We start from the raw sequence: 72089 nt of genomic DNA, 5'->3' as shown, positions 1-72089 counted from the left end.
AAGACAAATTTCATTTCCCGTGTTGCCCAAGTTCATTTCATAATTTATGGATATTGCCTACAATATTCTTTTCCTCTAAACTGAACAGATTACCAAAAAAAAAAAAAAAAAAAAAAAAAAACCAACAACAACAAAAAACAAAAGTGAAAGTCATTCTGACAGAAGGAATTTTCATTGCTGTACCATTAGTGGCCCTCCAACCATCACTAATAAATGCAGACAACTGACTTGACACCACTACTTTTCTTTTCAGTTACACATTGTTCCTATTGGCATAACAGAGAAGGCTTTCTGAGAAACAAAAAACAAAAAACAAAACAAACAAACAAACAAACAAACAAACAAAAAAAAAGTTCAGGAAGGTAAGGTAACTCAAGATACCTTAGTATTTGTAACATGTAATATTTAAATGGAACCAGTGTTAAAAGTAAAATAATTAATTAATGACTAAAATAACTGCTGATTAAATGCTGATTAGGATAAAAGAGGTTACCATACTTTCTACTTTCTTTTAATAAACAAAAACTCAAGAAACTGTGGCTATGAAAGAGTTAACATTAAAATACAATATCAAACGTTTCCCTGTGTGCAAGTAAAACATGTAATTGAGAGCCATCTGCATCTAAACATAAAAAAAATATTCTGGTCAAATAATGAGGATTGCTTTTGGTCTCAAGAGAGTAATTCAGCTGGTAGATCTCTTCTGTGATAAATTTGCATAGCATTGAAAACCAACAGATAATCCTTTGTGATGGCACAAAATGTGTTCATGAACTCTATGCAAACACCACTCACACTCAAGTTGAATTGTGCTAGACTTCAAATGAGTTAAAAGACATCTCTGATGTAATGCCTGTCCCTGTCCTTTATGTTTCTTTCTTTGATTAAAATATTTTACAGGTAATATTTTAAATTATTAAAATAGGAGTATTTTTTGTTCTTGTCATAGTAGTATGCCATAAGCTCTTGCTTTTCTTGGAAGTCAAATGTGTGTGCATATCTATAGAGTCCTTTTAAATCTCTAGCTCTAGTTAAAACCAGTGAGGCAGAGGAAAAGCTGGAAAAATGCTGAGCAAAATGTCAGTAATGAAACAAAAAAACAAAATGTATTATAGCTTTAGAAATGGTTAATGTCTGTTTAATTTAAATGTCTAAATCATGAACAATTTTTTGACACCTATGGAAACAATCTCCCCCAAAGTACTCAAGTTCCCTTTCTAGTCAGTGTAAAGAATTCAGAATCTCTGAAAGATGTTAGGCAGTTCCTAACCACCTCAATTTAGATGTGTTCCTTAGATTAATAATTTATTTCATGTGGGTCACAGACCATGCTCCACTTGTCTGATTATCTCCTCTCTGTGTTTAAGTTTCTTACTCAGTTAAACTGTTATCCAGTGTCCATTGCAGGTGCACCTATTGCAAAGTATTGTTTAATTCCTGCAGACATTTTAGAGTTGCATGTCTGTATCACTCTCTTGTAGGTACAGATGCCTGGAAGTTATAACCATGCCTGTTCCACATCCTACAGATAATATCATAACTTGGTTAGCTGCAGATGAGACTCACCACCAGGTAGAGTGTATCTGTACTTTTTCTCTCACTACACTGACACGCATGATATTACTTGCAATCAGAGTGGCACAGCATTGCATTTGGAACAGCAGGTCAGTATTAAGAAAAACTGGGAAAACGGTATGCAGAGTTCTTGTAATGAAGCCAAAACAAAAACAAAACAAACAAACAAACAAAAAAACACCAAAAAAGAAAAAAACAAACAAACAAACAAACAACAACAACAAAAAAAACATAGAGTGCTTGTGCAGGTTACAGGACAATGATTTCCATACAAACGATGGAGAAAGTCCTCAAGAGAATATTATGTCAAGTGTGCCTCAGAGAGGGCTTCAGCATAACCACACTCAATGGACCAATGTTTTAAGCAGCAATCACTATGACTCCCTGCAGAATAGGCATTATTACATGTATAAGCATGTGGGCAAGTTATCAAAGGAAAGAGTTTTGTGGCGAAGTGTAAATCATTGGCTATTTCATAATAAGCGTATACATACAGCAAGAGGAAGCTTAGCAATGCATGAAGTATATGCTACCTCAAGAGTACACCTGCTCCAAGGTAAATCATGGCCAGAGATATTTACTCTGGAAAATATTCCATTCTGCTAATGGAAGTTCAGTTGCTAGCTTATCTCACAGGAGATTAAAAATTTTCAGTCAACTGGACAAAACAGAAAATAAGTATTTCCAATATTTGTGTGACTGTAATTAATGCAGCTCCTTGGCTGGCACATTCAAGTCTTTTTATTACTGCCTGTGATTGTGTGAGTTAGAGGAAAAATGCGTTAGTCAGACAGTAGTCTAGATCTCTATAATTTTGGTGAAGCTACACAGTAAACTGTGCTATAGGAAGCACAGTAAGATTGTCTCTTATCTGGTTCTTCTGCAACACATGATGGAAAGGTGTGCCTTAACAGTGTGTTTTGGGAACATACCATTGAAATAGAAAACTGTTATGAGGAATTTCTCCATCCTGTGTTCAAAACATTTGTTTCAGTGCCTTTTTTTTTTTTTTTTTTTTTTTTTGATTTGTTTCATTCATTTTACTCTGTCCTATTCAACTCTGTTGCTGTACAGTACCTTGAAGATTTCTATTAGTGCGTTCAGGAATGTAACTGACAATTGCTAATGTAAGCTTCTATGCCACCTTCTTTTCTTCCAGGGGAAAAAAAAAAATGTGCCTTTCAATGCTTTGTTGTTGTTGTTGTTTTTAATTAATTAATTAATTAATTAATTAATTAACTTAAATGTAAATATACAAGCATAACTACAAACCCTGATAGAAATTGTGGACCATCTAAATTCATGAATCACAACTAGATTGTAAGACAAGGGAAGTGAGTCCCCTCCCCTCCCATCCTGTCCCATCCCCTCCCCTCCTGTACCCTCCCTTCCACTAACCTCCTCTCTCGAAGGCAAACTTATAAATAAATTGTTGTCTATATGCCTAATGATATCAGAAATGACAAGACCGATGGCATGTGTTTTAAACTCACACCTGGAGTTCGTTCCACAAGCCTCAGCCTGGCTCCCAAGAGCAATCTGTGCTCCTCTACTTTATAGTCTCAGAAAAGAGAAGCCCAAGAGAGCTCCAGAACTATACTCAAGTCAAGTCTTTCATTCTCAAGATTCAAAGTCATTTCTGTGATATTTATGGCCAAAATTATTTTATTGAATTTGATCTAAAGGTGTCATATTTGCTACTTCTTCTATGCAAAAATCCTTTGGCACACTTTTCACGAGCAATGGTGTGCAAATTAACTAAAAATACCCCTTGTGATTATCACATATGAACTACCAGAATATAAAGACAAAATTATCATCAAACATATATTCTGTATCTCCCACAAACATTGAACTGCATGCACTACTCTTCAGACATCTTTTGTATTCACTATATAAAACAAAAAATACAACAAATAATGACCACCACAAAAAATATATCAAATATTACTAACTGAGAAAGAAGACATCTCTGTCCCCAAACTATTACAAAACACCACACACACTTTTGACAGGAAGACCTCAGCATATTTATGTAATTGTTGTCTAGATGATTACTACAAGTGGCTGAGATGTGTGTTGATGGCACATCTAGGAAAGAGAAATTGAATAAAACATATGGAACAGATCAGTACCTCAGATACTGCTGACACCTGAAATAGCAGTGACATTGGCTTTGGACATAATGTAAGAGTAAAGAAGATTGCAAAGAATGGTGCTGAGATAATCTGTTTTACCAACACATAAATACAACCACTGAAAGCTAGAGTGTGACTTTGACATAAACTCTAGGTATACGGTTATATCATCCTTCAAGGCAACAAGCAACAAAATAAAGGCTCAGAACAGTGAAGCAAATTTGCTTATGATCACCTATTACAGGGAGAGATCTCTGTAACTCAGTTATCATAACAGACGAAGTAATCTGTACTAACCCCAGATAAATCAAATAGCTTGTAATAAAATTCAAGCAGAATTTGTAGTACCATTCAATGCAGATGTTGTGCATAACAATTTTTTTTTTCTTTTTTATCCAACAGAAACAAATTTCAATGCAAATGGAAATGCACTCAGAGGTTGTTCTGGGAATACTAGAAGAGAATGGAGACAACATTCACCAACAGGGACATTTGAAGGATTTTGAATTAGAAGACCTGTAGGAGTGATATACCTTCTTTATTTACATGCAAGAGTTAACTTTCTGTTAGCTGGATGATATTCTGACAGATCTAAGAAAGGCTGATATTGGAGTTTGTCTGATACAAATAGTCTCTTACATTGTGCAACTCTTAAAATGAGCTCAAGAAAACACTGCCTTGTAGTTTATCTCTAACTACTACTGATCTTCAGCCCAGTAAAATTACAGCAGCCGAAACAGTATGATTGAATATTGAAGTCCACTTGGGTCAAGACAGAATCAGAATTTCTCTCCTATAATGCTGCAATAGTTTCCAAATAATGTCCAATAAACTACTGCCTTTGGACTGGTTCTTCATACAAATTCCATGCTAACTATTCAATGTCTGATTGCAGATATAAGAAATGATGGAAACAAGAAACATTTCTGGAAACAGCAGCAGAAGCTCACAAGGGTTCTTTAAAGTTCCAAAAATAAGTTTCTGAGGTACTACATTGTACGAGTAGACATTAACTAGAAACAGTCATGTGAGATGACATAAGGTTTTTAAATGCGATGGACTTAATCCTTTGTAGTTAACAAAAGCAGAAAATCTTTGACAAGGTAAAGAAAACAATATTGTTGATGTATCATAACTGTTTGAATAAATATAACTCAGAGAATTAAAAGTTCAGAACTGTCTAACTATTGCTATTTTTTTTCCCCTATTTTTGAAGAAATTGTTCTAATTCCATGAAGCAGTATCCATGAAAATTCATTATGAGGTACATAACTGGGGCAGACTCTTTGAACTGATACCTAAGACAGTGTTTGTTTGACTACAAAAGAAGGGATATAGGGCCTTGATCTTGCAAGGAAGACATATTTCTGTAGACTTTTTCTGTAGGAGGGCAATACAAGTAAATGTATTGACTTAAGTTAATGATGAACTTAATTTTCTGGAGGGCTAGGAAGCAACATGAAAAATCCTTGTTTTCTTTTCTGGTAAAATTTCTTCTTGTTCAAAGCAATTTTGGTTGAAGGCAATATTTAATTTCACTTGATATAACAACTTTTGTATTACTTTAGGGACAAATACAAAAATTTTGTGAAATTTTTTGAAACATTTAGTAACTAAAGTGTTGGACTCAATGATCCTTATGGGTCCCTTCCAACTCAGGATATTCTATGATTCTGTGACTAAATTAGATTCTAAATTTCTAAATTAGATAGTATATCATAGTATTGATATAGTATTGATTCAAATGAATATGATGTGCATATGATGAATATGCTTTTTTTTTTTTTTTTTTTTTTTTTTCCTCCGGCAAGATGTCTCTCTCATTACAGTGGAGAAGACGAGAAGACTGCACTCTTTCTCCTTTCTTTCCAAGGAGGATCTCAAAAGCCCAAGCTAGAAAAACATGAGCAATGAAAATACTTTCATTGACTGTTTTTGCCATAAGAACAGGTTCATAAATTCAGGGGGAAAAAAAACAAACAAACAAACGAAAAAAACTTTACTAAGTAGTATTACCTTTCTTGACACAGTGTCGTGTTTTTGTTTGTTTTTCTTTTTTGTGTTTTGTTTTTCACAGAAGGTAAGGGTCACCTTACCTATGAACATCAATGCTCTTCCCCCGGTAAATGTTAGTCTGATAAGTAGGCAAATCAGCAGGGAGAAGATGAATGGTAGATAGGAGGTACTGAATCAGGTTTCAGTAATGTCTGCTCCTGTAATGACAACTCCTTCTCTGACTTGAGTGCAAAGGGAAAAACAACAATCAGCATACTTATTTTTCTCCTGGATGGTCAGACACCTTCTCTGTGCATAGACAAGGCACTTCAGCCCATCAGTCATGGTCCAGACCCATTTCCACAAAAAGGACAGGAAGAATTACTACTTCAGCTAAAAGTCATTACAGAAGGCATTTAGGAAACAAGTATTGTGAATTTACAAATTCCTTTTTTGGTGAGGATATAGAACTGGTATAATGAAAGAATCAGAACATATGTTTGCTGAGTGAGGTGGAGAAGTACCACACATTAGCTGAACACATCTGGAATCCAGATTTCATATAGTGAATATTACATTGTTCCTTAAAATAAATTTTATGTACACGCATTTTATATAGTTTTGGCTTGCAGTGCTTGAAGCCCAAAACCAGTACAAGTATTTAAAGTAAAATAGAGAACTTCTAGATTAAAGTAACTTTATCCAAAAATAGAATAATTCTTTTAAATCAAAATTGCTTTGCTTACAAGAGACCTCAGTTTTGGTTGATACACACAGTTTACCCACATACACATGGCAAATTCCAGAGACAGACCACATAAAACACAAAAATTATAATATTAGTTACATGGTATCCTAAAGTGCAAATTTTGAAATGAAAAATAATAACAAAATCAGTATCTAGACCTTTATGGGAAATATTTGACCAATGCATCTACAAAGCAACATAAGAATTCCTTAAAACAAGAACATAATTCTAAACCTAACCCAGACCTATTAATCCAACCATGGATTAATTTGCAATACTTACACAATTAAATATAATTATCTGAAATCAAAACTGTACAATCTTTAGTTTGGCGATGAACATTTAAGTATTTAAAAAATCTCACTCATCTTACCTGGTTTGCTCCTGTGAATGAACACAACACTGCATCTTCTGGTATTCATGTGGCACAACCTGATGAGTCACTGAACAATATATTGAACAGAGAGAGATTTCTTTTTCTCTGCACTTTGTATGTGCATAGGGTAATGGAATCTAAATCACTTTTTTTTTTTTTTTTTTTTCTTTTTCTGTCTGATTCATAACACCCTAGCACAAGTAGCTATTATCATGCTTTCAACTCTTTCAACTCCAAGTGTGTACTTCCGCCATATACATATAGCACATAAGGATTTAGAGCTAAAAGTATTACTAAACATTTACGTCCCTTCCTAAACATTAGTTGACTATGTAGATATGGTTGACAAGAAACTTGTTGTGAGCTGGCAATGTGCTCTTGCAGCCCTGAAGGCCAACCATATCCTGCACTCCATCAAAAGACATGTGGCTGGCAGGTCAAGGGAGGTGATTCTTCCCCTCTGCTCTGCTCTTATAAGACCCCACCTGAAGTACTTCATTCAGCTCTGGGGCACACAGCAAAAGAAGGACGTGGAGGTATCAGAATGAGTCCAGAGGAGGGCTCCAAAGATGATCAAGTGGCTGGAGTACCTCTCCTGTGAAGACAAGCTGAGGGAGTTGGGGTTGTTCAGCCTGAAAAAGAGAAGGCTCTGGGGAGGCCTTCCAGTACATAAAGGGAGCCTACAGGAAAGCCAGGGTGGGTATTTTTTGTTAGAGACTTTATTAATAGGTCAAGGGGTAATGGCTTTAAACTAAAAAAGGGGGGATTTAGATTAAATATTAGGAAGAAATTGTTTACTCTTAGGGTGGAGAGGTCCTGGAACAGGCTGCCCAGGAAGCTGTGGATGCCTCATCCCTGGAAGTGTTCAAGGCAAGGTTGGATGGGGTTTTGAGCAACCTGCTACGATGGGAGGTGTCCCTGCCCAAGGCAGGGGAGTTGGAATCAGATGGTCTTTAAGGTCCTTCCCAACCCAGACCATTCTATGATTCTATGATATTAGGTTTACCTTACCATAGCTTCTGAAGTCACAATAGCTCTTTCTCTCTGTTTTAAAAAGATAGTTGCAAGACGATAAAAGGAATAAGCAAAACAACACTGATACCTAGGACTCTGCATGAAGGCTGACCAGCTTGTCTATTACTGCCATCTACAGTACACACAACCTACTTTTAATGAGAAATATTTGTGGTTTTCAAACTGTTTTAACTCACAGTAGGTCTTCTGCTTTATCTGTTTAACTCAGGGCAGGTCTTCTGCTTTATCTGCACTAATATAATTGAATTCATGCACCTCCCTCTCTATCTTGAAGACCTGGTCTTTATTATGGACAGAATATATTTCCCTTATTTTTAGCTTCTTCAAATTTAAGCATTTAATCAAACATATCTGGCTGGGGACCTGAGATACTGAGAGAAGACCTCCAGGGAGCACTTAATTCCAATCTTAAACAGATGTCCAAGACAGGATGAATCCTCCCTTTAGAGATGACTGTCTCTTTCTCAACAAATCCCAAATGGTCAGACTCAGATTAGACACGTACACTGGCAAAACATACTTTTTTCGACCTATTCTTTTCTGGATATCCCTGCTCTGGAAAAAGGAGATACTTTGGCCAAAGAGCAGCTTGTCAGGTATAGCTTAAACTTTGTGTGTCTTTCTGTCACTTAAAGAAGTCACAATCATATTTCAAACCAGATTATTATACCAGCAACAGTAGTTTAGGTCAGAAACAGCCTTGATCAAGAAGGGCGGACAAGCCTGGCCTTCAGTATTTAGGTCAAATGTTGAGTCCACATTTTCAGTCTTTCATTATGAGGTGGAGAGACTGGAGGACACAAAGTACACTTACATATAAGTGTACCCTCTTATAGGTTTCACCGAAGTGAAATGTATCAATTAGTTAAAGTTTGTGAGTGTGATGTGTGTGTACTTATGCATATGGAAGGAACATCGTCAAGAGAATGTTTCTGTATTTTTTCAATTTTATCGGAGCCAAGTATACAGTGCATGCTGTATTCTTAGCATACTGCCTCTATTTATCAGTTACTACTCTATACGTTATCTTGCTGGCATTTGAATTGCCAGTGCTAACTGACTGGTACAGCTTAATCTGCTTATATCAAAAGGAACCAGATGGCACCTACAATGTAAATGATTCTAAAGATAAAAATGATGTTGAGAAGATAAAAATGCTTTGGTGCCTGGTGCAGCACTGGGTTGCACTGTGTTGTATCTCTGCATCTTATCAGAATATTGTCTCCCTGTACTCAGCTCTGGTGAGGCCACACTTTGAGAACTGTGTATTGGGCCCCTCACCACAAGAGGGACATCAAGGCCCTGGAGCGTGTCCAGAGAAGGGCTATAAAGCTGATGAGGGGCCTGGAACACAAGTCCTATGAGGAGCAGCTGAGGGAATGGGGGTTGTTTAGTCTGGAGAAGGGGAGGATCAGGGGAGATATTATTGCTCTCTACAACTGCCTGAAAGGAAAGTGTGGGGAGCTGGGGGTCTGCCTCTTCTCACAGGTAACTAGTGATAGGACTAGTACTAGAGGGAATGTTCTCAAGTTGCACCAAGGGAGGTTTAAATTGGAAACTAGGACACATTTTTTCTCAGAAAGACCAGTCAAACATTGGAATGGGTTGCCCTGGGAGTTGGTGGAGTCACTATCCCTTGAGGTGTTTAAGGAAAGGTTGAACCTGGCGCTTAGGGACATTGTTTAGTGGGTGACTTTGGTGGTGGGGTGATGGTTGGACCAGATGATCTTGGAGGTCTTTTCCAACCTTAATGATTCTATGATTCTATGATTCTAGTCACGTCAACATCTTTTTGTTAATCTCCTTGGAAAAAGCCAGGTGAAAAACAGAGTTTTGAGTGTAAATTGTTTATAAACCCTGTATCCATGCCTCTGGTTCTTCTGACATCTGACAGGCAATCAGTGACAAACTCCAACCATGGGGCTTTGGACAAATCATTTGATAATATGTTTTTGGTCTTTAGTTCAGATCATCTGGAGTGATACAAACCCAGAGAACCAGTGAACACCTGTGTCTAAACTATCATGGCTTTACTCAGACTTCTTATTACCACCCTCCAGTTCTGTAAAATCTTCTAAAAACACAGTGATACTTAGCTAGCTGCTGTAAATCCAAAAGTTATGAACATAAAAAAAAAAAAAAAAAAAAAAAAAAAAAGAAAATAAAGCATTTATAATGCATAAGCAAAACAAAACTTTAACGAAGAAAGAAAGAAGAGATGGAAGCTGAGGGAAAGAATGAAAGAATTAGTATTTCAGTTCACTCAACAATATTTTTATGTTATTACTGTTTTGCACAGATTAATCTGGGTCTAGCAAGCTACCACTTCACATTTATATAAATGAAAAATAATCGTATTTGGGCTTGTTTGGGCTTCTGTTTTTTATTTTTATTTTTATTTTTTTTAACGGTATGGAAAATGAGAAATATGGTGATTATGTAAATATTCTAGATCATGCTAGCTATCTGATAATCTTTTCATCCTTGATTTTGTTCAAGAGGCCACTATGTGGGGAAATCTTTATCTGCATTTTAAGCTATAGGACTGCTTGCCACAGGATGTTGAAAATGTACATGGGTTCAAAAAGAACTTAGTCCATACCATGAAAAAATATCTATTAAAGACCTGCTAGATGCAAAGACAACTCTTCTGTTTCATGTGGTTCTCCATGCAAGACACAGTACATCTGACCTCTTACATTCTTTCCTGCCACCTGCTACTGCCACTATCAGAGCCAAAATGGGCCACTGGTCAGCCTTAGGACTGATCCATTATGACCATATTTATAGAGCAGCTGGAGAAACTGCTGAGGTATGTGTTTACTGAATGACTAATATGTTCATTACCAATATCAAAACCAACTGTATGACCTCTGTGTTCAAGTGAACAGCAATTCATTCTGTTCATCTAACATCTAAACACAAAAACACTCAGATAACCAGAGGGAACTTTGAAAATACTTCTAAAAGTCACCCAGTTCATCTTTACTGTGTTAATGTGGGGAAACTTTATTAAACCTGGAGTTCCAGTGATGGTATGAAGAGGGGATTTATCCACTTACATCATTTCAGTAGCTTCTTGAACCATAGGGTGTTCACAAAATATTTAATTTAAAATATATTGAATGGGAAGGCTTTATCTCTAACCCCTTTTGGACATTTAATAAAAAGAAAAACATGGTGTATATACCATGAACAATTCCAACATCTGGCAAAAATAGAAAGATGAGGATACAAGCAAAATTTGCCCACTTTTAACAGTCTGCAGAGAATTTACAGTAACATGTATTCATTATATTGTGAATGTAGTCAGCTTTGATGCATTGTAAAGCTGTCCTACTTGACTAAAGAGTTTCTGAACTATATATGAGGAATTCAGAGTTATATAAAAACTGTAAATTATTGGCATCTTTACATTTCTCAATTTATTTCTTTATGAAAACTAATAAAGAATAAAATACCAGAATACCTGTCCCATATGTAGCATGTATTTTGGATTCCTTTAGGTAGTAGACTGTGTGTTAAAGGGAAAGGCTCTTCTGAGCCTGGTGAGCAATTGTTAGTCTTGGCAATTTAAAATCAAGAGGTTTCAAGATAACCTGCTTGGGAAATGTATGTTGCTCTTCTCCTGCCATATTGCTAGGACACAGAATTTTACTAAATATGGTGAGGAACTGCTTTCCCAGCAGTGGGAACTGGGACAGTGTTGGACTTTGCGATGCCCTGGAACCTCCTGGTCACAGAGGTGCTAAGGCCACCTCACAGGAGAACGACAGGTTACTTCTCTACCAGATCTAGAACCACAAGTTAATCTTAATGGCACAGAAAGGTCTGAGGTAGAGGCAGTACAGTTCAGAAGATTAAGTTAAAAACACAGTGATTATCAAGCCTGATTAGGTAACACAGTATATCCTGTTATCTCTTTAATGCTTCTTTTCTAGGACACCTCAGCCCTCAACCTGAAGCACTGTTGATGGGGTGGTATTTTCAAATGACTGGGAGCTCTTTCTTTTGTTTCCATTGTTTTTCTACACACTTTTTTTTTTTTTTTTTTTTTCCTTTTCTTAAACTTGAATAGACTTTAAACACTAGATGTCAGTCAGTCACCTCACAACAGCAAATTCTTAAGCCATAGCACATTTATCTTTGGTAGCAAACATTTTTAAAGAGAACATTAACAATAAAGTAGACATTAAATAATAACTGCAGTAATGCCAAAGCCAGTTGCAGCAGTTATCCCACAGGGCTGTTTAGCAGACAGAAAGGTCCTAGAGACAGGGAATGTGGAGAAAAACATTTTGTAGAAAGACTCTTGCATACACAGTGGTGAGAATTCATATTGTCTCTGTGAAATCCTTGTTAAACTGTTGTCTAAAGCTACAGATGACTAATTCTTCTGGTAAACTGTTCATTTTATTCCAGCTTCTGGAGTACTTGCAGAAACTCATGTTTCAAAAGAAAGGACTCTCATCAGCTAAGATGAAAAACTGGAGCTCAAGAAGCACTCTTTTCTGTATTTTCTGCTCGCTAAGTTAGGACAATGGCAAAAGGTCATACAACTTAATTTGGAGAACTTATGGGCCCCTCTTTTTCTGATCTTTGGAGGCTGCTCTGCACAGAGCTGCACTGGCATACAGAGACTTAGGCCTGCAGCCAAGCTACATCAACTATGATTTTGACTACTGAGGGCTGTTTCAGCAAAATGTCTGCATTGACAATAGAGTTTAAAGTTTGCTTCTTTTGCCGGACCTCCAGTGGAGAGGCAGTGCAGTTGACTGGTGGTGAACCACTGCAACAAATGTCCTTGGACTTCTTGAGTCAGGCCCCTCGGGCAGCTCAGCTCTGTGGGTCTTTAGTTTTGTGGATCTGGCTTTTAGTGTTCTGGTACCAAAAGTGATTCAAAGATACTCAAACTGTCTCCATGCATTAATGATATACAAGGGGAGCTGTTTACTTAAGCACTGCCATGTGACTACAGGCAGATGTTCTGCCTCAGGACCCAAACTACTATGTTCTCATTGAGCTCCCAGAATGGATATGTGGGGTGGGATCCTGCTGCCTCTCTGCTATGTGACTTGGGCACCCAGCTTTCTGTTCAGGTTGTGTCATGGATCTGTCTAAGATGTTCACAGCCTTACTGGATGTCAGGGCATATGCATCCTCTGTGGCATCTAGCCAATGTCTTAAATCTGTGTTTATAACTGTGGAGTTTTTTTTTTTTTTTTTTTTTTTTTTTTTTTTTTATCATTTATATTTATAATTTTGAACACTTGATTAGTTTTAAGACAATACCACTGCGTATCTTGAATGGAAACCTACTCCAGAGTGCATGAAGAAATGTATTCTACAATTCTGATCTCTACACATTTATAGATATATTAAAACTATATATTTAAAATTACTGCATCTCAATTGTGAGACTTTGAGGAGAAACATATTTTATCAGAGTCTGACTGCAAAATAGACATTTTTTTCAGCTAGTGTATGAGGTATCAGAGTCCTGGATTTACGATGATTTTGACTATGTAATCCTATGGTAACACAGGTTGGATTAGCACAGTTCTCTCCAAAAGTCAGCGCACAGGATGAAAGAAATCCTAAGATATGTCATCTGAGGCGGCAGGTAACAGCTTTCAGGCTAAATAACAGAGTTGAATTTTTCACTGCTCTGTACTTTGTGAGGCAGAATATAGCCATGTGCAGGACTACCCCATGAGAGCAGTTGTATTTACACCTACTCCACACTCATCTTGCCCGAGCATAGGTCACTGCAAAAGGCAAGAGGACTGGAAACCAATCCCTTTGATCTCCAGAAGATCACTGCATTTGGATCTTTTTTATATTATTTACTTTGTTTGATCTCACATCAGTGCTTTAGTACTTTTTTTTTTTCTTTTTTTTTTCCCCTGGTGAAGAAACAGCTGTGAATTAGTTCCTCATCTTTGTACCTGTCTTCGTGCTGTGATCACTTGGCCATCCTTTCTTGTTTCCTTTTCTTCATGGTAGTTTTGCACTTGCACATCATCATGATGGCTGACAGGCCATCAAACCAATAAAATTTAGACATACTTGTATGGCTAGCCTCTTACCAAGATAAAGGCTGACTTGTGTGGAGCAATATGGAAACGCCTGTGCCCAAATTCATACCATTTAAATGAGGTGCCTTTGTTAGAAAACCAGAAAGACTCTGCAGCCCATGGAGAAAGACAAACACCTTCAAAACCAGGTTCATTTTACCTGAGGATGTCTGTTTGCATTTACTTTTCTCCTTTGACTGTAGAGGGATCACGGTCTTGCCACAAGAGCTCTAGCTCAACACATTAAGTTAGTTGGAATGAAGTAAGGGAAAGACATTAGCAATATCAAAGATGGAAAACATAGTTAAAAGTTGAAAATTTGAAAGACTGTGAAAAGTAGTGTAGTGGTGAATAGGAAAATGTCTCTCAAGGTGTCATGCTTCCTCAGACCTGTCATTGGAATGTGCCCTGTCTTGGACATATAAAGACCTGCTAGTTTGAAACTTCTGTCATTTTCATAATTCTTTTGAGAAGACACAAGACTGATCAATGTTATCAAAATGTCTTCCAGATTGCTTGAAATATACATTTATGATTCCTTCTAAAGCTAACTCAGAAAAGTGGGATGAATTTTGGATTTGTCTGTATGAAATCTAAGGTTGACCTGGTGTCGTGACTACTATCTCAGAATAGGAGCTAAGAACATGATATTAAACTGATTGATTCTGTGAGATATAGCCAGAAGCAAAAAATTATATCCTTCCAAATTATCATGTGGACCTTTTGTTCCAAACTAGCCATGTGAAGTTAAATTTGGTGTTTTAATGCTAGAGAAAAATGAATGAGCACTGTAATAAAAGCGCTCTACATCATTTGCCTATGGGGATTCTTTGATGGCTCTGAAGGTTGAATGAATTGGCTTGACAAAGGCTTTGCCCTCTGCCTTAATGACAACTTCTTCAATGTTTGTGAACACTGAATATTTAACTGTCTTCTACCTTTGGTCAAAATCTGGCTAAAGCTTGCTAACAGAATTAAAAGAAAAAAGAGGTGACTGATAGACACACCTCCATATACATACAGATTGATCAATCAAGCCTTATTTTCCAATAAATCAGGCTCAAATTTCTTGAAGACATTAATATTCTGAAAAATGAAATTATCAAAATGCTAATATATTATGTATAAGATCAGACCTTTAATGAGGTTAAACAAACTTATTGACCTTAATTAAATCAATACTTCCTAAGTCTCAGAAATATTAAAAATCTTCAGCAAATGAGTTTATTGGTGTTGTTCGCACTTAATAATAATTTTAAAAAATAAATTATATTTTTATGATCAATAGGGCAGAAAAGAACTCAAAGACTCAAAAAGCTGAAACTTTTTTTGTCTCTGCAAAAGAAGATCTTCTATTATGTGAAGCTGAGTTAAAGGGCTGTGTGAAAAAAAAACTTTTACAATGCATGTAAAAGCATGACACTATTTGTCAAAGAAACAAAGTGAGATAAACACTGAGCTCCTTGTAAATAGTATGGGTTTATTAATTATCTGATTTCCAAAGCATGCAACCCATTATTGTGGTTACACACATACTAAAGATGTGTTCGGCTCTCTCAGTCACTGAAATACAATTCTTGCACTTGTGGTGAATGCAAGTCAAACTATCACGTAAACTTTATGTGGGCACACCAATCTTTCTCCAACTGAAATTAATAAAAAAATTCTCACTGAGTACATGGATTATTTATTTATTTCACTGAAACTATGAGAAATATGTGAAATTACTGCACAAAGCCTGGCTGCTCAGCACAGCAAGGCAGCGTCTGATTTTGGAGTCCAACATCATCTATACAAAGAAGGAGAGGAAGACACCACCAGAGTATCAACTCAGGATGAAGGTATATCTTCCCTGGCTTGAAGAGGAAGTATAATTGTGCAAGCAGGACGTATTTCATAACAAATTTGATGCTCCTGAGACAAATGTTATTTCAATATTGCAAACATCACATCAGAGAAAAAACTAAAAAATTAAAAAAATAGTTTTTGTTTAGCTAGCTGGGATTGGCTGGCTGGGGTTTTGTTTTTGTTTTGTTCCATATTTTTGTCAAAGTTAGATGATACTTGATATAAAGCTGCAACTTGATCTGTTGAATCATATCACAAACATCCTGTTAAGACAGAATGATGATCTATCTAGTTTTTTCCTGTATAGGGTGTGGGTATACTTTTCACCTACTTTTTGACTGGTTTTAAGAATGTTTGGAATTAATAGGAATGTAAGAAAGAGCAAACCAGAAAATATAATATTATAAAAAATCAGGGTGCATCAGTGGCTCAAAAAAATCACGCAGTTATGGTTGTCTCATCTAAAAAGAATATAACAAATGTAGGAAGAGAGAGAGAACAGTGGTGGAAGGTGCGAAATAGCTTGCATCTGAGAATGAACGAGGTAGACTAGGATCCTTCTGCCTGGAACAGAGATAGCTAAGGGTAAGTAGGATGTAAATTTAACAAGTCAGATACACCTCTTCCAACAACATACGTTGCTAAGTTGTAAAAATCTTTGCCAAGGAGTACTGTGGATGATGAAGGTCAGTATGGCTGCAAAAAGTGATTTTAAATAAAATAAATAAAAAAATAAAATAACTGTTGATTCAAGAAGAACTATTAAGCACACCTCTGAGCTCAGGGGCTTACTGAGCTACAGACAGCCAGAAAAGGGGAGGTTACTCACTGTGCTGGTTCCCTTCTTACAGCTCTCCGTTGGCCCTTGTGTGACCCACAGCTGGAGGTGTGGTTGTGTCAGTGGTACTTGGTACCCACCCCACCTGCATCAAGGACATCCTTGGCGTGGTGTCCTCCAGGCTGGTTTCCTGAGTACCGAAGGACTGGGGCTTACAACCTTCTGCAGGCCCTTTCTAATGGCCATTCTGGATGGACTGTAATGACCAGGCCACAGGTGCAAGCACAGCATTACTACAGAGGTTCCCATCTCTGCATGAGGACACATGCCAAGCAAAAGTCTCTCACCTAAAGCTGGTGGGCATATTTCATATTTTGGCTCACTTCTCTGCCTTCTTCTTCTTCTCCCTTACTGCAAAGAAAAATACTTGCCCAAATTAGCTGCCTGAACATGGACTTGGGGTAGAGAGAATCATTTTTGTTCAAAAAAAAAAAAAAAAAAAAAAATTAAACTTGCTCAGTTTAACTTGCTCTGCTATCTCTGCATTGTTGCTTGATGAAAGAGATAATGAATTGGAGATAAGAGGAAAAGGAAAAAAAGTCCTATCTTGATCTTTTTTTTTTTTTTTTTTTTTTTTTTTTTTCCCTTCTTGGTACTCTGTGTTAGGTGTCACCAAACTTTGTTTGTATTTTTTAATGTGGCATTGACTTCAGCAGAAATTGCTAGTCCCTTTTATCATTTGTCCAGTTTGTCATCCCCATGGGATGTATTCATCCTAATCAAAGTTTGCATTTCAGTGTGGCATTGGGCCAGAATGTGAGCCTCATTGATCCTTTCCATGGTGAGAGGGATGCCAGGGACTGGCTGCAGCCTGGGCTGGCTCTGCTGGCACAGATGCCAGCCTTTAGTTCTAACAGCATGAGGTGGGCTTATCCCTGAGTGAAGGAGAGAGTAAAATCTGTTATTTCACATTTTCATGACTGGTAACTGATCGATGGGGAAAAAGGCTGAAAACTTTCACTTGCAGGTGTGCACTTGAGGTAGCAAGGGAAAACAAGATAAGATCAGGTCATTCTCTTACAGCATTGTATGCTCAAGCAGAACTGCGAATCAAGGTATGTGTTAAAAGGTGCTGAGCATTCAGGCTGGCCACCTCTTAGCTGAGAGTGATGCTTTCCCAGTTTCCCATCTAAGTGAACCAAGAAGGTTTCTGCTATGAGAGCCCTGCAGTTACAGTGACATAAATGGATTTGTCTGGGAGTGAAGCAGTGCACAGTGGGAGCAGTGGAGTTGGGAAGCTTGTGTTTATTGCTTCTTAATCATTTAAAGGTATTTTTTTCTCCCTTTAGAAGTAAAGTTGAGACTTTTCATCAGAAATGCAAATGTAATTGTCACATACTAATCTTTTGTGAGTATGTGCACTTTTTACTTAGATTCTCCAAGACTAGATTTTGTGACTACTGTATATCACTGAATCACTTTCTAGTGTAAGGTTGTAACTGAGGCTGGGCAAGAATTTGGCTCAAACCTTATTTTGCTGTAATTATCCATTGACTGTTGAAGCTGAAGCTGAATGATTTCAGGGAAAAAAAAAAAAAAAAAAAAAAGTTTGTAATATAAATAGCTTTGATATATTACTGCATCATGAAAAGTACTCTGCTTACGTTCTTATGCACTCAGGCTCTGTCATACCCAAACAACAAATCAAAGGAGAACATTTTCAGGGAAAGCAGATATAATTTTTCTGCATGATTTTCCATAAGAGTAGTTAATACATAAGAGTATTTTAAACTGTAATAAGAAGAAAAGGACATCTTGAAAAGATGTTTGTTTAACAAATGCAGAGTCCTCCTTTCCAGCCCAAAAGCAATATGATTTTTCCATCAGCCTTCCCAGCCTTTATTTGCCCTTTCCAGATTGTTTTCTAAAGAAAACTAAGAAAAAAAAAAAAAGACCCCAAATACACGTTCTTCCATTTTAGATCTAATTTGATAAAAGCTGCCACCCTCCATTCCCCAAATGCCTGCCGGTCATGGCCATCACAAAGTTAATACTGTTACCAGAAATGAGCTTAACTTAACTCAAAACATATGTTTGCCTGTACAATGATATTTTAGAAAACATTGCTTATATTTCTCCATCCTTAACTTTTCTATGGTTTGTTTGTTTGAAAACAACATTAGAAATTCAATTACATTTACTGCAATTCTGAGAAGGGCCCCAACTTCCTGCTTTTTTCTTAAAAAAAAAAATAAAGGAGGGGAAAACAAAATGGGGACTGTCAAGAAAAAGACCAAGCTGTTGCTGGTGCAAGAGACAGACTCTTTGGCTGGCTTCCCCTCCCCATTCATTTTTTGGACAGATTTTTTAATATTTAAGTATATTATATATACATACCTATCTTCCAATTAGTTTTGTACTGAAAGATCATTTCAGCAGACAGTAATGATTGTGGCTGGATCATATGGTAACAAAGGAAGAAGATGTCCTGGGTGAAGATTCCCCCCCAAACCAGAATTAACTTCAGGTCAAAAAATGGCAGCAGAACTGGTGTAATCATCAGAGTTTTATGTTCTGTCACCTTGGGATCCTGTTTGAGGATCAGCATCTCTTTAGGAGAAATGGGATGCAACTTCACTAAGTGGGGAAAAGATATATTTAATGATAGGATGGCTGACCTCATATGGAGGCCTTTAACTAGAAAGGAGAGGGCAGAGAGCAGGTAACCAGCAGCCCTGTGAAGGAATGACACACAGGGCTGCTGAACAAAGGGCATGAGGTTACATGGTAGGGAGTGGTCCAGCACCTGCAGATTAGCAAGGAAATGCCTAAAGGAAATATTACAGAATCATAGAATCATAGAATCATTAAGGTTGGAAAAGACCTTCAAGATCATCTGGTCCAGCTATCCCCCTACCACCAATATCACCCACTAAACTGTGTCCCTAAGCACTATGTCCAACCTTTCCTTAAACACCCCCAGGGACAGTGATGCCACCACCTCCCTGGGCAACCCATTCCAATGCCTGACTACTCTTTCTGAGAAAAAATGTGTCCTAATTTCCACCCTAAACCTCCCGTGGAACAACTTGAGGCTGTTCCCTCTAGTCCTATCACTAGTTACGTGTGAGAAGAGGCCAAACCCCAGCTCTCCACACCTTCCTTTCAGGCAGCTGTAGAGAGCAATAATATCTCTCCTGAGACTCCTCTTCTCCGTACTAAACAACCCCCATTCCCTCAGCTACTCCTCATAGCACATGCGTTTCAGACCCCTCACCAGCTTTATAGCCCTTCTCTGGACATGCTCCAGGGCCTTGATGTCCTTCTTGTAGTGAGGGGCACAAACCTGAACACAGTATTCAAGGTGCGGCCTCACCAGAGCTGACTACATGGGGACAATCACCTCCCTGGTCCTGCTGGCTACACTACTCACAGTAGAAGCCAGGATGCCATTTGTCTTCTTGGCCACCTGAGCACACTGCTGGCTCATGTTTAGGTGAGTGCTGACCAACACCCCCAGATCCTTTTCCTCTGCACAGCTTTCCAGCCACTCTGCCACAAGCCTGTAGTGCTGCATGGAGTTTTTGTGACCAAAGAGCAGGACATGGCACTTAGCCATGTTGAACCTCATCCCATTGGCCTCTGCCCATTGACCCATCAAGTCCAAGTTGCTCTGCAGAGCCTTCCCACCCTCCGGCATATCAACACTTCCCCCCACCTTGGTGCTGCTTGCAAACTTACTGAAAGTGCACTCTATTCCCTGAACCAAATCATCAATAAAGATATTAAAGAGGATGGGCCCCAACACTGAACCCTGGGGTACACCACTCATGACCAGTTGCCAGCTGGATTTAACTCCATTCACCACCACTCTCTGGGCCCAGCCATCCAACCAGTTTTTAACCCAGCAAAGAGTGTATCTGCCCAAGCCATGGGCTGCCAGCTTCTTCAGGAGAATGTTGTGGGAGACTGTGTCAAAGGCTTTGCTGATGTCTAGGTACTGATGTCTCATGTACTAGGAGAGTCATCCAGTCATAGAAGGAGATTAGGTTGGTCAGGCAGGACTTGCCTTTCATGAACCCATGTTGACTGGGCCTGATCCTCCAGTTGTCCCACATATGCTGTGTGATTACATTCAAGATGACCTGGTGGATAAGGAGACAGTAATAGATTTTCTTTATCTGGACTTCAGTAAGGCCTTTAACACTGTCCCCCATAAAATCATCACAGAGAAGCTGTTGGGATATGGACTGGATGAGCAGACAGTGCCATTGATCAAAAAGTGGTTGAATAGCCAGGCCCAAAGGATAACGGTCATCAGAGCAAAGTCTACTTGGAGTGCAGTAATAAGTGGAGTACCCCAGGGGTCAGAACTGGGCCCCATCTTGTTTAACATCATCATTACACTAATGATCTGCATGATGGGGTAGAGTAACCCCTCAGTAAATTCTCAAACGACATGAAACTGTGGGGACTATCATATTCACCAGAGGGCCATGCTGCCATCCAAAGGGACTGCAACAGGCTGGAGAGGTGGGCTGACAAGAATCTCATTAAGTTGAGAAGGGAGAAATGCAGAGTCCTGCACCTGGGAAGAAACAACCCCAGGAACTAGTACATGCTGGAGACCACCCACCTGAAAAGCATCTTTGCAGAAATGGACCAGGTTGAGCATGAGCCAGCAATGTGCCCTTTCCAATAAGAATGTTAACAGTACTCTTGGCTGTATTAGCTAAAGTATCAGCAGTCAGCCAAGAGAGGTAGTCTTTCTGCTCTACTCAACTCTGGTGAGGCTGCACCTGGAGTAGCGCATCCAGTTCTCAGCTCCCCAGTACAAGAGAGTCCTAGACATACTGGAAAGAGTATAAAGTAGGGCCACCAAGATCCTGAAAGGACTGAAGCACCTATCCTATGAAGAAAGGCTGAGAGAGCTGGGAATCTTCAGCCTGGAGGAGGCTCAGGGGGGATGCAAAGACGATGAAGCCAGGCTCTCTTCAGTAGTGCCCATTTCCAGGACAAGAAGCAATAGGCACAAACTGGAACACAGGAGGTTCCCTTGAACACCAGGAAGCACTTCCGTGCTGTTCAGGTGGTGGATTGTCCAGAGAGGCTGTGAGGTTTCTGTCTCTTTGGAAATGTTCAAAAGCTGCCTGGAGATAGTCCTAGGCAGACTGCTCTGGGTGGCCCTGCTTGAGCAAGGAGTTGGACCAGGTGACTTCCAAAGGTCCCTGCCAGCTCAATCATGCTGTGATTCTCTGTGATTCTGTGAGCTGGTATTTGTGGAACAAACAAACAAACAAACAAAAGTAGACAAAGAGTCAAACTGTACCTAGACATTGTGACATAAGCTATCAAGCTTCTTTGATGACACAGTTCTCTTTTAGATAATTTTTGCATAATTGTCCTATTGTCCTTTCTAAGGACAATAAAGGGATTCTTCAGTCTAAAATGGCACAAGAATATTTTGTTGTTAAAAGTTCACACAGCAAAAGGTAAAGTACACGAACTGCATTCCCAGATGCAGAACCTTCTTCCCTGAGGGCAAAGATTTGCTAGACCTCCAGAGACTAGAAATGTATCTCCTACCCCTTGACTGCAGGAACATCAGCTACAGAGTGATTAAATAAATTTCCTTAACTGTCCTCCATACATGAACAGTTTTTCCCCCAAGACTTGCTTTAAATCTGCAGCGTTACTTGGGGCACAAATAACAGTAACAAAACCACTGCTGTATGAAATTTTACTTTCTCATAGTTTTTCAGAAACACAGGTAAATTGGGGCCTGAGGGAGCAGAAGCATCTTTAGCCAGCCTTATGGTGGGCAGCAATTTGGTCACTGCGAGGGAGTATCATTAAATGTTCATTTATCCCTGCCGTCTTTGCCATTATAGAGTCTTCCACAGGTGCAAAAAGAGTGCAAGCTTTCCTCAAGTTAATATATCCTATTCAGGTTTAAGCTAATGGCAGGCGAGATAAAAAGCTTTGACTAAGTGTCCAGCATTGTCTGTTGAGCATTGAGACAGAATTGCTCATATGGAGACCCCAAAATTCCACTTGGGGTTAAACATAGTATAGGAGTTATTAGTAAGATATGTCTAGTCAAATTTAGGTGTTTCCACTGTGCTATTAATTATGATTAACAAAACAAATCTTTATAACTATTTGAAATATATATATGTTTCAGAATAATTAAAATATTATGCATAAAACACAAATAAATTTCATTATAGGATCTACTGTAAAAGATTAATGTAGGATTACTATCACTTTTATTATAATGGAGAAAAAAGCTAGTATATAAAAAAAGAACGTGGTGTTGAATTTTCATCATGTTTTTCTTCTGAAAATATCTGAATTTTGTTATTATGGACTAAAAAAAAACAAAACACACAAAAACAAACAAACAAAAAAATACAAACCACAAGCAAATAGTTCAGGTTAAAATTAGTCTTTTTTGTTGTTGTTGTCATTCAGAACTCAAACCAGAAAGATGGAATGAGTGAAGTTAATTTTCCTTTTGCAATTTTATTTTCATAAACTTTTGCATGTATAGGTTCACTTGAGAACAGATGAAAGAAGTGGGAAAACACCACAAAACAGACATGAATCAGGACAAATCTGCATCAGCTGGTAGTATGCAAAAGAAATGTCTGGGATTTACAAAACCTCAAGATACTGAAAAACTTAGGTTTTTCTAAATATTCAAATTATTATTATTATTATTAATTATTTCATTTGTCATTTTACCACAGGAAAAGCAAGAAAAATGGCAGTTACCCCCTCAGCCGCCAAAAACAAACAAACAAACAACAAAACATCATATTCTTAATTTTAATAGGAACACTTTAATATTAAAAATGATCAGTATGGTCCATGCAGAAATATACAGTGAAACAAGGTTTGTCAGGAAAGATGTGTTTTATGAAATCAACTCACAAGCAAATGTGAGGAAAACAGAGAGAAGATTTTAAGCACACAAACTTTTTAAAAGTCTGAAGTGGATGCAGCAATCCTACAGCTACACAGAGGTTGTGAACAATCAATATGTTTTTTTACATAAATGTGTTCATCAGAAAGTTACAATGAAAAATGGTTATTGCATGAATAATACAAAGGCATGTATCACAGGAGGAAGGGATAAGGTCTTTAGCCTTGTCACAGAGAGAAATTATGTTATATATGTACTTCAATGGGTAAAACAGAACAACCATTGAAGGAACTCAAAATAGATGACTACTCTTTTCTGCAAGCATGGTAAACCAGGATGACTCATTGTTTCCTTTAATTTGCATTTGGAAAAAGTTTTGAATTGATATAATGCAACCCAATGTGCTTTTCTCAGGGAAGTGGGAAGGGGAGAGAAGAGGAACAAAGAGGGAAGGCTAAGCTTTCTTTGGGGCAGAGGCTGCTTTGATTTGTTTTGTTTTTAAATAGAGAACTAGAATGTTTCTACATCTCTGGGAGCCCGCCAGCGTACCAAATACAATTATACAATTTGAAAACAATGCTTTAGCTTTTATCTCCCAAGTGCTGAAATACTGGAGTCTGTACTGTTGACACCTGGGGCATAATGGAAGACAGCTTAGATGATATGCTTCAGTCCTCTTCTGCTGAGTTTTCCATGGGGTGTTGAAGGATTGAGTCCAAATCCTTCAGTCTTCTTTGGAATATCTATTCCAGGGAGTTCTTTCCAACATGTACTCCTGTTTTTTACAAACATGAAAAATATAAACTTCTAATAACAATTCTTCAGTTGTAATCAGGACCTCCAGGTAATTTCCTAAAGATGTGACTTATCCTCCTAACTTCCACATATAACCTTACACGTGCAAGTAGTTCAATTGAAATTAATATTTTCTTACTGGGGAAAAAAAAATATGGCCAGCTGAGTCTGGAAGAAATGCTTTGTTAGTTCTGTGGCCTTCCTATGAAAGTTCTTTAAACAGTTTGAAATTTTCAATTATATCAACTGAAATAATTCTATTGTAAGTTTTTTCTAGATCTTTCTTTATTTTGAAAACTAAAAATTATGGATACTTTAATAGCATTGGGACTACAGATAAAGCTACCACTATGAGGATTTAGATAAAATTTTTGTTTTTCAAGTTGACCAAAGTGTATTATGGCTATAAACAAATTTAGGCTTTACATATCCATGCCATTTTGAGACTTCGAAATCAATGACGAGGTCACCCAGAGCAGTCAGTGGTCAGAGAACTCTGAAGAACTCCAAATTATCTGGGAATTATCTACAGCACTACTTCGATGTCCATCTGACAGCACTTCTCAGTTTAGGCGTAAAAATGCAGTCTAGCAATATCAGGCTGCCAAACATCCAAAATTAGAAAGCATTATCCAAACCTCTGGCTAAAATTTTGGTTGCAATGTGTTGATTCTAAAAATCTGCCTTCTGAGGTGTATGCAGTTAATGGCATTTTTCACTCCCTCCTCTGCTGTGCGGTATTTGGAACTGCTTAACCTGACAGTGGAGTAACTAAATTTCAGTAGAAAATCAAGGTATGTTCACAGATAACTGTTTCCTCAAGATTTGCACACAAAACTGGAAGAGTACCAAAGAAATCCAAATGACTGTTATGTGTTTAGCTAAGCACATGTCTTATTTTACCGAGCTTGTATCGTTTTCTAAATCACTTTGGGGCATAAACTAGTATAAATGCAAGAAATTCATATAATGAAACAATAATTTTATACCTAGGAAAAATGCCAAGATACATAACTATTGCTCCAACTAAATTATACATTGCCTGATTTTCTGAATTAAGTGGTGGTAATTATGTGCCTAATATGCATTCCTAGTTAACATGGTTGTCTCTATAAATTCAGTAATTGCCTATTCAAACAATACAACAGGCATGTAACACATAATTGGCATGCACAATTAGCTGATTTGCATCAGCAGTCACAGTAATTTCATGTCACACTGAGTATGCATGAAATCAGGAGTGTATTTTTAAAACATTTGAAAAAATAAAAAAGCAGACACAGCATAATCCTCTCGTTTACTTCCCCCCCCAAAAAAAAATATTTTATTTTCATGGTGATGTTCTAAATTTTTGTGCTTTTACTTTGGTTTAGTTATTTGTGCTTTTCTTAATTCATTGTCCTATAACCAAGTCTGTAGAAAACTGTGAACAAAGTCTGATGAGAGGAACAGAGCTGCTGTGACCACCTGTGTCAGCTTAAATGGTGCTTATCGTTTTCATGAATGTTCAAAGAGGCCCAGAATTTTCAGTAAGGAAAGTCTGAATCATTTTCATCCAAGCATAGCTATCTTCTGAAAAGGAAAGTTATCTCTAAATATTTGGTATTATTGATGATTATGCATTTGCTACTCCCAGTTAGTGACATTCTTATTTCTATTTTTGAATTAAAAACCATTTTTAAATGTTACTGCAATTTTGATTTATTTCTTCATTTTAAAAAATTGGAACTTTCAGGAAATTACAATTTTCAATTTTGAAATATTTAAAATTGTTCTCATATGCATTTCTTTTACAAATTGAATACATATATTAAAATAAACAAGAAAAAAAAGTATAAAACTTCACTGAGGGAATAAGTAAAAGGACGCTGTGCTCTGTTTTTCAGTGTAGAACATGATGCAGGGGGAAGCAGAGCATTAGAGTAATTTAACAAGGTTAAACACAGGTAGCCGTAGCCTTGCCGATGTCTTCAGAATGGGACAGCTGAAGCTGATTTGGCTGTTTCAGTGCCTGTGACTGGCTATATAACAGTTCTCAGCTCAGGTTTTCATGGGAGGTGAACTTAAACAGTTTTAAAATTTATCTGGTTTTCAGTTTTTCAGTTACTCAGACATTCAAAACCATTTTACTTCCCTGTATTTCCCAGAATATCCTCACTTTAGATTCATGAAGCTACTACTCATTAAACCTTAACTAGTGACAGCAGAGTGGTAACTTCAGTAGACACCAATTTTTCTTAAGAAATCTGTGCAGGACTTCACCCCCAAGCAGTTCATCCCCATGTCATGCTTGAAAAAGCACATTCAAATGTATGTGTCCTCCTGAAGAAGATATCATTCAAAGCCAGAGTGTAGAGTTATAGAGTTAGAACTCTAAGCTGCTCCTGGCCCCACATGAGATGGGGTCCAAAGGAGAGATACACGAAGTGTTTTCTTTCCTTCTTGCCTGTGACCGAGTTGTAGAGAGTCATATGGAAACTGCTGGCTACTGGATAGCAGCTTTGAAATATATTTCTCACAACTATTCATTTTTAAGGAGAGATTTATTCTGTCAGCAGCTGATTATTGCTGAGTGTTCACTGAACAGGCAATTGCCCATGAAAAAACTGCTTTCTATTGCCATATAGAGGGAGGTCGGGGTGGGCAAAAATACCAAGACAATGAAATGTGGCATGCACCACTCTATTATGACAGCAAGTTCCAGCTGTAGGTTGTAGGAAGCTGCCTAAAAGCCTTAGCATGAGCTGTCCTATCTTCTCAAAGAGAAAAGCCAAATAACACTGGAAATTGTAATTACCAACAGAGGAGTTTCATCTTCATTGTATGATCCTCAGGGCTATGCATGACTGGATGTGTCACCTGCAGCTGCATGATTGTACAGAACAGCTCAAGCAGCCTCACTTACCAACAGATACCTTCAGTGCTATATGTGCCTGCATTTCATCCCATTAAATGCTCTCTAATGCTTGATTTTTCCCTGTGCTAAGTTATAAAGCGAGTAATGGAGTACTGCAATCTGGGACTACTATTAAATGAAAAGCAAGAAAATAACTACCCTGTAGGTGAAAAAGATGAAAAAAAATAATATCAGTTGTATTACTGGGATACTTTACTAATAAGAAAAACATAAGGAGATAAGACTTAAAGGAGGAGCGTCAAGAAAACTACCAAATAAAAGTTTCATTTTCTTCTTGTCGCTGTAATTGTTTCTATGGAGCACCTTGATTTCTCTTTTTAATTAATTTTAGCTACTTTCACTAACTACATCGACTACTTTTTTGACCAAAAATATATTAAGTGAAAATTTTGAGACTATATATTCGTCTTTTAATGTCTGGTAAACTCTGTTCCTTGGCTGCCAAATATTTTTGAGTTTTCTCTTTGATTTCAGGTGCTTCTGAGAAGACAGTTCTTCATTTTATAATACTCTTATATTACAGAATATGGTCACCTGGTACCCATCTTTTCTCATTTTTATTACTGCAGAGTAATGGGTGTACTGGAAGAGCAATTCTTGAAACTGAAGAAACAGGCTAGGCAGTAACACAGACCAAAGCCAGATGACAACATCAGCTGGTCTTTCACCTTGTGCTGAATCAGGCTACACTGCAGGACACAAATGGCATTATTTTGCATATCTGCAAATGAAAAACTTCCTTGTCCCCAACGCACTATGGAGTTATGCGTGAGCAATATGTGATGAAAACATTAAAACAGATAATATTTTAACATATACGGAACACAGTTACTTTTATAAAAAGTTTTCATTTTACAAGTTTCTTTTTGTGAAAATTAGATAATCTTACTTTTAGTATTTGTTTAGATCAAACCTGGATGACTTGTGAACCAAGTTTTCAAGAGTTCTTACTTCTTAAAAACAGTTTGAGATCCATCAAAGTACAACCATGTTTCTATTCAGCATGACAAATGCTAGAAGCTCTCCTGGCCACTGCTTGTCAGGAAGAGACGATTTCTCCTGATCCATGAAATGCCAGCTCTCATGCCAGCCGTCTGCTATAGAAGGGCACTCTGAAACTGTCTCAAGCACTGCTTCAGAAAGCATGGCACTTGCTAGGGTGGGAGAAGAACTTGCTAACTGGGAGAACTAAAGAAAATAAACAATACAATCTTCCTAGAGAAAGCACAAAACTTAGAGTCTTTGTTTTTTCCTCTTTTCAGCTGACATGTTGTATGTGTCTTCTTGGCCCGTGAGACCAGGGATCTATGCTCACTGCTTGCTGCTCCTAGAAGACGATACTCTTCGAAGCAAACCCTTTTGTGACAAAACACTCATTTTTACAGCGAATTTAGCTTTTCTCAGGGTCTTCCAAAGTTTTAGTGTGATTCTATTCCTCTTCCCAAAGCTTAGCAAAAGCCAGTAAAGTTTAGAATGCTGGAAAACTAAGGACTGCTGCTTTCTGTAGGAGTGTAAATGTTACTTGTGCACTGCAGGTGCTATAACATAACACGATCTGTTTGTGTTTCCTTGGCACAGTGAGATGTGCAAAACCACCACTGTGAGAAGTGAGATTATTTTCCTGGTGGCAACATCAACGCTAGAAGATTTTGTTCCCTACATATTTCATGGCCCCCTGCTCTCAGATTCAGATTCCTTCACTGCCCTATAGCTGACCTAAATTCTTTGCTGACTTGAAACTTCTTTTAAATTAACTCAATACCTGACTTTAAGGTCATGTGAAAACTGTTCAAAATATCTTTGGTGTTATCAGATTTTCTGCAAGATTTGAACTTGAGAACACTGAAATACATTCAAACAATAATTGCAGTCTGGAATATTTTTAGGAAAGTGCCGCCATTAATGGCAAAATGTGAGAGTTTTCAGAAACAGTAAGTTCAACTGGTTTATGAGAAGTTTATCAGCTATGATAACTTGAATGAGCAGTTCAGTGAACAAGTCCACAGAGCTGAATTTCAAATACTGGTGTTGCAGTTCTTTCTGTGACTGAATTTAGCCATGTTAGAAATAAAAAATGCTAATTCTGAGTCAATATCCATGTGGAAAAAAAGAAATTTACTGATTTGGGAAAGCAGCTACAAATTCTCAAAAAGAAAATACCAACAGAGATCAGTTCCAATTCTGGAAATAAAATCCTATATTCCTGAAATTCCTTGCTCAGTAGTTTCAGAGGAATTAAATTGTTATGCTGAAGTTTTTGGATGGTTTGTTCTTGTGAAAAGTTAATCTTGCGTAAAAAAGAACTGTAAAAGCAAATGCAGTAAACATCCCAATGAATTAAATGAGCATGGTACTTGTGTCTTTCAAAACATATACTTGACAAAAGGATTACAACATTTTCCAAAGATAAGAATTTGCAGTCATCTCAGTACATCCTGTGATTACAGACTACTGATTCTAACATTATTTAACACTGATAAGTGCTTTTTTTTTTTTTTTTTTTTTTTTTTTTTTTTTTTTTTTTTTTTTTTTTTTTTTTTTTTTTTTTTTTTTGGGGTGTGTGTGTGTGTGTGTGTGTGTGTGTTTGTTTTTCTCCCTCAATGGAAAATTGTTGCATGTTGTAAATGTAGCCCGTTCCTTGAAATGTACTTGTAGCACAGGATTTGCTATTGCTCTAGCTCGCATCTTTGCAGTAATAGAAGATGCAGTAGAAAACACCTGTCACTTGGTCTTTTCTAATGAAAAACTCTAATGACTGTAAACAATAAAACAGACCTATTTCATTAATATAATTTGACTCAGAATGTTAGCTTTGGTTTAGTTTTGCTCTGCTAGGAGCAGAAAAATCCAACAACTACATTTTGTTGCGATGCATGAAAGCAACTGCATTCATAAGAACTTGAAAGTAACATGGAAAAAATCATTCTTAACGTTCTTATCTCAGTTTCAGTATCTCCTATGCAACTGTATGTGCAGATACTTCTCCGGAAGAGCTCTTAAACTGTGTCCTTATCTTGTCTCCATCAGTGTCTGTATCAGTGGAGGGAGGAGGGGGATGAAAGTGTGCTGGAAATTCTAGGGTGCATTTCTTGGAGTTTCCCAGCTCCTGTGGACCCACCAGTATGCACAGGAGCCTGTAGTGCTTTATGAGAACCTTGGCTTGAAACCAATGTCTACCCAATGCCTGTCTTCTTTTTCCCTACCAGCAAGCTGCATAAAGCAGGCAAAATGCTCTTGACTGTCAACTCAAACTGTCAGCAGTTTCATCCCTCACTCAAAACCTGTGGAAATGAGTGCCTGTTCTTTACAAATGAAAAAGCAAATCAAGAATAAACCTTATTCTTTCTCTCCCTTATCCTTGCTAACAACTTTCATTAAATTTAATTTTCACATGATCTAGCTAAACGAGAACCAGATATCGTTATGGGCTCCAGAAGCTGAAACTCTGACAGTGAATCTCTGCACTAAACATGTCAATGCACAGTTTCCTCATGTGTGGGAAAGAAAAGTTTATATTCAGAACCAATAATATTTCTCTCACTATTTAAGACAGGCTAGGTTTTTGGTACTGCAGCCTCAGCTAGTGAGTGACTTATGGGAGAGACTAAGAATCAGTGAGACCTCTCTTCCTTGAAACAACTGTTTGACTCCCATCTACTCTAATTTCCTGTGATTTCTAATGGGCATTTCACCACTGTGCCTTGCAAGTATTTTTGGATCTATCCCTAAGTAGTTCAACTTTTAGAAGATGAAATAATGCTCTGACCTATTCCCAGTCCCCTGCCCATGGTATGCAGCCAGTGAGGACATGCAAAGTACCAAGATACATGCGATGAAGCAGCTATTAAGGGGAATAAGGAAAGATTTATGTTTTTGTATCAGCTCCCAACTTACCCTTTCTTTTTAGTAGTGGAAAAACTTGTGGCTAGTTTTGGACTACTTATTTTCTCTCTCTTTTTTTTTTTTTTTTTTTTTTTTTTTTAATTTTTATGTATGTATTTATTTATTTAAACGTGGGGAAGGTATGCAGAGAGAAGGATACAGTCACTTTAATAAAATGTGTTTTCTGCCACGTTGCAAATAACTGTTTAGGTATTTAGGTACACAATTACTCTTCCGTCCTCTACAGATTTATAGACTGTATGGTAAAACTTGCCTTGACATCTTTTTAGTTTAGATGTAGGACTAGGGCAGTGTTTTGACTTGTAGTTGAAAGACCCCACACATGTTGTTACTGTAAGTAGATGAGAAAATATAAATATAATAGAAATGCAACTGATCGTCCAGTGTGCATTTGATACAAAATACTCCAACAATACAAGAGAACTAGGTTCAGTTGCACCTCTGAACTTATAATTCTATTCTCGTCTTTCCCAGAAAATAAAAACATTATAAGAACAACAACAAAAAAAGTACCTATTACATATATTTTTAAAGAAATGCATAGCAAGTATGAAATTTAACAAATGGTAGAGTAAAAATTAAGCTTTCACTACTGAGTAGAGTTATGAAAAGATTTTTTCTAAATTACGCTGGTAACCCCTGCTAATATACGAATTGTTCAACGCTTCTCATTTTATTTTGTTTATACTGTTTCACAGCTTTATAGCTTAAACTGCTTTTAGATAAGAACTTGGAAATTTTATTGGAAATTAAGAACTTCCAGTCATGGCAGTCAAGACATCCTCTTTATTTCTGTAGCACCTAGCTTTGTTCCAAGTATAATTTCCATGTTCTTTAGCATATCAAGTAGCATCCAATACATGAAAGAATCCTTTATGATCTAGTTTCGATCTATTCAAAAAATAGTTTCTTTCTGCCTGACGGACTCATTTCTCTGTGGTTGTGTGCAGGAAGCACAAAAAAGGAGCTGAATAAAGGGTTCATCCTATAAATCATTATTCTGTCTTTGGGATAATTCAATTTCCAAGCCTAATATTGATCTTCTGAAATTTCAGTTTATTTATTTATTTATTTTTATAATACAGATTTATCTTCCAATGAACTACCTATGGAGTCTACTTCAATGTAACACTTTTCTTGGTATAGGTGTGGTTGCCAGCAGCAAGTGAGCATGGGACAGGTATAAGGCAGTGCTAAATAATGATTGCACTGGTACAAATGACTGTGGATCAGGCTTTTATTCACTGCTCTCTGCAATACTTTTGGTGAGTTCACAGTTTTGACTACATGTTTTCTGTGGCTACTAGTAGCCGACAAGCAGTGCCTGAGAATGAATGAAAGCTTAGAGTTTCCAATAAGTACAGAAGGAAGTGTTGTTCAGCAGATTGTAATGATATCTTACAAATGAATGCAAAGCAGCAGGAAACTTTCAGTGCTCTTCAGTGATAAACCCCTGTACAACAATCATGTATATAATCTATAATGATGCTTACTTGCATTTTAATGCTGGAAAGGCAATGTACATGCACACACAAAGCTTAATCATTGCTTCATTTAGAACAACCTCTACTTTCCTACTTCAGAGCACCCTGTGACTAGTGGTATTCCTCAGGGGTCAGTGCTGGGTCTGGTCTTGTTCAACATCTTAATTGATGACCTTGATGAGGGAATAGCGTCCACCCTCAGCAATGATACAAAGCTGGGAGGAGTGGCCAACATACCAGAAGGCTGTGCTGCCATTCAGCGAGACCTGGACAGGCTGAAGAGATGGGCAGGAAAAAAAACAAATGAGGTTTAACATGAGCAAGAGTAGAGTCTTGCACCTGGGAAGGAACAACTACATGTATCAGTACAGGATTGGGGATGACCTGCTGGAGAGGAGCTCTGTGGAGAAGGACCTGAGGGTCCTGGTGGATGACAGGTTGACCTTGAGCCAGCAGTGTGCCTTGGTGGCCAAGAAGGCCAATTGGATCCTGGCATGCATAAAAAGGAGTGTGGCCAGCAGGTCAAGGAAGGTGATCCTCCCCCTATACTCTGTCCTGGTCAGGCCTCACCTGGAATACTGTGTCCAATTCTGGGTTCCCCAGTACAAAAAAAGACAGGGATATCCTGGAAAGAGTCCAGTGGAGGGTCACAAAGAAGATACGGGGCCTAGAGCATCTTCCCTATGAGGAAAGGCTGAGAGACCTGGGTCTGTTCAGCCTTGAGAAGAAAAGATTGAGAGGGGATCTTATCAATGTTTACAAATATCTTAAGTGTGGGAGACAGTGGGATTTGGCCAACCTCTTTTTGGTGGTTTGTGGGGACAGGACAAGGAGCAATGGTCAAAAAATGGAGCACAGGAAGTTCCGCACCAATATGCGAAAGAACAACTTCACAGTAAGGGTGACGGAGCACTGGAACAGGATGCCCAGGGAGGTTGTGGAGTCTCCTCTGGAGATATTCAAAGTCCGTCTGGATGCATACCTGGGCAACCTGCTGTAGGGAACCTGCTTTGGCAGGGGGGTTGAACCTAATGATCTCTCGCGGTCCCTTCCAACCCCTATAATTCTGTGATTCCGTGAAATCGCTTCAACAAACATCAACCAGATAATTGAAAAGAGACAGATTTTACTCCCTACACAGAATGCTTCAGTGTAACTGTTGCATAACTGTCCAGAGAAAGAAATAGAATCATAGAATCATTCATTAAGATTGGAAAAGACCTCCAAGATCATCTGGTCCAACCATCACCCTACCACCCTACCACCAATATCACCCACTAAACCATGTCCCTAAACACCATGTCCAACCTTTCCTTAAACACATATGTAAACATTAAATATGTAAATATTTGTTCAGTTTTAGTCATTGAATATGCCCACATTGCCAGCACAGGATTTATGAAATAAAATTGACTGCTATTTTCATACGTAAGAAGTCAGATCTCTTGATCATGATCTGATATTCCACACTTTGTCCATTTTGTTCCTCTTTCTTATCTGTACTAACAGAAACTTCAGGTCCCTGAGCATCCTTCCTCCGGCCATGTCAGGTCCTCTTTCCTGTGAACTGTCAACGTATTTATCTCTTTCCTCTGTTGTAGACAGACCCACTGTCAGACTTTCCTCTGGGTAGACAGACCCACTGTCTTCTTACTCTTATTTTGTGCTTACTGTTGCTGTCTGTATTGGCATTCCTAGATCCACCATAAATACAGTATCAGTTGCCAAACTGCAAGTTGCTCACTATAGAACACAGTCTGTTCTTCGAAGGTATATTTTCATGAATAATATTACTTGATATTTGTTATAATCTTGGTGCCTCATAACTTCATTTGTCAGGAAGCCCCACATTGTAAGAAAAGTCATGCCTTCATTACCATCCCATTATTCATAAACTTCAAGACCTATATCAGTTCTTCTCCCAGTTGTCTTTTCTATAAGTTCCAAAGCACCAGCCTCGTCAGTTTTAACTCTACAGTTCTGCTTGCTGCTGCTGCTTTTCTCTCTGCTTTCTAGCTCTACTACATCCTTGGAAAATGGGGAAGAGGAAGGTACCAGAACTGCTTCACTATTTCAGATGTGAAAATGAAAAGAGGTGTGACATTTCCTTCATTGTTACAATACCAGACTGGTTGAGGTTGGAAGTGAACCCCTTTGAAATCATTTAGCTCAGCACTCCGCTCAAGCAGGGTTAGATACAGTCGGTTGCCCAAGACTATGTCCAATTGGGCTTTGAGTACCTCCAAAGACTTGTCCCTGTTTTTGACAACCCTCACAATACAAAATGTTTTCTTATGTTCAGATTGATTTTCACATATATATATATATATATATATATATTTCACATATATATATATATATTATTCTAGTTCAAGCCCATTGCCTCGTATCCTGTCACTGGTCACCATCAAGAAGAGTCTGGCTCCAACTTCTTTACTCCTCCCATAAGCTATTTATACACATGGCTATGATCCCTCTGAGCCCTCTCCACATTGAACAGTCCCAGCTCTAAGCCCTTCTTTGTATGCAAGGTGATCCACTCCCTTGATTATATTTTCAGCCCTGCACTGGACTTACTCCACAAGGTTCATATCTTCCTTGTAACTGGTGAGCTCAGAACTGAACCCATTACTCCAGATGTGCCTCACCAGGTATGAGAAAAGGGGAAAGATCACCTCCCTCATCCTGCTGGCAATGCTCTGCCTAATGCAGTCCAGGAGTTTGTTGACGATTGCTGTGAAGGTGCATTGCTGGTTCATGTTCATCTTCTTGCCCACCAGGACCCCCAGACTGCTGCTCTGCAGAAGTGATTTCCAGCTGGCCAGTTCTCAGCATGTACTGGTTCATAGGGTTACATGTCCTGAGATGAAGGACTTTGAATTTAGTCTTCCTGAACTTCATGAGGGTTTTCTCTACACAATTTTTCATCCTTCTCTCAGATCTCTCTGCACAACTATCTGGTGTACCAGTAACTCCTCCCAGTTTTACATGGTCTGTAAACTTGCTGAGAGTGAAGTCTGTTCTAGCATCTAGGTCATTAATGCAGACGCTAATCTGTATTGGCCACAGGCTACACCATTAGATCCCTAGGCTACACCATTAGCTGCTGGCCTCCAGCTGGATTTCACACCATGGATCACAACCTTCTGAGCCTGCTAGTTCAGCCAGTTTTCAGTCCTCTTCACCTTTTATCTAGCCTGTACTTTGTCTACTTGTCTATGAGGACATTATGGGAGACACTATCTTAAGGCCTCACTAAAGTCAAGGTAAGCAGCATCTACTGCTTTTCCCTCATCCATCAAACTAGTCATCTTGTAGCAGAATGCCATCAGGTTGGTTTATCATGATTTCATGTATTTGGAAATGGAATTTCCAGGATTAGTTGCTCTACCATCTTCCTAGCCTGTAGTTCCCAATGCTCCTACATGTTCTTCTTGAACACATGAATGATGATTTCTGGTTCTTCTGGTTCTCAGGAATCTCTCACACCTGCCAGCTCTCTCAGCACTCATGGATTTATGTATGTTTATGTATTTTGGTATGTTCAGTTTTTTAAAGTGCTCACTAACCATGCCTTCCTCCACAGGGTGAATGTTCCTTGCTCCAGACTTTCCCTCTGATCTCAGGGACTTTGGATTTCTGAAGGCTGGCCTTGTTAATAAAGATTGAAGCAAAGGAGACATTGAGTACCTCAGCATTTTCTATGTATTTTCATTAAGTCCTCTCTCCCCCTTATCAGGGGCCCAAGGTTTTGCTTAATCTTCCTTTTGCTGTTTATGTACTTGTAGAATCCTTTCTTGTTGCTCTTCACCTCCTTCACCAGACTCTACTACAGGTCAACTCTGGCTTTTGTAACCCTGTTCCTGTGAGATCAGAGAACACATCTACGTTCCTGGATCACCTGCCCCTGCTTCCACTGCTTGTACACTTCCTTTTCATGCCTGAGTTCAGATAGTAGGTACTTGCTCCTCCATTCAAACCATCTTGCTATCATTCCTTTTTATTTCTTTTTATTATTTTTTCCCCTGTATTACTTTCCTGTCACTCACAAAGAAGGCTGGACAGACCAAGCCATGGTGATATGATGGAAGAACAAATGACACTTTCCAAAGTGATTGTATAGGAGTTAGAATGTCAGGGATCCTTGAGGTTTAATTCTCTAAGCTTTGCCCACGAGTAGAATATGATCTCCAAAAAAGCACAGGAGAGACCACTATACATGCACTTGGCAGCAAATTACCAAAGGGAGCCATATTCTGCTATCAGAACAAAGGACTGAACTAACTAGCTGACTGAACTGATTGGCCATGGAGCAATGGGACTATTTTCTATAAATGAGTCAATGTTCTTTTTATTCCACACATTCTAACCATGCTTAAATAACTTCCTGATAATGTTTAAAAATACAAGGAATCATCATTACAAAAGAAAAAAATACTATCTATATCTTTTTGTGAACCATTTTGTGGAGCCTTAGCAAGGCCATGAGTGATAAGTAACATTCGGTGAAAATTGCTCACAGGCTATTGTTTGATTAGGTTCTAGGTGAAGGAAGAAATAATTTTCTTCCAATTTGTTTTGCTTCACTATGAGTTGATCAGAGACCCACTTCACTCCACTGATGACATAATAAGGGGTTACAAAATGGAGGAAGGAAGCTGATGAAAGTCATAGAGGGTGCTGGAAGTTGCAGCTGACAATTGAAGCCACCTCTAAGAGCTGTTGCCATGGGTGGAGGAGTTGGCAGAGGGACAAGAGCTGTGAGGTCCAAAGTGCAAAATGAAGTGAAAAAAGATTTGGTTGGATTGCAGATATTTTAGGTCAAGTCATACAGTAAAAAGCACCATCCTCATTCTCTGGTTATCTTGTTAGAAGTTGTCTTTATTGGCAGTCAAAATCACTAACCCCAGATGCAAATTATCAGTTCACTCTCACTCTTTCCTTGTTGCTGAGTGAAATTGCAGTAGTAGGATGGTTCTTGTTTGCTCAGGCCAAACATGCCAATTCTGCATTGTGCATGAGCTATGAGGAGAGTTCATATTGTTGTGCAACATGGCCTTGTCAGCATGGGATCCATGACCAGGAGGATGTGGGAAAGTTAATGTTTCCAACACATTTTCAGACAGGCAGAAAACCATTTGGGTTACAACCGATCACAGGCAACTGTTCAGTTCACATATTGGGATCATCTGTATTTGGAAAAAATCAAACTGGATAATCAGAGGTAGTTTTGAGAAAATAGAATATGAGGCAAGTGGTTGAGCAAGTGGCTGGACAAGTCTCCCTGCATGGGGGTGAACTGGGAGGTGCACGGGCCCCACTAGGTTTGGCCATCAAATACCAAATTTGCTATTTGTCAACAGCTGTAAAAGTAGCTCAACAGTGTGTCATCTTTATGTAACTAATTTGTTTGACCTAGTTGCTGTTTTTTTTTTTTTTGTTTGTTTGTTTGTTATTTTATTTTATTTTATTTTATTTTATTTTATTTTATTTTATTTTATTTTATTTTATTTTATTCCCCTAGTTTATGATAGTTTTTTATTTTTATTATTGTGTTAATTTATTTATTTAGTATTTTCCAGGACGTTGGCCCTAGATTTTATTTCAAAAGTAGTTAGAGTAATTTTGTTTGACCTCAAGAGGACTACAGTGTTTTAAAAGGAAGTAGAGATTAGTGAGAGGGACAATTTTTTTAGGTCCCAAAATACATGGAAGGAGGAAAAGGTCAGTTAAAATGGGTTGTTGTCATCTGATAATTAGACTTTGGTTTCACATATAGAGTCTCAAAATATTTCCAGAAAAATTATAAGCCAGAATGTATGTTAGATACTTTTTCTTTGCGTATTTTCTCCCCACAACTCTTTGCTTCAAAGAATGAACTGTCTTAAGAAGACTTCAATCAAGTGTGTTTCACATGTATAAGAAGCATACAGGGACAAATTTGTATCTGTTACCCTCTGCTGAAGACTAGACACATGTCTGGGGAAGAAAATGTCATTTTAACTCAAATGGTTACATGGGAGTTGCTCTGTCCTGAGGAACAGTTTGTCCTGAGATAGGTTTTCCTCTATGTCTTCATTTGCTTATCACACTGGCTTCTGCAATGCTGACTGTAGAAAGAGTAAGAGATTCTAACTTTCCATGAAATATAATCATCCATGATCCAGCTTAGTGTTTCAATTCTCTGTTGCTTGTTATTTTCATTTCAAGAATTAATGCCCACCTAGAAGAACTTGGTCAAAAAAGGGACTAGACAGGCAGCAGAATATTGTATGTGTGTCAGACACTGACAGTGAGGTTTCCAAGACTCTCTGAAATTTGAATAGGTCTTCCTGGATGTATAATGGGTAAGTGAGTGGAAGAAGCTAATCCAAGAAAAGTGAATAACCAGATCAAAACTGGAATGACATCATCTGGTTGGAGACTTTCCTGATACAACAAAGCTGATAAGGGTCTCATCTGGCATAAGTAATGTGGGTTTAAGGATGACAGTGATAGATAAGGGTTAAGGGAGGCTCCAAGAGGAATGAAAATAAGCTTAAACAGAAATCATGGCAGCACTTCTCTGTGTATTTCCACTCATGATACAGCTCCCTATCTTGGGAGCAGTTTGGCACTAAGAGCTGTCTTCCTGAACTTTTGCTGGAGAAAGCAGTAGGGTGGAGTAACACTGTCTGGTCAATTCAGATTAGGCCTGGCTTGTGAAGTCAATCTTCCAATACTCCCTATGTTTTTCTTCACATGGAGCTGCACTGGATTCTTCTTGCATGAGTCTAACCTAGAGGATGAGATCTAGCAGGGCACCCAGTGGACTCCCTTCACTACAGGGGATTCAATTTCTGGTGCTGGACTGGTGCTAGTCTAAGGAAGTTCTCCCTCCGCCCCTTCCCCATATACATTGCATGGCTCTTAGGTCCTCAGTGCTGACTGCTTCACTCCACTGCTTCATCACTCCTGCTTGCTACACTGCTGTATGGATGTAACCTGACCCCAGTTTAATCCAGACCTACGGACAATTGGCCTCTTTAGACATGCTGACTGTAATTATTACAATTTCTTGAAGTTCTACTTATTTCCAAAGTATATTTAATATCAGGTAAAGCACTATTCCCCATTTTCTATGTATAATTTTAGGTATATGGATATATAAATATAGAAGCCAGAGCAGCATACAGCATACATAATTCATTCTAATGTTACCTCTTGTGTAATAGCCTACCTACCCCTGGCAGATCTTTCTGCCACAAAAGGCCTTCTTACATCTGCCTTTGATCTGGGGGACAGAGGTGGGCCAAGCCTTCTGACCTGCACCAGGCATGTGGACGGGCAGTATAAATGTCTGCTGACAGCTCCCAGTTAGTAAGTGGGGAGGAGATAGACTGCTTGTACTTCACCTATCATCTGGTTACTGGGTAGTTTGTGGTCAGTGTGTTCATGTTTATGATGTGGTCACAGCTCCCCACAGCTACATGATCCTTGTTTGTATCATGGCTATTGTCACCTCTGGTACAATTATGAAAAGATAAAGCAAGGCTAGTACTGACATGGAAGATATTCTGGAAGTTTCTTATTCTTTTCTTGTTCTTATTCTTTTCTTGTTCTTGTTCTTAATTATAATTATTATATTTTCTTATTCTATTACATAGTAGAAATAAAGCATGCACTCTAAAGACCTGCATTTCTAATTTGTTTATTGCTAGAGATATGTCATTTTTTAATTTCCTGTAGTCATTTCCTCCAGTTCCCTCCTGTCTGTGATATAAAGTGATCAAATGGTAAGTCCAGAGATAACGATTATTCATCTCTTCACAGCCTGTTGTGTGATTCCAACCATGAGACTCATCTTTCAAGCATGTTCTGTGATCTTCACACTGGGCAACCTGATGGCTTCTCAGTCACAGTCAGGTGGTAAGTTCAATAGATATTTATTTAAGTGCTTGATATACTAATTAGTAATATTTCTATGGGTACTTCATGTGTTACCTACCATATTCAGTACTTTTTTCGTGAAAAGAATCAACCAAAGAGAAATCGAAATCCAGGAGAGGTGAATGAGTATTCTTAAAACAAACAAACAAACAAACAAACAAAAAAACCTACTGAAATTTTATAAATACAATTCAAGAAAGAAAATGGTAAGCTTGTGCCTATTGTTAAAGAAAGAAATATTCAAATTGTTAAGCAGGACTACTTGCTGCCTAAGACAGAGATTCTTATAGAGAGGACTGCATCAGAAAATGACTACGATCTTCCCATTGAATAAAGTTGCATAAAATGGACAAATGAATAAAACTTCAGTACTTAGTATTCTGGAAGAATGAACAAGATTGGAAAATATCCAGCAATATCTTGTGCCTGTAAAAGCAATGAGGTAAAAAGACTATTAAAGAGCAAAAATAAGAAAGGCTTTAAAGACCGGTAATTTGGCTACCTAAATATGAGAACACCTCTGTTTCACTTGTTTGTTTGCAGTGCCATTGCTTCTAGTTTCCCAAAGTCAAATAGACTGACAATCTAATCTTCACTCTTACTAATTTATCACATGGTCCCTGTCTTTATGAGAAAGAAATACTTTAAAGTTATGCCCTCTTCTTATCAACCTGTACATCAATTCTCTGTTCTGCTGTACTTACGATAAGTCCTTTTTTTTTTTTTTTTTTTTTCTGGCAATGCATAACTGATTCTCCAGTGTTAATTGCTCTTGTGAGTTGCTGTCTGTGCTGTGAGGGGACATGACTCTTTCCTGCCTTGAGATGGCTACAACCTGTAGCTATGTCATACTGATGGCATGACTTTGTGGGACAAAAAAATGAAAATTACAGTTGTGATGCTTATTTAATGTGAAGTGTGGTGATGCCTAGAGATGGTTAACTATCTTCTACTGGAAACAAAACAAAATAAACAAATTTAAAAAATCACAAAATCATCGTAATCAACAACAAAATAAACAAACAAAAAACCCTGCACCACTCAATTTGATGAGTTATGAGAAATATGCTATAAGGATATAAGGAAATATGCTTTGCCTCCAAATGTCTGTAAAAACCTTCTCTTGGTGTCCCGTTAGGTCTCTTGAAAAGAGACTTTCTACTCAGTAGTCCTGTGTGCAAGGAGTTTACCTACATGAGTTCCTATTAATGAAATGAAACAGTTCTCATAGATGAGTAGTAGTAAGAGTTATTAGACTGTAGGCCCAGGTTTGGGTATTGCACTCCCGTTGTTTCTATACAGTGTGTTGCTGCAATATGTGGAAGTTCAGCATGTGGTTACTTATCAGATTGCATCAATGTAAGAAAATCAAAAGGGTTTTTTCTTTGTTGTTTCAACGCAACTGTTCCCATACATATATGTTCCACTCTGTTATCTTTGCAGATTGACATTCTTTCTCTCCTTTTTCTCATTTCTGCTCTGTTCCATGACATTTGGGCTTTTTACAAGGTTCCCCTTCAAGCTTGAAAAGTATCTTAGAGGTGGAGTATACTTGTTCATGTTATTGCTCATGTTATTGGTTATGTCTGCATAATTTATTGCTCAAGGAAATTTCCTTTTTTTTTTCTGCTGTAAAAGTACTTTCTCCACACACAATAGTGGTATTTTCCATGCTTCTCTGTCCTGAGAAGAGCAGTGTTTATGATGCTAAAGTCTTGTGTGGAACCCTACCAGTTCCCCTCTGTTTTTAATGAATGTTTGGATAATTCTTTCCGAAGCTTATGTTCCAGGGTACTGGTATGCATTCTATACCACTACAAGGTACTGCCATCTACTCATCTAGCCAGGGAAGCAGGTCATCCTCAGGCAGAAAGCTTCTGTGGCTCCTCTTTCATCTGGGGCCTGCCTCTTCATTATACTTTTGACCTTTATTCTAGCTATTATCATAACAAAAAGAATAATGATAAACATTTTACTGTTGTCTGTAGGATCATGAAAATAAACATGCTTTAAATAGTTACAATTATTGTGGAAGAACTGGCATATTAGCTGAGAAAGACCCATGGTGGGTTCATAAAACTTGCATCATAAAGAACGGGAGACAAGGAAGGAAACATCATTTTGGATAACCAGTGCATACCCTCAGAGCATTTGATGTCAAATTAATACAAACTTTAAAAGTCTTACTTAAGCTTTACATCTTTTGATGTTGAAATAGCAAGGAAACATGGATAATGCAACACATATATGCTATGGTTTGAAAAGATGCACACAATTTTTTATTGCACACTTGCACAAAACGTAGCTCATGCCACATTAATAAGGTTACAAAACCCACTCAATTAGAAAGTATAGTAGAAACTTGCACTAACTAGAGGTCTGGAAAAACAACCTTTAATAAGAAAAGTTATTTTAAAGACTTTATTTGTATTATATAGCTGAATACATTTCAAAGTAATTAATTATGTTAAGGCTGATTTCTGATGAAGTTCTTAAAAACTAGAATGCGGTAAAGAATATGTATATATCACCAGACGTTTATTACAATTTCTGTTCCATTTTAATTAAATGATTCTATTTACTGTTAAGGTATTTAATAATGCATTGTCTTCCATTTCAGTTACTGGAGTTTATATATAAATATTAAAATCCCAGAGTTCTAATTCATAATATGTAGGATTATTTACTTATTTATTTATTTTACAGGAAAAGAATCTGAGTTTAGCAAGATTTATATATGGGGTTAATTTGATGTGCTCTGAGTAATCCTGCTGAAGTCAAGTGGACTATTCAGAATGTGCAAAGTTAAGTTAATCCAGAAATCACTTCAGGGCTGGAGCAAAAACCATATTCTTTTCTGTTATGCAAAAATATACCTCACCAGACCACAGAGCTAGAGTTCCATATAAATATTAGTTCCATACACTAACATTTCTATTATTTTTTATAAAACTAGTTTTATTTAATGAAGGGGAACATGCAGTTATACAGTCAAATATGTTAAACATATATTTAGCTAATTTTATAGAAAATATAACTCTAAGTAGTCATATGGGTTTAATTTACATTAACCATAACACTATATACTGCAAACACAGGCATGTAAAAATTTAGTACATAAAAATTAAAATGTGTTAGTGTATTTGTTGACCAATAGTCCACTGTAGGGCACTTTGCCATAGAATCATAAAATGATAGAATCATAGAATCATAGAATGATTTGGGTTGGAAGAGACATTAAAGATCATCTAATTCCTCACCCCTGTGTGGAAGTGGCATCTTCCACTGGACCAGGTTGCTCAAAGCCTCATCCAACCTGGCCTTAAACACTTCCTGAGATGGGGCATCCACAACTTCTCTGGCAATCTCAACTAGAGCCTCATCATGCCAAAGCATAAGTAAAGAATTACTTCTTAATATCTAAGTGGCTAACATAATATTAATGGCTTCAGCTAAAGACAAGATGATCTCTTAGACTTGCTGAAGGGACTTGATATCTCTTGGGCAATCTCTTGTACAAAGGTAGAACTAACTGAGTAAATTCCATTTTATGATAGCTTATGAGGTTTTGAAGTTTTTGCTTCAGTGCATAATTGCATCGACTTCTCCATTCTTCAGAAAACCAAGATTTTCAGTTTGAGAAAGCAATATAAAACAAGCCTGCAGCCACTAGTTAGGAAACAGAGGAGTTGGGTTTAAGTATCTCTCTTGAGTAACAACAGAATCTTTATTTATTTATTTGTTTTATTATTTTATATTAGAATTCCATGAACCATGTAACAAGGATCTGCATCTAAATCTAGACAGATGCTTTTGGACTTCTGTCATATCTGTCTCTAGAGTGATTTTGAGATAACAACATATTAGAACACAATGACACCTGTACAAAAATATTTTGATTATCTGTAATTGCAGAAGTCGCAAAATCTGTAGACACAGAGATGTAGCCTTGAAAATAGTTAGGCAACACCATTATTTGAATCCAAGTTTCCACATGCTTTTCTCACATGTTTGTGTTGATTACTGAGCAAAAATATAGCAAACTTGAAGATATGTAGGCCTGATTCACTTGAACATTCAGGATCTTTATCTGTAATAAACAGTTCATCAGAAATGTTTTAAAATTTTTCCACTTTAAAATCTTCAAAAGGACAGAGTAGAATAAAATATAAATAGGAATCAGGGTCTAAATACTCTATTGTCCTGTTAGACAGCAATGCTCCTGCAGAAGTTTTTAGTGGGAGATATTTCATGTCTGGAGATTGCAGCCTGCAAATTGTACCTTTAAGAGGTTTTCTGCCAATATTCACTGTGTATTTTCCTCCTCTTTTTTTTCATTCAACTAAATATAGTTTCACATCTTATAGAACTTAGAAATAAATAATTCGTACTTCTTGATGGATTTCTATCATGGATTTCTAATCTTTCTGGTTTCTTATCTTCTTCATTTTTCAATTTCAGAATTATCTCCAGTGTCTAATTGTGGAATCCTGATGGACACTGAATTAAAATACCTGTGTCCTAGAAAGAGCTATAACAAGGGGGTGGTCAGAAGAAGAAAAAAATATCTGTGTGCAGTCAAAGGACATTAAATGATCTTCCTTTGAGAAAGCCTGTAAGGTGGAATTGGCCAAGACCCCATAGATTGTGGTCTATTCACCTATTGTGGTGACTAGATTTATGGTCAGTTCACCTATTTGTGCTGGTCTGCATTGGGTTCCTATAGGTGTATCTGCATTAGCCACCTGGTGGACAGTAAAAAAAAGACATCCTTGTTTTTTGTGGTAAGCATTACAGACAGTTTACACACAGGATTCATGTAGCATTAGTTCCCAAATAGTTCTCCTCAGCAGGAAATTCTTAGCAGATATTAGGGGGGAAGGTTGGTCTCAATATTTAGGTCCTATGCACAGAATACATGTGAACCAGTGTATAATTTTTGGCCCAGGGATGGTTGAACTTTCTCTGGTGTTGCTGTGCATATTTCCATTTTGCTATTTTGAAATTCTATTTTATTTTTATTTTATTTTTATTTTTATTTATTCTGTTTTCTTGTATTTTAGACATTCTTATGTCTTAGTTTTTAAGATTATCTGAGTCTACAGCAATAGCGATATCAAGTGATGTTTCTCATAAACACTGCTGAAATCATATTCTCTGTAAATGTACCTGGCAGGTCAGAAAGATGCCATCAACACCAAAATAATCAACTTCAATAACGAGAAGATGCAGATCACGTGGGCAGTAGGAGAACTATTCCCTGGCGAGAATGTGTCATTTTCTTATACGTGAGTATTAAGGATGACTATTCTCTTGCAGGACTTACTTTGGAAATTTAAAATAGCTAAGTCCATTTGACTCTTCTGTGAACTATATCTGGAAATGCTTTTAACATTTTTGTAATCATCTGACATGAAACCTGTTTATATCCATACCTTGCTACAAAAGTGTACAAAAGTGTACTGCTGAATAGTCAGTCATAACAGACAATATATGAAAGCTTCATATCTTTTTTTCTTTGCTTTAAATGTTAATGTTAATTACACTGTTGAAAGTAATGGTGGTTATTTATTTATTTATTTATTTTTTTATATATATTTGAGTTATAATGTATGTATATTTTACCTATGTCATTAGTTGATGTAACAGAAATTCATTGTTTTGGTTAAAGGCAGTTATAGAGCTTGATCTTCCCTGTTCTTTCTGGTATGTGAAGGAAGCAACAGTACAATATTGGAAACAGGTTCGTGAAAGCACCTGTTTGAGCAAGGCATTTTCTTATTAGAGAAACAAACAAATAAATAAAAACACAAATGAAACTTGGTAATTTCAGACTGCACTGAATCCAAGGACTGGAAAGTCAGTGAATTCATGTGAATGAATTGCCTCACACCACTATGAAAGTACCTGATTCAAGAAGTTCCATATGTAGACTTCTCTTGGTAGGACGACTGAAAACATACAAAAAAAAAGACAGTAGCAAAAAGGAATTAACTGGTTAACTGGTAAGAGTGTTTCCATTCAACAAAGTTTTTTCATTCCTAGATTTGAAGAAGGCAAGCAGAAAGTTTGGAAGCCATGTCCCACTTATTTATTGGATCAAGGTTATAATTCCGGATGTCTTTTTAAGACAGAAGGACACACCCTTGCCTTCTCTATCATGAACAGCAATGGAAGTGAAGAGCGTTTTTCTAAAATACTAAAATCTGATTTCTATAGTAAGTATGTAAAATCACAGCTATGTCTTTTGGTAGTTTTAGTGTCTTCCCACAAGCATGAGAAGAAATCATTTAAATGTGTGTATTAAGTGCTAATAGTGTATACCAATACCAAACTGTTGGTATTTGGAATTACTGATGCCAATTTTTGTCACTTGCTTTCATCAGTAGCAACGTAGGCTCTCATGGCACTGTGGTTAAAGTGGATTACACAGGACAGTCAGATTTGCCCCAAAATACAGTTTCAAATTAGAATTAAAATATTATATGGGTGTGCCTGATGTAATGTAGATCTACTCAGCATTCATACCAGGAAAATTAATACAACTTGTTAATTTCTTGTCTTAGTGCTGGCGATGTTTGTCGTATTTTAAATCTTTAAATCTTTGGCCATTTTCCATAATACATGAGGCAGCAAACTACTTCTTATCAAACAAGCTGTGGTACAAACCTAAGGGGATGTAAACAGAAGTTAGTCAAGTTGCTCTGGTATAGACCAATGTCATAAAAGAGATCTCCTCCTACTAGCAGAGATCTGATGATCCTGGTTTACTAAATCCCTCCCATATCTGTTTTTCAAATCTAGTGTGAGGTTGATTTATCAAAATTTTCTGTCATTATCCTTATTTATAATGTTTAAAATGAAGGGATTATTTTTTTTTCTGATAAAAAATCATGCGAGAAAATGTAGCAGGCAGAAATTATCTGGAAAATCATAATCTTTTAAGTATGTTGTTAGCATTTTTTATTAATGTTTTAGTAAAAGAGATCAATTAAAAACATGTCAAGACATCTAACTTTGAGAATACTTTTATGTCCCATCTGATAAACCATGGAATGTTGCAACTTAGTTCCTGAATTTTGGCTATTGAACTCCCCCTGATACCAAAATTATGTTAAAGATTGATAGATAACAATGCAGGAATAACAAGGATTGGACTTAAATTTTGAAATTCAGAAGGCAGGATCTTCATAATATGAAAAGGAATCTAGAGGAATTGAAAAAGCAAGTAACACTCTTCTCACCCATTTATTTCTTACTACTGAAGACTACCTAGCTACATAGGTCAAACCATTGCATTCTCTTTGGATCATCTGAAAATAGTGAGGGGTAGATTCAGTTGTGCACAGGTAAGCACCTTTTTTTTTTTTTTTTTTTTTTTTTTTTTTTGCATATTCCTCACCATACCCCACATGGTCTCCAGAAGATGAACATGTGTCCTGTAGGTTTGATGGTACTGAATTTGTCAGATCTTTTCCAATGAAGAAGCATCTTCCTTTCTCTTGACTGAAGGAGATTAGAGTCATTCTTAAAGTAGTTTCCTGCTTCTACTCTGTGCTGGTGCAGTCTCACCTTGAGTACTGTGTGCAGTTCTGGGCACCACAGTACAAAAAGGATGTAAAACTGTTGCAGAGTGTCCAGAGGAGGGCGACGGAGATGGTGAAGGGCCTAGAGGGGAAGACATATGAGGAGCGGCTGAGGTCACTTGGCCTGTTCAGCCTGGAGATGAGGAGGCTGAGGGGAGACCTCATCACAGTCTACAATTTCCTCACGAGGGGGAGTGGAGAGGCAGGCGCTGACCTGTTCTCCATAATCACCAGTGATAGGACCTGCGGGAACAGTGTCAAGCTGAGGCAGGGGAAGTTTAGGCTGGACATCAGGAAGAGGTTCTTCACCGAGAGGGTGGTTGCACACTGGAACAGGCTCCCCAGTGAAGTAGTCACTGCACCAAGCCTGTCTGAATTTAAGAAGTGATTGGACTGAGCACTTAGTCACATGATCTAAACTTTTGGGTGGACCTGTACAGTGCTAGGAGTTGGACTTGATGATCCTTAAGGGTCCCTTCCAACTCAGGATATTCTATGATTCTATGATTCTAGTTACAGTAGTTTTCTGAATCAAGATGATATCTACTTTTAAATGTGGCACCTCAAATTGTAAGTAGTGTCATGATGCCAAGTTATATTTTGACATTTAGTAAGGAGATCAGATGCAAAAGTGTATTATCCAAGAATGTCCACCTTCTTTACTTGCTACTCAGGGAAACATTGAGATATGGGAAAAAAAAAAAAAAAAGTAATTTTTTTTTAAGAGTCTATTGCATGACTTTTTTCTTTTCTTCTTAGTAAAGCCCAGTCCACCAGAAAATGTGACCTTCTTCTGGAAAGATGACACCGTTACCATAACCTGTAATAAACCAAAGAGAGGTGTGAAGTGCTTGAGACTTGAGCTTCAGTACAAAAGCAAATTTGACAATGGGTGGCAAGTGAGTTGGGCATGACATTTTTAATCAACATTGGAAGGAGCTGGAAGTAGCATCTCCTTAGAAAGTGAAATGGTGTTGTTTTCAAATTACTCTCCCCTCCCATGTTTTCAGGATTGATGGTAGCAGAAAACTGTTGGATATTTTGGTTCCTAGATCCCTGCCATGCCAGAAATCATTTACTTTTTAAGCTATAACCATCTTCTATGCAAACAGCTGAGAACAATCTAAAGAAAAGGTCATACATTCAAAGTAGAAGACTTAGAAGGTAAAAGCAGAAAGCAGAGTAGAGTTAAAAGACAGAAAAAGGGAGAAACAGCATAAAATAAAATGAAAGAAAAGAAAAGATGAAACAGGATTTTTATCTATTCTGTTTTTCTGTTAAGTATATCTACATATTATTTCATTGACTTAAATCTTTCCAGTCACATACATAATATATTTTGTGGTTTTAAAGTTTTTTTCTTCTATATTGTAAATAGCAACTGTAGCATAGTATTCTATGTAATGATTGTTATGCCCTTCAGTTCACCAGCAGATGGTAAGCAATGGGCAAGAATAGGTAAAGAAGAGGAATTCTTCAAAATTCAGAGAAGTTAAATTTCACTTACGAGGTTTTGGTTTGGCCTACCCCTTATCCTAGTCATGCTCACACCTGAATGTAACATTCTGAAGCTTTGTCTTGAAAACTGGAATTAACGATGATGTGCCTTCCTTCTCAGTCCAGAACTTCTAAGTGTTGCAGAGTTGGAGAGCAAGGCTTTGATCCAAGGAAATGCTATTCTTTCCGTGTCAGACTGAAGAGGCTAGTACCCTACTGCAATGTAGTTAATTACAGCAGTGACTGGGAAGCAGAAACATTTTGGATGAATGGCACATTATTAGGTAACAGCTGTGCTACATTCATATGTTATCTAAGTGTAAACGGGTAAGGGGTGACTGCAAAAGAAGCTCAAAAGCTGTATCAGGTTCATGTTGCACTGTCACGATCCATCTTCTGTCATCAATTATCTTGGGGGTTTGGGCCAGAAGATCTCCAAAGGTTCCTTCCAACCTGTGAAAAAATGCCTGTGAAAATTTTGTGATCAGAGAAAGTTTATGTGGGTGTCTGAATGCCCACTTTTAATTCCTGTCCCCTTTGTCCTGATGATTCATAACACTACCAATTCATGCAATAATCCATAAAGCTAAAAGTGTTCTTATTTTTTTATGTTACTATAGTGTCTAGGATACCCCAATGACAGTGATGTGATACATACTGTGTACATATTGTGTATATATATATATATGTATGCACACACATACATAAATATATGCATATTTATGTCTGTGTTTTGTATTTACATGCGCATGCAGGCACTCTGGTGACAAATGATACATGGACATTAAGCCTGAGCCCTAAGAAAGACCTTTATGCCCAAATTTTAAGGCCATTTCTTTTAAAATGCATCCAGTTTAATTACAGAATCAGAAGTCATAGCTGTCTGGTGCTCATAACTGATGAATTGATTAAAACAAAGTATGGGGGAAAAAAAGTGAAATGGCAGCAAAAGCAGTATCAGCATTGTTTTCCTTCCTGGAAGACCCATTTAGATAGGCATGATTGCCTTGGACTAGATCTTTGATGGAAACTATTTTAATGGTTATCAAAACCAAGAGACAGATTTGCTGTAGTAAAGCAAAGACTGTACACCATCCAACACATTCGTATCAGCTAACCTCAGAATGCCACCCACTAGGCCTTATCAAAATGATGAAACGCCCAGATGTCCATTGCACTAAGATCTCAGTTCCCTAAAATGCAATGAGCTACTAGCTCACCCCAAAAAAATCTGTACACACACAGCTGGGCTGAAATGCTGGAATAACAATAACTATGTGCAAACTATGCACTAGTAGTAGGAATAGAAAAGCCTCCTCCACCATGCAGACTGTGAGCCTGCAAGTATGTCCTCTGCTGTGGCTGGCAATGTCTTTCAGAATACACAGTAGACAATGTACATCTCTGAGAGGTGGGTACATACAGCTCTACCTGCACCCTTTGACCAGAGGCTGCCAGCAGGCAACTACAAGCATGGAAAACACAGAAGAGACAGGCTAATTGTGCAGTTGCTTTGAGTGCCTCTGGATCAGAAATGACATTGGCACAGCCCCTTTAATGGGACAAACAACTCACTTCAGACCTTTATTGAGTTATTATTACCTCCAGATCTACCATCACAGGAAGACTTTCATAGCCTCTGAATGCTTTACTGGGTGTTCACAACTTTTCTTGTGGCTTTCTGGCAGCCACAGAGAAAGAAGTGACTCTTGAGTCCTATTTATAGAAAAGTTTACCCTTGATTAATAATTAAGTTTTCATAGTAATTATTTGGAGAGCAGAAGATCAGTAGTAGGAAGTATAGTTTTGCAGTGGCTTTACAAAAGCTGCAGAAAAAAATGCTGAGAATGCCAAAAGGTGGAAAAATATATTTGTTTATATACCTATGTGTTGGAATCTGACACTAGTTCCTTTCTGGATGTCAGCACTTGTGGTTTGCTGACTTTTTGGTATATGGGATGGGGAATTTATTTATTTATTTGTTTATTTATTTATTTATTTTGTCATTTGTTTTGTTTTGAGAAATAAGACATTTAAGCTATGTAAAAAATCCCACTTGCAGCTTTTTATCTCAGGAAAGCTTAAGCTACTTGAAAAATTGTAGGCGTAGCTTTTGTGACTGTATGTAAGATAGATCTTAGCACAGAATTGCTGCATCGCTGTCTGTGCATTGAGAGGAGCATAAGAAGCATCACTCTGAATGCTTCGACTCTTTGCACATATACCTTTGTCCTGTACCAAGTCAATTTAAATAAAATAACAATTTTCTTTTGTTGCAAGATTTGGGTAAGGATATATTTCTGTTGCTGTTTTCTTTTGTTGTTTGTTTGTTTGTTTTGATTTGTTTTTCAATTGTTTCAGTTGAACAACTGAATTTGTTGCATTTGTTCCTAAATACTATTTTTATTTTTTTTAAAAGAAAAGTCAATGCTGTTGTGTAATTAAGAATAATTACTGTTAAAACAAATGAGGTTTTCACATGCTTTTTTGTGATTATTCCTAGATTCATGTGATGATGATTTAAAATCTCAGTCAAACACAGTAATTCTTTTAAGTTGTTTGCTGGCAGTACTTCTAATGATATTTATCCTCTTGATTCTTCTGTGTAAATGGCAGAGGTAAATATAATCTTACTGGGTACTACTAAATTATAATTTATATCATGAAAATAGAGCGATCTTTTAGGATCAAATCTTTTACCACTCAAAATTTCTAACTGATGAAGTCAGAATCAAAATGTAGAAGTAATGTCTTAATTACTTTTTGGCAGCTAATTTATCCTGGTCTTTCAAACATCAAGGTCTTTATCTTTCAACATTATTGTTATTATTATTACTACTACTAATATTATTTTTTATATTATTATTAATAAAATAAAATAAAATAAAATAAAATAAAATAAAATAAAATAAAATAAAATAAAATAAAATAAAATAAAATAAAGGAATGTCTTAGAAAAAATTTGTCTCTTCCACGTCATTTCTTCTCTTTTTCTAGAAATCCACTTAAAGAGACTTAAATCCATTATTCTGTTTTCTGCTTCTGAATTGTTTTATATTTTTGTGCAAATTTCATCAGACTCAATGTCTAGTAGCAGTAAGCTGAAGTGAGCCTGAATGCACTCAACTTTCATAAGACTATATCAATATTTGTATTTGTTGTCTAATGACTGTTCATGTTTTAAATCTACAATTAAAAAATAAAATCTGCATAGGTCCCAAATTCTGGTCTTTTTCAGTGGAAAAAAAATATAAAAATGCAGTACTGTTGAATATAGATCTTTTCAGATCATAAATTCATTTTTTCCCCTCCAATATTTCTTTTTACATTGGTGTTCACTAAGTCAGCCAATAAAGCTTTCTGTTTCACCATCTTCCCCATCTTGGGGAACATAGCCAGGAAATGTAAAGTTCTGAATTCTACATAGTAAAAAATGCCACTTGCTGACTAGCTGTAAATTTACTTATCTTCTAGATTTTGCTAGGATGAGAGTGACTGAAAATCCAACAGTAAAATCACTGTTAGCCTGATAATCTTATCATTCCATTATATTGTATTAATCTCATCCGATGATTGTTTTAGTGTAGTAATGTAGTAATACTGCTTTTCCACTTTAACACATGTATAAAAGAAATCAAGCCTAGAGTATTGTCATATAGATTGTATTTGTGGCTACACCACTGTGTTGAAGTAGACACTTGTATGAATAACTACATCATAACAGAATGCCTTTTTGCATTTTTCTTTCAGACTTCAGAAGTCTGTCATGCCTACCATACCAGATCCAAAATATGTATTTGCTGATCTCTTCAGTGATCATAATGGAAACTTCCAGGTAAACATTCTATTCCCAGCAAGTCTGTGAACTCTGCAATGCTGTGTATGCTTTGAAAGTAGTTACTGACACTTGTTCTGGGCTGATGTTACAGCAAGTGACCCAAGAAAAAAGCTCTTCCTCTCATGCAACAGCACCAACAAAACTCATAAATTCAGTGTAGTGCTGCACTGTGTAAAGAGGATTGTTGTTTCAAGAGAAAAATTTAATGATGTCCAGAGACACAACAACGTCTAATTAGATGACAGTGTGGCATTTGCATCCACTCTTGCTAATGATAGTTTAGGGAGCTTGCTCTTCCCTTTATGTTTGTGAAATACAGGGAGACTTACTGCCGAACCAACGATGGCACTCATGGCTTTGTGGGCATCAGTCACAGTAGGAAACATACATGTATTCTCTCTCATCACAGAGAGCTATGATCACTAACTATTTAGACACAGAGCAGCTGTGAAATGAAAGCACTACATGTTTTGCATTTGTTTTCTTACTGTTCCTTGAATCCATGACATCACATAAGTGATTTAATATCTGTATTAATTCAGTTGTCTTTAATTACTACCATGTTTCCTCTGAAGGTAGACAGGTCAAATATTTTCAAACTTTTTCAAACCCAATGACAACACAAAAGAGTAGTAATAACATTTCAGTGATGAACTGAAAAGGGACCATACATAGGATATATTTAAAACATAACTGAAGAAGAAAGATATAAATGAAATTAATACAGAAGATTCAATCCAGACATGTGCTATTGTGTAAATCTCCCTGTAAACTCAGTCCAAATTTAGATTGTCAGGACTCAGGTCCTGACTTAATGTGCGAGTCTACCAAAGAAAGAATACAGGATACTTTATATACCCAAAGTTTTCCAAAGGTCTTGATTAAATACAAAGTTCACTTGGTTTGTTCAGTTTGGAGAAGAGAGGACAGAGGGGTGGCCTCATCATGGTCTACAATTTCCTTGCAAAGGAGAACTGAGGGGGAAGTGTCAATATCTTCTCTGTTGTGACTGGTAGTAGGGCTTTAACCATACTCTTAGAAGTATGGTTAAATTTTCAGCTAGTCCTGTGTGCAGCTAGGAATTAAATTCAATGATTGTTGTCAGACCCTTCCAACTCAGGACATTCTATGGTTTAATATGATTCTGTGATTTTATAATATAATTTGGTTTTGATAATTTGTAGGCATTTATATACAATTGTAGAAAACTGCCTTTCTTCCTCTCTTTCTTCCTTGCTTCTTATTTCCTGCTTGACTATGTTGCTTCATTTTCATCTTCTCCATTGTGGCTGATCCTGGAAAGATGCCATTATTAAAGGAAAATCCACGTCTGTACTGCCAGACTTCTTTTGATTGGATCTTAGAACCTGCCACTAACAATGTTTTAATTCTCCTAGGAGTGGATAGACAAAACTGATCATGCAATGGTACAAACCAAGCTAGAATACGAAGAGCCAGAGTGCATCATTGAGGAGGAAAGCCAGCAAAAGGACAAGAAGAACAGCAACAAACAGGAACCTAGGGAAAAAATCTTCAGCTCTTCAGAAGCAGCTGGAAATTACAGTCCCAAAGCAGGTCAGAATGCCTGCCTGATGCCAACATCCAATAATACGGTTTCCTTTTCTGGCTTCCAGAATGTAATGGATGATGACACGTATGTGATGTTATAAAATTTGCATAATTCAGGAGGTATGGACAACAGTTAACTAAAGCAAGCATGCAACACTCTTAGTGGTATGGTTTAATTTTTAAGTAGTCCTGTGTGGAGCTAGGAGTCGATCTTGATGATTTAGGCAGGCTTAGTATTTAAAATAAATGCCTGATAACTTTTAAAGGTCTGGTTTTGGTTCATCTTTAGGACTATATGAAGCCCTATTTTCCTGCTATGAGCAGGAGAAAAGAAGAGCTCCTCCACGGTACATTTTCAAGAGCTGAGATTCAGTCCTGGTGCTCATGTAGTGCAAACTACATTATTATTCTTCCCAAATTAATAGGAAAAAAAAATAAAGGTATTTTTCTGCTAGTGGGCTTTGTCTCACAAAAGCCAGGTGATATAACATTCATTCTCATAGGGATAGGATACTGCTTCTAAAGATCTCTTTATACTATAAATTATTGCTTTAGTAAGCTGCTTCTCCCAGTGTGAAATTTTGAGTTCCATGGAACACATCAAAAATTTAAAAAAGAGAAAGAATAGGTCACATGTCTAAGATCAGAAGAGTGAGGATATACAGTACTTAGTCATGTTTAATCCTGCAAGCAGCGCAATGTAAGCAGCTTCCTTCAAAGTTTCCAGTGATGCTTTGTGGGCCTCCTCTGAGGTCAGGGTCTCAATATCTTACAGTGTCTTTTTGTATGACTAAGCAAACTCTTCTAAAAAGATGAAGTTCAATTTGAACAATATTTACTTTAACTGAGTTACATGTATTTTAAACCATTTTTAATATTATCAAGTAGCATTGAACATACTTCCTAGGACTTACTCAGATTAAATATATCAGTCTTTTATACTTAAATGGTATTCTAATGTTTTGTAAAGCATACCATCTTTTAAACATTTTTTTTTGTTTAAATTTAAATTTAAGTTCAATATACTATGCAGTTAGATCTCAGAAGCAAAATCTTAACTATTCTGTAAATTTCTCTGTATCACTTAAACTACATGCAACTTGAAAACAGATTTTGTAAAATGTTAAGTGTTAAATGTATCTATGATATATGCCAGATCTTGTAGATATACTGTGATTATATGTTGAAGCAGTTCCAGTTATTCACATGGACATCAATCAGTCACTGAATAATTTTATCAGTTGACTAAACTTTGCCTAATTAATACTTTTATTAACTAATTCATAGTGTAACTTGCAGATTGGACATATCAGAAAATTACTGTGATTAGTAGGCTATTTTTAACTCAGCACTTAAAAAAACTATAATGCCAGGTATCCTTGGGAACTCTGTACAGTAATGTAAATCCATTAGGTTTCAAAATCGGTTTCTAGGTCACCAGGTTTGCTGTACAAGGAAAAGCTCAGATTTTTTTTCTGGCCAATAATTGCAAAACTTAACTGGGAAGATAGTTTATACACATTTCCCTTGTTTTGCTTGACATTAACTTAGACTTAATTTTTCACTACAAGAAAAACAGGCTAAGAAAGTATTTCTCATAATCCTGACAAATTTTCTTCCTTTTACTATATAAAACAGATGTATGCAAACCTTTAGGGTCCTTTTGTATACCGCACATTTCTGTTTTTTTTTTTTTTTTTTTTTTTTTTCATTTTTTACAAGGACAAATATGCAATGTTTCAATAGCATAGTAATATTACTATTCACAGTATTTTCCTGAAATTTTAATTTTGAGGGAAAAGACGAAAGTCATGTGAAATTGTGCTGTCTCAGCAATGTCTCTGAACTGAAAATGTATAGTCATTTAAGTTTTTAGTATGAAGTATAACTTGTATTATATTTTTTAGTCATAAAGTTTCTGTTTGCAAAACTATACAAGCATATTTACATAGTGTATAACAGATAAGAAATAAAAGAAACAAAATGTCTACATTCTTGGCTGGTTAAGCCTGGAAAAGAGGAGGCGAGGGGAGACCTCATCGTAGTCTACAGCTTCCTCATGAAGGGGAATGGAGGGCCAGGTGCTGATCTATTCTCTCTAGTCACCAGTGATAGGACCCAAAGGAATGGTGTCAAGCTGAGGCAGGAGAGGTTTAGGCTAGACATCAGGAAGAGGTTCTCAACTGAAAGGGTGGTCATACACTGGAACAGGCTCCCCAGGGAAGTAGTCACTGCACCAAGCCTGTCAGAGTATAAGAAGTGTTTGGACTGTGCACTTAGTCACATGGTCTGATTTTTTGTGTAGACATGTGCGGTGCCAGGACTTGGACTCGATGATCCTTATGGGTCTTCCAACTCAGGATATTAGGTGATTCTATAATTCTATATATCTCAAATATTTATTTTAAAAACATCCCCTTATGAAGAAAGTGCAATGAAGGGAATTATTGAAATTCAAAGCAAATTACTGTTCTTTTAAAAAAATATAAAATTTCCATTCTTGAGGAATTCTTTAAAAATGCCTAGAGAAGGATGAAGAACATGATTTAAGCAATGGGAAAAGGCCTTTCTGAAATACTGATGCTGATTCTGTCAAACATGGTACAAGAAGACATAAATCAGATTAGCAACACACATTGCTTATGGCCACTGGGTGCCCTGGGAATGCCCAAGCATACCTCTAAGCTCCACATTTGTGGTGCCTGTCATAGCCCACCTCTGTTGAGATGTAGGCCCTGGTGGCACTCAGCCACATCAGGCACATCTCTATGAAGCTCTAGGAAGGAAGAGCTGGGAGCCAGTGCTCCTGGGCTTTGGCTGAATCACTGCTCAGAGAAACATCAGTGAGAAGGGTGACAGTATGAGAAGCTGGACATGAATAAAAAATATCTGAAGGTTGGGGCAAAATACCTTAAGGAAATGTGTGGGTTTTACTCAGGTGGGCAGCTGAGCTCCACAACAACCTTTCTCTCACTCCCCATCCTCAAAGGGAAAAGGGGACAAAAAAGGAAGGAAAGGGCTCAAGGGTTGAGATAAAGACAGGAAGATCACTCAACAATTATCGTCATGGGCAAAACAGACTCAGCACAGGGAGATTTGAAAATTTAGTTATTACTAACAAGCTATAGAAGTGAAAAACAAGGAAAATGAACTAAAACCACCTTCCTTCCCTTCATTCACCCTCTTCCACCTCCTCCCCCTGAGTGGTGCAGGGGAACAGGGAATCGGGGCTGTGGTCAGTCCCTGACACTTCGTTTCCACTGCTCCTTCATGGTCACTCCCTGCCCCTGCTCCACATGGGGTCCCTCTCACGGGATGCCGTCCTTCCCAAACTGAGCCTGTGGGGGCTGCCCACAGGCAGCAGCTCTTCAAGCACTGCTCCCACATGGCTCCAAACCACGGGGTCCATCCCCCAGGAGCAAACTGCTCCAGCACGGGTCCCCCATGAGTGGGTGGCAGCTCCCCCTAGACCCCCCGGCTCCTGCGTGGGCTCCTCTCCATGGGCTGCAGCTCTGGCCCGGGGCCTGGTCCTGTGGGGGCTCTCCATGGGCCGCAGCCTCCTCCAGGCCCCATCCACCTGCTCCACCGGGGGCTCCTCTATGAGCTGCAGCATGGAGATCTGCCGCATGTGGGACCCATGGGCTGCAGGGGGACAGCCTGCTCCACCAGGGGCTTCTCCACACGCTGCAGGGGAACTGCTGCTGCCTGCCTGGAGCACCTCCTGCCCTCCTGCTGCACTGACCTTGGGGGCTGCAGGGCTGCTTCTCTCTCCTCTCCCAGCTGATTTTTTTTTTACCCTTTCTTAAATCTGCTCTCACAGAGGTGCAAACAACACCACTTACTGGCTAGGCTGTAGGCAGTGGTGGCTCCCTTTGGAGCCAGCTGAAACTGGCCTTTGCCTAACATGGGGCAGTTTCTGGATTCTTCTCACAGAGGCCATGCATGTAGTCCCCCAACTACCAAAACTTTGCCATGTAAACCCACTACATGAAAATAGGATTATATGCCTTCTACAGCAAATTTAAAAGGGGTTGTATGGATCTAGGAATTTAGATGGGAATATTAGCAAGACAGGTATGTTCAAGAACAGTTTCCTTTTGTTTATGCCATATAACCAATCACTTTGTCTTCATACCAAGATTGTGTAAGGGTATGTAGGAGAGTGTCACTTTGGTCTCAAGTCATTCAAGAGAGACAGTTGCCTCCAACAAAATTCTTAATCTTCAGACTGTGACAAAATACTGCATATGACCTTGCTGTTCAATTAAGAACATTACATAATGTTCTTTATGTTATAAAGGTTTATTTGTTTGTTTATTTATTTATGTATGAATTTATTTATTTTTCCTTTGTGTTTTGTCTGTTGGCCTAATGTTTGCTTTGTAGGAGAGGTCTGGGCAGCAATGCAGCCAAATTCAAGAGCCTTTGCTCCCCAGGGTTTACTGAAAAGAATTGCAGGCTGGCTTGCTGCTTTCAACTACCATCACAAGCAGCAAAAGGTTGGAAAGTCTGTTAACTTAGGTTATGTTAGATGAGGTTTCCCTTCCCCTTCCCCTTCCCCTTCATCTTCCCCTTCCTCTTCCCCTTCCCTATTGTAATTTCCCTGATATTTGCAGAGCCATGAAGCCACTCTCTCTGAGTAGGCTTGCAGTGATTCATGAAAACCTAGCTACAAACAAGCAAATTAAATGGGCATCCAGGAAAAAGCCTGTTCAACTCCCCACAGCGAGAAGAAGGGTGCATAGCAACTTTCACATCTTTCCTTTCACATATTCAAAATTTGTCATGTTTCTTCAAAGGCATGAGTCCCTCGAATGCTACATCTTGTTCCTAATTATATCCCACAGAAAGACAGAAACTGTGCATCATACAGTAGTCCAGACTAATTGAACTATATTTTCTGAACAGCAGAACAAACAGAATGTATATTTATTCCTCATGCAATTTATGTGCTAGCTATACCAGTACTGAGCCAATTTGCATTGATAGATTGAACATCTATACTGTTTGCTTTGCTTTTGATGTGTGATTTGCAGTGAGAGAAAGAATAGGAGGAAACCACATGGATTGTTTTTAAGCAAGTAACAGGACTAATTTAAACTGGTCTTGCAACTTCCACTTTCCTTTATTATTATTATTATTATTATTATTATTATTATTATTATATTAGCATTTTTCAATCTATTTGGAAATATGTTTTGAACAATCATGAGCAGAAAAATGTTCCTTCCTTTCCAATGAACCTAAAAGTTTCTTACAGTGCTTTTATATAAGCTTTTTAAACCATCTTTGCTTTTTTTTGGTGGCTTACATTTTCCTAATTACTAAAATCAGACATGCAAAATATGGTTTATTTTGTTTACTCAGCTAAATAAAATCATTTTCTTTGGAAAATCCATGCAGCTCTAAACTTCTTGAAATACTGAGGAAAAACAGTTAATTATTCATGTGGGAAAAGAAAACAGGCTCTAACTGACACTCTGTCTAAGAGTATATAAGTAGACACTGACTAATCTAGTGTACAGTCCCTATACATAATCACCTGCAGGGCTTGATCCTACACAATTTCTCGCTGGCAACTCCTGGCACAAGGTTTTGTGGGCCAGAAGACAGGTGTACACTTGCCCTGTGCAATAACCAGTCCCTTCATGCATCTAATTGCCATGTGGGAGGTTGCAGAGAAGCCCCAAATTGGAAAGATAAGAAGCTGCAGCTGCTTAGGGTTCCTCTCCTCCTCACCTGGGAGCAGTGGTAGGGCAGAGCCCACTCTTCTGTGTGTCCGCTGCCCAGCAAGGGAAGGGACAGCTGGCTCTGTCTCCATCCTCTCACAGGGAACTGCCAAAAACCACAAAGAGGCACTGAGCATCCTGGCCACCAGGGCAGTCACAGAGGAGGGGTGGTGGAATCAGCATCCGGGCCAGCACACCTGCCTGCTCCACTCCGCAGCCCCAAAGCCTACTAGCATGCTCTCATTTCTCCTTAATAAGCTGCAGCTGAGGAGCCTGCATGTGTTTCCTAGTGAAGTAATACAATTTATTTCTCAAAATAAAATCCCTGAGACTAGCAATAAGGTTTGTGCCTACCTGCCCTGTATCTAGGTCTTCTGGTTTTCTGGTCTTAGAAGTGCAAGCAAGAGAAAGTAACAACACACCATATCAAACCAAATCTCTCTGTATGTACCTATGCAGCCTGAAAATATTCTCAGAAGAGGGACCAAAGAAATATTTTTATCTTTTGGGATTATATGATAATATAGTTATAAACATAGAAGAGGAACAAATATTCTTTCATGCCTATATTTTGCTTTTTTCCTCTCCATTGTTCTACCAATATGCCCAAGGAGTAACATTTTTTTTTTTTGGTAAATGGTTTCCTGTTCTATAGTGATCTCCTAAAGACTTCAGTTGAAAAGTAACCTCTATGACTGTCTTCTTAGATGGCTATTAAAGGGAAGAATATAGTCATGTTCAGATTTTTAATAAGAAAACAAAATGGGTTGATAAATCATGAACAAAAGGCCTTCTAAGGAGGTAGAAGAATATCTTACAATTAGATTTCTGTACTCCTAGATAAATACATAAGTTGCCCAAGGAAACATTACAACACAATCTCCTTAAAGGGTGATAAATTCATAATTGCCAATTGCAGAAGCTTGGACATGAATACAAGGAATATGACTTCCTTAGAGAGTCTCTTAGACTCCCATATGACTCCTTTAGAACACCTAGGAAGAGCTTAACAACAGTAAGATGGAGAGGGAGGTCAGGCACTGGAACAGGTTCCCCACAGAAGTAGTCATGGCACCAAGCCTGTTGGTATTCAAGAAGTGTTTGGACAATTCTCTTAGACATAGGATTTGTTTTTGGGGTGGTTCAGTGAAGAACCAGGAGCTGGACTTGATGATCTTTGTGGGTCCCTTCCAACTTCGGATATTCTATGATCTGCCTTACTGTATGTTGGCATGGTCAGCCAAGAGGTGTGGTGAAGATGAGTGAAGGTGGCACACATGCACATACAGTGTTTTTTTAATGAGTATAGGAGGTCCTTCTCACTAAAACAAAGAGCAATTTGGACCTGACTTCTACACACCCTGTGAGTCCTCTATCTGCTGAGCTATAGGGTCATGGAGAGGAGGAGGATCCAGTGGAAACGATGGAAAAATATCAACCCTCCTTTTCTATCACCTCACATTCATAGAATCATAGAATCATAGAATATCCTGAGTTGGAAGGGACCCTTAAGGATCATCAAGTCCAACTCTTGACACCGCACAGGTCTACCCAAAAGTTCAGACCATGTGCCTAAGTTCACAGTCCAATCTCTTCTTAAATTCAGACAGGCTCGGTGCAGTGACCACTTCCCTGGGGAGCCTGTTCCAGTGTGCAACCACCCTCTCTGTGAAGAACCCCCTCCTGATGTCAAGCCTAAATTTCCCCTGCCTCAGCTTAACCCCGTTCCCGCAGGTCCTGTCACTGGTGTTAATGGAGAAAAGGTCTCCTGCCTCTCGACACCCCCTTACGAGGAATTGTAGACTGTGATGAGGTCTCCCCTCAGCCTCCTCTTCTCCAGGCTGAACAGGCCCAGTGACCTCAGCCGTTCTTCGTACGTCTTCCCCTCCAGGCCTTTCACCATCTTCGTAGCCCTCCTCTGGACACTCTCCAACAGTTTCATGTCCTTTTTATACTGTGGTGCCCAGAACTGCACACAGTACTCGAGGTGAGGCCGCACCAGCGCAGAGTAGAGCGGGACAATAGCCTCCCTTGACCTACTAGCGATGCCGTGCTTGATGCACCCCAGGACACGGTTGGCCCTCCTGGCTGCCAGGGCACACTGCTGGCTCATATTCAACTTGCTGTCTACCACGTCCCCCAGATCCCTCTCTTCTAGGCTGCTCTCCAGCGTCTCATCGCCCAGTCTGTACGTGCAGCCAGGGTTTCCCCGTCCCAGGTGCAGGACCCGGCACTTGCTCTTATTGAACTTCATGCGGTTGGTGATCGCCCAGCTCTCCAACCTATCCAGATCCCTCTGCAAGGCCTTTCCACCCTCATTCGAGTCCACAACTCCTCCAAGTTTGGTGTCATCAGCAAACTTGCTCAAAATACCTTCTATTCCTACATCCAGATCATTTATAAAAATATTGAAAAGTACCGGCCCTAAAATGGAGCCTTGAGGGACCCCATTGGTGACCGCCCGCCAGCCTGACGCAGCCCCATTTACCATAACCCTTTGGGCCCTGCCCGTTAGCCAATTGCTCACCCATCGTATGATGTTTTTATTTAGCTGTATGGTGGACATTTTGTCCAGTAGGATCCTATGGGAAACCGTGTCAAAAGCCTTGCTGAAGTCCAAAAAAATCACATCAGCTGGTTTCCCTTGGTCCACCATACAGGTGATCTTATCATAAAAGGAAATCAGGTTAGTTAGGCAGGACCTACCCTTCACAAACCCATGCTGGCTGGGACCAATGACTGCTTTGTCCCCCAGGTGCGCCTCAATAAGTTCGAGAACCATCTTCTCCATGATTTTACCAGGCACTGACGTGAGACTGACAGGCCTGTAATTGCTAGGGTCTTCTTTCTGACCCTTCTTGAAAATTGGCACAACATTTGCCAGCTTCCAGTCTACCGGGACCTCTCCAAATTCCCAGGATTGTTGAAAAATAATTGAGAGAGGTTCTGCGATGACGTCCGCCAGCTCTTTCAGCACCCGGGGATGAATCCCATCCGGACCCATGGACTTGTAGGGATCCAGGTGGAGTAGCAAATCCCGCACACGTTCAGGGTCGGTTGGGAGTTTGTCATCCCCACCGTCCCGGTCCTCCAGCTCAGGGCACCCTGGGTCCCGAAGCCCATCATCAGCATTGAAGACAGAGGCAAAGAAGGCATTAAGCGTCTCTGCTTTGCCTATGTCATTGTCTGTGAGGAGACCTTCCCTATCAAGGAGCGGCCCTATGTATTCTTTAGTTCTCCTTTTTCCATTCACATATCTAAAAAAAAACCTTTTTAATTTCTCTCACAGACACAGCCAGCTTCAACTCTAGGTGTGCTTTGGCCACACGAATTTTCTCCCTACAAACACGAACAGCATCCCTGTATTCTTTCCATGACACCTGGCCCTCCTTCCAGTAGCGAAACACTCTCTGTTTCCGCCTAATCTCCATTAGAATGTTCCTGGTCAGCCACACCAGCCCCCTACCCCGCCTGCCTGACTTGCGATATTTAGGAATTGCCTGATCTTGTGCTTCTAGGAGGCATCGCTTAAAGAATGACCAGCACTAGTGGACATCGAGGCCTTCAAGAGCAGTTTCCCAGGGGACCTTGCTGACTAGTTCCCTGAGCAGCCTGAAGTCCGCTTTCCCCATATCTAGGGATGAGGTTTTTGTGGCACTTTTCCTTCTGTCACTGTAAATTTTGAACTCAACCACTTCATGGTCGCTATGACCAAGGCGGCCACCAATCACCACATCTCCCACCAGACCCTCTCTGTTTTCTAGCAACAGGTCTAGGAGGGCACCTTTCCTAGTTGGCTCCATTAGCACCTGCACCAAGAAGTTATCTTCTAGGTGCTTCATGAACCTCCTGGACTTGCTCGTGCCAGCCGTGTGGCACTCCCAGTTAACGTCTGGCAAGTTGAAGTCCCCCATAAGGACAAGGGGAGTTAATCTCGAGGCCTCTCTTAGTTCTGTAAAGAATAATTTATCGGCGCTATCGTCCTGGCCAGGCGGTCTGTAATAGACTCCCACAACGACATCCCCTTTATTCGTTCGTCCCTTGATCCTTACCCAGAGGCTCTCAACTTTGCCATTGCCGACCTGAAGTTCCACACAGTCCAGCCCCTGCTTCACATACATTGCCCCCCCACCACCTCGCCTACCCTGCCTGTCCCTCCTGAAGAGCCTGTAACCATCTATCGCAACACCCCAGTCACAGGACTCATCCCACCAGGTTTCGCTTATGCCGATGATGTCGTAGTTGCGGGACTGGGCCAGGACTTCTAGCTCATCCATTTTATTCCTCATACTGCGTGCGTTCGTGTAGAAGCACTTCAGGTGTGTCTCCTTACACTCAGCACCTTGTGGATCTGACTGAAGGACCTCACTGGCACACAGCTCCTCTGATTCTAGTGTACCATCCCTTAGGTCTTCACCGGCGCGCCTGGTTTTAGCCCCTTCCCCCTTCGACTCTAGTTTAAAGCCCTATCTATCAGCCCTGCAAACTCCTGACCAAAGATCCTTACCCCTCTCCGAGAGAGGCGCATCCCATCCGGTGCCATCAGGCCCGGTGTAGCATAGACCTTCCCGTGATCAAAGAACCCAAAGTTCTGCCGGTCACACCAGTCTCAAAGCCACGAGTTTATGTGAACAGCACGCCTTTCAGCTTCGATCCCCCTATCGGAAGGACAGAGGCAAACACAACCTGTGCCCCTGATCCTCTAAGTAGTCGCCCCAAATCCCTAAAGTCTCTTTTGATCGCCTTCAGACTTCTCGTTGCTACTTCATCGCTACCAGCCTGAAAGACCAGTAGCGGTTAGTAGTCAGTGGGCCGTACCAGGCGCTTGACTTTCTTGGCAAAGTCTCTCACCCGAGCCCCAGGGAGGCAACAGACTTCTCTGCGGGTTGGGTCTGGTCGGCATATCGGTCCCTCTGTCCCTTTCAGATGGGAGCCCCCCATAACAATAGCCCTTCTTTCTTTTTTGAAGGATGATGTGGCAATGCAACGTGTAGGTCGCCTTGTCTTAGGTGCCCCCTCCAACTGGGACGGGTTTTTATCTACTTTGTCATTCAGATTGTCTTGTTCTAGTCCTTCATATCGATTATTTAAGGGTAGATGAGAAGGTGAGGTGGGCAGAGAGAGGGCTCGCCTACCACCCCGAATAGGCACCTGCCTCCATTCCCCCCCTTGATCTAGGTCTCCTCCCGCTGCCTGGCAGGAGGAGGGAGCCTCCGTCTTCTGCATAACAGGAGACGCCTGTGCCGTGGCAATCTCGTGAGCCTGCCTCAGAGAGGGTAGAGCGCACCTCCACCAGTCAATTTCCATCTCTGATTCCCTGATGCTCCTGAGCCTGTTCACCTCCTCCCGGAGCTCCGCTACCTGGCTGAGCAGTTCTTCAACCTGGGCACACCTCCCACAGGCATATCCACCACTGCTGTCGGAGACCGACAGAAGGCTGGGGCACACTCTGCAGCCCAGGACCTGGACGGCTGCGTGTTTCCCCGAGCCCTCCGTCTGAGTAGCCACACTGGTGACCGTGGCTGGAGATGCTGCACGAGATGCGGAGGCCAGTTTTCTGCCTGGTTGATACCATGGTCAGGTTCTACGCAAGCAGGTTACAAGCACCGAAGGGAGAGGCAGCTGCAACAAAGCGACGATGGGCCCCCCGCTCACCCTGCCCGCACGAACTGCCGCGTAAACTGCCGCGCCACACCCTTCGACGTGCCACACCCTGTTTGCCCGTCCTGGTCGCCGCGCTCCTGGTCACTCGCGCTCCCTAGGGGCAACTTTTAAACAGCCTGGGAGGGGGCGCTGCTGGCTCCGCCCGCGCCTCATCAGCCTCCCTCGCGAGGACTGCCGGGTCCCGGCGGCTCCCCTGAGTGGCCTCGATGCCGGACAAAAAGCCCTGCCCGCCTCGGTCCCCTGCTCCACTGCAGAACACGTCTGCCCCGGAGCCGATCGCCTCAGCAAATGGCCAATTCTTTAGGACTTGAAGGTGAGAACTCTGTAAAATGTGCACAGTGAAGCACAATGGTCTCTAAAATGCTTTAACGCTTTCAACTATATAAATCACAGGGTGGGGACTTCTTAATCTGAGTAAAGGGAGGCACCTCCCCAGTTTGCAAAACTCTCTGTAATATAATGCTACTGCTAGCCAGATCATGAGTTCAAGTGTCACACACCACTGAAGTCATTCAGAAATGTTGCCTACACAAGAAGCTTGAATATTAAAACAATGTTTGGCCAACAATAACAGTAAATAAAGCTTTTCATCTTAAATTCTTAAAGGATGGATTTCCAAATATTATTTCTACCACCTCTTAAATGCATTCATAGAGGCAATAGGACTCCACAGGCATTAAACCAGGTCATTGAAACGTTACCAAGCATCTGATGGGTTTCTGGGGAAAATATACAGCAGGCCAGCGGAACCAGGCACACTGGTTCACCTGGTTCAGAACCTGGCCCACTGCTAGGCAACCAGTCATATCTACAGTGCACTAAATTGCCATAGAACACATGAAACTAATATATATATTCAAAAGACTCCTTCTACTTTGCAGCAAGTTTTGCCATGACCAAAGATGTTTCCAATGGAAAATGGAAATTCTGGGGGCTTTCTCCCTCCTTTTGTAGCCAAGATCTCCATCTTCATTTCCATCCAAACAATTCATCCAGAAGCTGTAAAGCTGAAACAAGTTTACTATAGGTCAATCTATGAATACGTGTTCTGCCTCTTAGTATCTTACCTCTATGTATTGAGTTACCCCAGGGCTTTTTACATATTAAAAAGGGAGAAAACATGTTAAACAGCCTGGCCTCAGGTTTACTTATGAGTCACTAGACAGGCTCAATACAGCAAAGCCACTGGAAACAGATGTTTTTGCTTCATATCATGTTCTGCAGATGTTGTTCATGAAAATATTAAAGCTGAGATGGGGGGCTTCTTGTGCAATTTTTTCCCCATTCATTCCAAAATATTTGAACTTCAGTACAAAGAACATCAGTAAACAAAGGGTCTAGCAGATGGTTGAGTGGAGTTATCGCTCATGGCATCTCAGTGCGTGCAAATGTCTCATGTCTCTTGCATGCTATTTTGCAGAAGGTGCTAGATCACAATCAACGATTAAAAGGATTTGAACACCCAGGTACTGGAGAAGATCTCCACATCAGAAAAGTCTCAGAGGGTTACCACCCTTGTGGACTAAAACAGGTAGCATCGTTAATATGGTGTAGATTGAAAACAAGAGGTAGGAGAGGCAGACAGAAGAGAGTATGTATTTCCTTGTAATTTTGATTAAACTCACAACTGTGCTGTCACTCCACATCTTAGGCTAAAACCAGTCAAATCAGAATTGTTTTCAGAGCTTACATCCTGGCTGAGGTGCTTCTTCTACTAGCATGGGACTCAGTGGGTACCAGTGAACTCAAAGAAATAGGGATAAAATAGGTGCATTGAAACATTATAGCTTAAAGAAACAAAGCTCAGAGAACTGAGTGATGTGTTTCAAATAGTATGATTTTACCTCAAATTTTATGTACCAGCCTCTTACAGAACCATTTGTTTTGATGTGAAAGCATCTTTAAAGAAACCAAGCAAAGAAATATTGCAACATGCCCAGAAAGCTACCTTAGTACTAATGGACTCTGTTGTATGTCAAGGAAGAACTTGAGAACTTGGCAGCATTTCTGCATATTTTGCTGGGCAGTGGGCAGAATGTGATATTTGTTGAATGCTGAAAGAAAATCCATTTAATGTTTGTTCTGTTGCAAGATATTTTGATGTGCTCTTTGAAGATGAGATAGCAAAGGAGTTGAAAGACAGAAAACTTACATGACCTTTTGTTCCATTGTTGCTTATACCGCTACAGGGAAATTCATAGAAAAATGAAATGTCTATTTTAAGAAAAGGAAGAGCAATCTGATTGGAAGGAGACTTTTAAAAATGATGACTAATAATCTTTCTTATATGAGCCTCTGTGATTTTTTACTGCAAGTACATTACCACAGAATCAGAAAATTTATAATCAGTGCAATACAGACATCCTCCATTAACTTACAATTCAAATTTTATTTCAGACTTTCAGGTGTTGTTTAGGAAAGACACTTAAAGACACTTAGACAGTCATTCCTAGAGAATAACAAAAGCTGATAAATAAATAAATAAAAGGGTATGTTCCTTTTCCTTTCTTGCTGCTGTTGCAAAAAGGTAAATAATCTGTTTTCAAATGTATGGCTTTGCTTAGCTAGAAGATCAATCATAGATCTACACTGAATCATGGAATAGCTGAGGCTAGAAAACACCTCTGGAAGTCATCTAATTCAACCCATAGTGGGATCAGCCACAGCAGGTTTCCCAGGACCACATCCAGTCAGATTTTGAGCATCTCCAAGGATACTTCACAGCCTTTCTGGGCAACCTGTCCCTGTGTTTGACCACCCACACCATGAAATTTTCATGATATAATTGTTTTAAATGGAATTTACTGTGTTTCATTTTGTGCCAATTGCTTATTGTCCTGTCCCTGGGCACCAATGAGCAGAGTCTGTCTCCATCCTCTTTATTGCCTCCTTTCAGGTATTTATAAACAATAAATTTATAAACAGTTCCAGCAATCTCAGCCTCTCCCTGTATGAAAGATGATCCAGTCCCTTGATCATCTCTGTGGCCCTTTGTTGGACCCTCTCTAGCATGCCCACGTCTCTCTTGCACTGTGGAGTCTTGCACTGGATCCAACACTCCAGATGCATCTCACCAAGGCTGAAGAGAGGGAAAGAATCACACTCCTTGACCTGATGACAAAGCTCTCCCTAATGTAGCCCAGGGGACCACTGGCCTCCTTTGCAGCTAGGGTGAATTGCTGGCTCATGGCTAACCTCTTGTGCACTAGCTTTGCCTTGCCTGAAGAGATGTTCTCAAGGTGGGTCACCACAAGCTGGTGCCTGGGCTTGTCCCTCTCCAGGTGCAGGACTTTGCCTTTCCCTTTGCTGAACTTCTTGAGTTTCTGTCACTCCATTTCTCTAGCTTGCTGAGGTCACTGTACAAAGATAAGTTATTTTGCACTTGCTTCTATGCAAATACAAAATGTGTGGCTCATCTGCTCTTTTGAACTGTATTCATGTAGGAAGTGGTACATTGTGGAGTGTGGTAGTTGATAACACCCATTGTTATAACAACAGTATAATAAAATATTTTTTTATAATGATTAATAAGACTATTTAAGAGACAGTTGAGCGTGGGACACTTGTATTAGAGACAATGCAGAACACAGAATTATAGTCAACATGTTACAGATGGCAAAAATCTGAACTAAAACAGAAGCAGGAAGGTAGGTGAGGTAAGAAAGGGATAGCACACAAGTTCTAGTAAACTTAGACAATAGATAACAAACTTTTCTGATGGCTTGATGTGATTTTACTCTCAGGGCTCTAAAAGAATCAAGAGTTGGAGAAGGAATACAAATGTACTGATGCCATTCACACATTTTGTCAGCATTTACATAGGGGTTTGCAACTCCATCTTTGAAGACAAAGAAGAAACTTTGCAAAAAAAGTCAGCCTGAAGGGCAAAATGATTCAGCAAATCAAATAAAAATATGTCCTCTAAGATACAGATAAGCTATCAGACCACACACCAACACAGAAGGTATCTTAGTAGTATCAGATGTGTTTCTGTCCTCATAGTTGACAATACAGTCAATTGCCTTTGGGTATTTTGGAAAAATATCATTATCAAAATGTCCTCTGTTATTTCATATAGGATTTTAGTTCATTGCTTTATTGCTTTTATTGCTTTTTCATTTGCACATTAACTTTGTAAGTGTAAGAATCCTTAAAGGGTTTTAATAGACTAGAAGACAAGAGTATACATGTCATACCACAGAGGAATTTAAAAATGAAAGACAGCTGAGGACAAAGAATAATAGTCCTGCTGGTCAGAAAAAAAAACAACACTATAAATTGCAAAGTTTGATGTACATAAAAAGGTAATTTGATTTCTATAGGTTTCTGTTGAACACTAAAAATTGCATAAAGCATTATTTCAGTAACCAATATGCACATCCCATATCTTAAAATAAAACCTGGTTGCATGATAAGAATATCTTGAAGCAGTCTGTACTTCTACCAAATCCAACCTCAAAAATTGCTCAGGACTATTTCCCACAGAACTTACTCCAAAAAGATTGTTCTTCCTAGTTCAACAAGCCCATCACGTGCACTGAAATCTTCAGTGAGAAAATTTTTCATTCTTCTCATGTTTACAGCTCAATGAGATCTGTACACAAGAGCATTATCTTTCAGTTTCTGCCTGGCTTAATACTATATTTGAGCTATAACATGTGAAAAAATATTTCAGGTACAAGCATTACAAATATCAAATCCAAACATTAAAATATTGAAAAAAATGAGGCCAAAATAATCTTTCAGGTGTTTACAAATTAGAGAATGAGTTCTCAATTTTTATCTAGTGTTATTTCTACATCACTGCTGTCTCACAAAGTGGGAACAATGATTGCTTGCTGTTCTTCTCCTTATATTTTATTGCAAGAGAACATTTTTTTGATTCTGAATTCCCAGTAAATGCCTTCTTTTTCAAAGTCTCCACTGAAGATGTCTCACTGATATTATCATAGTATCTGGGATTAGAGTGGTTAGTTTTAAAGATTAGAAAATAACATAAAATTAAATTTACACTGTGTATTCTAAATTCAGATTGAAGAATTTATGTCAAAAGAGTTTGACTAAGTATGACTTCAGAATGAAGTCAGTATTGACTTCAGTTTGACTCAGTATGATAATCCTTTTATTTCAGTTTGTCTCTAAACACTAGAGGTTGAAGGTAGTTTTCCATACGTTGTGGTGAGTCATATGGCTCATATATCCCTATGTACATCCATTGGTCTCACAGGATACCATAAAATGAGCAGCCAGATTTCTTGCTCATTAGAAGCTGCTATCATATGAACCTGAGTTTCAAAAATCCAATTGAGAAAAATTACAAAGACTCTCTAGGTTACTCTTATTCATATTGGTGATCCCACAACCAAGGAAGAAAGGGGCAGCTTCCTGAATGAGTATTGATGAAAGGTAGAATTATTGCATTAATTAAACCCTACAATTTCAAACCTGAAGTTCCCTCCCAGAACTGGATGGATACAGCAAATTCAGTTTTTCAGCTGAGCTGATACCATAACTTTTAGCTACAGCAACAGGGCAGCTGTCATAACATCCTTTTTCTACTTTCAGGATTAGTGATGCCACCATAAAGCAAGTTTTGTTTCAGAAATCTTTTGCAGAGTGCTGGAGGATGGGTGCTGGACAGAACAGGTGTGATTCATATTATCAATTGTGGCCAGTTGTA

The 72089-nt window shown here is 38.7% G+C and overlaps 2 protein-coding genes across 2 annotated transcripts in view; both read left to right on the top strand.

Moving 5' to 3' along the window:
- LOC311433287 (interleukin-5 receptor subunit alpha-like) overlaps positions 1-4894 on the top strand; it is a 25045-nt gene extending 20151 nt beyond the window's left edge. Inside the window, exons 10-11 of the mRNA XM_084512233.1 lie at positions 1482-1572; positions 4116-4894. Coding sequence (XP_084368359.1) covers positions 1482-1572; positions 4116-4235 — 211 coding nt within the window. The 3' untranslated portion in view covers positions 4236-4894. The remainder of the gene's footprint in view (positions 1-1481; positions 1573-4115) is intronic.
- A 33933-nt stretch (positions 4895-38827) lies between these two features.
- CRLF2 (cytokine receptor like factor 2) lies at positions 38828-55434 on the top strand. The gene is made up of 9 exons (XM_084505870.1): positions 38828-38944; positions 40410-40505; positions 45703-45814; positions 46572-46744; positions 48872-49011; positions 49731-49893; positions 52113-52227; positions 53360-53444; positions 54845-55434. The coding sequence occupies exons 1-9, from the start codon at positions 38941-38943 to the stop codon at positions 55115-55117; spliced, it is 1161 nt and encodes a 386-aa protein (XP_084361996.1). The 5' UTR covers positions 38828-38940; the 3' UTR covers positions 55118-55434.
- Positions 55435-72089: the final 16655 nt, after the last annotated feature.

The sequence above is a fragment of the Aythya ferina genome, assembly GCF_964211825.1.
Source record: "Aythya ferina genome assembly, chromosome: 1".
NCBI lineage: Eukaryota > Metazoa > Chordata > Aves > Anseriformes > Anatidae > Aythya > Aythya ferina.
Note: the sequence above shows the minus strand (reverse complement) of the source record. Positions and strands in the feature narration are given on the sequence as shown.

What these genes read in the sequence shown, in the direction of transcription:
- CRLF2 (XM_084505870.1), top strand. An exon ending in AATGTGTCATTTTCTTATAC is followed by an intron (nt 45,815 to 46,571) that starts GTGAGTATTAAG and finishes TTTCATTCCTAG; the next exon opens with ATTTGAAGAAGGCAAGCAGA. An exon ending in AATTTGACAATGGGTGGCAA is followed by an intron (nt 49,012 to 49,730) that starts GTGAGTTGGGCA and finishes CTTCCTTCTCAG; the next exon opens with TCCAGAACTTCTAAGTGTTG.